At 41.9% G+C, this 69,390-nt stretch overlaps 2 protein-coding genes across 5 annotated transcripts; both read right to left on the reverse strand.

Annotated features, from left to right (window-relative positions):
• Positions 1-5,724: 5,724 nt before the first annotated feature.
• LOC112229705 (DNA-directed RNA polymerase III subunit RPC7-like) lies at positions 5,725-11,827 on the reverse strand. 3 transcript variants are annotated; one of them, XM_024395690.2, is made up of 8 exons: positions 11,548-11,827; positions 10,585-10,727; positions 10,091-10,220; positions 9,376-9,444; positions 8,937-8,993; positions 7,650-7,720; positions 7,387-7,506; positions 5,725-6,516 (listed from the first exon to the last, which is right to left on the reverse strand). In XM_024395690.2, exons 2-8 carry the CDS (start codon positions 10,702-10,704, stop codon positions 6,430-6,432), a joined length of 654 nt encoding a protein of 217 aa, XP_024251458.1. In that variant the 5' UTR covers positions 10,705-10,727; positions 11,548-11,827; the 3' UTR covers positions 5,725-6,429. The 3 variants fall into 3 exon arrangements, with proteins under 3 accessions (XP_024251458.1, XP_024251459.1, XP_024251460.1); XM_024395691.2 differs by lacking the exon at positions 11,548-11,827 and adding an exon at positions 11,231-11,518; XM_024395692.2 differs by lacking the exon at positions 11,548-11,827 and adding an exon at positions 10,414-10,430 and having other exon boundaries at positions 10,585-10,723.
• A 357-nt stretch (positions 11,828-12,184) lies between these two features.
• LOC112229694 (transcriptional repressor p66-beta) lies at positions 12,185-54,042 on the reverse strand. Of its 2 annotated transcripts, none has more exons than XM_024395669.2 (11): positions 53,770-54,042; positions 24,608-24,998; positions 24,266-24,395; positions 23,961-24,092; positions 23,189-23,317; positions 22,309-22,476; positions 21,634-22,015; positions 20,855-21,057; positions 20,313-20,423; positions 19,738-19,981; positions 12,185-16,995 (listed from the first exon to the last, which is right to left on the reverse strand). In XM_024395669.2, exons 2-11 carry the CDS (start codon positions 24,988-24,990, stop codon positions 16,859-16,861), a joined length of 2,019 nt encoding a protein of 672 aa, XP_024251437.1. In that variant the 5' UTR covers positions 24,991-24,998; positions 53,770-54,042; the 3' UTR covers positions 12,185-16,858. The 2 variants fall into 2 exon arrangements, with proteins under 2 accessions (XP_024251437.1, XP_024251438.1); XM_024395670.2 differs by having other exon boundaries at positions 19,762-19,981; positions 53,770-54,041.
• Positions 54,043-69,390: the final 15,348 nt, after the last annotated feature.

The raw sequence follows: 69,390 nt of genomic DNA on the forward strand, positions 1-69,390 counted from the left end.
AAACATTGCAGAACTAGCCTAGAACCAAAAGGTTACTTTGGAAACCAAGATACACACCAGATTTAACCTTAATCAGGGCTGAGTCAATTTCCATTTCAAATAAGTAATGCAAATGTAAAGATATTCTGTCACTGAAAATGCCTAACTTTATTTCCCTCGTAATTACGTTTAGTTTTTTTGTGTGTCATTGTAAACACAATGAGGTATCGTCTACTACCAGGACCAAACAATTGTGTTGAAATAGTTGAAGTAGCTAATTACACCAAAGTACTGTAGGCCTAATGATCGGGGTTTGATATATAAACACTGAGCATGTGATTAGGCCAATAGATTTGATACCATACATTCAAACAACTCTTGCTCTGGCACGGTGTAGTCTCAGTTTCTGTCACTACTACAATGTGTTGCCTTAGGAGGTACACAAACAGCGTGTCTTTTCATGTTGTCCAAGATTTCATGTAGGTCTTTCAGATGGCTTTAGCTTCAAACAAACTAGCAAGCAAAAAACAAATAAACACACACACATTGGATTGCCCTTGACAGTCTGTGCCCACTGTTTAACTCTATACCATAGAGACAGTCACTCTAACCACCATAAAGTTGAAGGTAGCTTATGTACAAATGCACACACTGCCACGCACACACAAACATATGGTGGAAGGCCCTGCTGAATGAAGGGCCTGGAAGAAACATGAAGGAGAAAAAAGGACACAATAACAAACTTCTTTTAATGTAACAATATGCACCATTCAAGTGAACCTCACAACTACCCTTAGAGTTGGATGCTCCTTTGTCCTTGTACAGCCATATCTACAGACATTGTAGTGAATGCAATGCATTTCTTTTGATGACATATGATGGTTATTACTTCAAATAAAGACAGAGCAACGTGTGTTGCGTAACCCCACCGTTTCAATGGTTGGCAGGTGAAAGAGAGAGAAACAACAAGCTCCTCTCCTACGAACTGTTTTGAACATAGTTCAGAAGAGTATACTGCCGCTGTGAGGATGGTGGGGCCATATCCTCGGGAAACCACAATGACAAAAAAAGATACTTGGCACTATCACACTCCAGCTTGTGCCACTTTCCAGTGCTTGTCCCTACACACAACTCTGATGTGCGAGTCTATTTTTCTAAGAGTTCATTTTCTCTGTAGAGACCCATCCACCCAAAAGGTTTCAGTAGAGGACACAGGACATCATCTTCTGGTTATGTTCTCTCCCACCATTAACAGAAGGCTAACCGCAATACCACTTTCACACTTCCAGTAAACGTGATCCTGCTGACAAAATGACCAGCATGGTAGGGGACATAAGAGGTCAACAGGGACTAACCTATACACTGTTCAAACACAAGGTCGTAGACAAAGAAATAAGTGTGCCGCATTGTAAAGTGTGCCGCACTGTCTTGTGTAGGTGCCAGAACTATGGCCAAAGGCCACTCCATAAGCCTGATATTCTTGCGAGCAGTTAAAATGTAGGGGCTGTCAAGAGCTGTAAATTGTTGCCTGCTTGGCCGGCCCTGACCAGACAGTAGAATCCTCTCTGGTTACGTCCCATGGTCTTGATTCATGGGGAGCAGCATGGCTCGATTCCAGTGGGATACCCATGGAAGGTGTGTGGTGAACAAGTCCAGGGTCATGTTCATTGGGGACATGCAACAGCAAATATTTTGCAACTGAAAACTAAAATGCCTTGCCCTCGACCAAGGCATTCTCTCCCTATTTCAGGATGTTTTCTTCTGTATGGTGCCAAATGAACACAACCTTGTTTTGAAGGAGTATTCTGTGATTTTGTTGACCAACTCTTCAGAATCAGTCAAGAAGCTGTTTGTTTACATGTCCTCGTCTATGTAGGTTAAAGCTTTTAACTGACTTGCCTAGTTAAATAAAATACATATTTGTACTTGGTATTTGACCAAATAGGGCTATGTTATGTATACCACCCCTACCTTGTCACAACACAACTGATTGGCTCACACACATATTAAGGAAAGAAATTCCACAAATTAACTTTTAACAAGGCACATCTGTTAAATGAAATGCATTCCGGGTGAAGTTGGTTGAGAGAATGCCAAAAATGTGCAAAGCTGTCATCAAGGCAGTCACTAGTTTGAAATATAAAATATATTTGGATTTGTTAAACACTTTTTTGTTTACTACATGATTCAATGTGTGTTATTTCATAATTTTGATATCTTCACTATTATTCTAAAATGTAGAAAATAAGGAAAATTAAGAAAAACCCTTGAATGAGTAGGTGTCCAAACTTTCGACTGGTACTGTACATGAGTCCAAAATGAGAACCGTTTAATCCCCAGCAGTATTATAATTGCACTACCAACTCAATGGAGATCATAGGAGTTATGTAAGAATAACATTTTCACCATTGCATGTTGTTTTAGAAATACCCATGCCGCATAGTGTACAGAACAAAACTGTGTGTGGGCCACGCATGTACAGTATACCGTCTTCCCTCAGGAAGAAAAACACGATGTAGGAGTCATTTGGCAAGAAGAGCAAGTGAGGTATGCAGGTCTGTAAACAGAACTCATGGTGGTGTGACTGACCGACAGAGGAGCACCGTGGCCTCCACTCCTTCTGTATATGTGACAGTGGGCGGGGCTGCCACCATGTATAGAAAGGCCCACTGAGCTTTGACTTTGTTTACCAATGGCTGTGGCTCAGATACTGAACTCATGAATGACAAGAACACTCAAGCTCTATGAGTTGAGTTGACAACAACAGGAGGGGACATCTTTGCCAGGGGTTAGATCTGTGTATGCAAAGGAGAACATTTGCTACATGCTGTTGTGAAACTCATCCTACACTAAACAAAAATATAAACTCAATATGCAACAATTTCAAAGATTTAACTTAAAAAATATTTTTACTTTGCTTTTCCCTAAGCAACAGATACCCCTCCCCTAATTGGAGTTTACTTCAAAGATTTTACTTTGTTAGTTAATATAAAGATATCAGTCAATTGATAAATTCATTAGGCCCTAATCTAGGGATTTCACATGACTGGGTATACAGATATACATGTGTAGGTCACAGTCAGATACCTTAAAGAAATAGGAGTGTGTATCAGAAAACCAGTCAGTATCTGGTATGACCAGATACTGGCCTTTGCATAGAGTTGATCAGGCTGTTGATTGTCCCACTCCTTTTCAATGGCTGTGCAAAGTTTCTGGATATTGGTGGGAACTGGAACGCGCTGTCGTACACGTCGATCCAAAGCATCCCAAACATGCTCAACGGGTGACATGTCTGGTGAGTATGTGGGCCATGGAAGACAAGGGACATTTTCAGCTTCTAGGAATTGTGTACAGATCCTTGCGACATGGGGCCGTGCATTATCATGCCGAAACATGAGGTGATGGCGGAGGAGGAATGGCAAGGATGGGCCTCAGAATTTGGTCACGGTGTCTCTGTGTATTAAAACTGCAATTGTGTTTGTTATCCATAGCTTATGCCTGCCCATACCATAACCCCACCGCCACCATGGGACACTCTGTTCACAACGTTGACATCAGAAAACCGCTCACCCACGCAATGCCATCTGCCCGGTACAGTTGAAGAACACACTTCTCCAGCGTGCCAGTGGCCAACGAAGGTGAGCATTAAACCACTGATGTCGGTTACGTTTATACTTTTGTTCAGTACATAACATTACTCACCTTTCAGAAGATGTGACACTAGATAACTTGAACTGAAAGCAATAAAGACTGCAGCAACTATTACTTTGGAGGAACAGTACTCCTTACCTCAGCCTAAACCACAAAACCATAGGCAATACAATGTAAGGCAAACAACGTTGACCTGACATGAAGCAACGTGTTGCTCAACTGGTTAGTTCACACACATATCTGAGGAAGCTGTGCTGTTTACATGTCTTTCCCGTGCCTTTAGATAGAGTAGGCCTACTGTAAACATTTCATTCCAACCCAAAACATTTGCAATACAATGGTATGCACTAGCTCGTCTGACTCTGGGGAAGTAGATTAAGGGCCTCATTGACAAAATCACAAAGTATCCATTTAAAAAGCAGCCAGGGGCTATGCAGAGTGGGCTTACACACACAAGCAGTTGATTTGTTGCGCACAGCCTATGCTGACTACACAGTTTTCTGTTCCTAAAAAGGAACTAACCCCAGGACTAACTCCCGACACAGTAGCAATGGGTATCATTTCCCTTAGGAACTAGATGAAAACATACACTGAGCATACAAAACATTAAGACAGACCGACCGGGTGAAATTATGATCTCTTATTAACGTCACTTGTTAAATCCATTTCAAATCAGGTTAGATCAAGGGGAGGAGACAAGTTAAAGAAGGATTTTTAAGCCTTGAGACAGGGATTGTGTATGTGTGCAATGGGCAAAAATAAATAAACGGAAGTGCCTATGAACGGGCTAGGGTAGTAGGTGCCAGGCGTAACGGTTTGTGTCGAGAACTGCAACACTGCTGGGTTTTTCCACACTCAACAGTTTCCTGTGTGGATCAAGAATGGTTCACCACCCAAAGGCCATCTAGCCAACTTGAAACAACTGTGGTACACATTGGAGTCAACATGGGCCAGCATCCCTGTGGAACTCTTTCGACACGTTGTAGAGTCCATGCCGCGATGAATTGAGGCGGTTTTGAGGGCAAAAAAAAGGGGGGGGTGCAAATCAATATTAGGATGGTGTTCCTAATGTTTGGTACACTCAGTGTATTTCTCCATAGTTTAGATGTGCTCTAATGAGGGAACCGCAGAGGGACCATGTCAACATGTAAGGCAACACGTGTGCATACGTGCATGACGTGACAAGTGCTTTGGCTTAAACACAAATACCAAAGAAAAACTTTGGCATTTGGTAGACCACCTTGACTTACACCTAGCAGCAGAGGAGATGGAGTTCACCTGCAGTAGGCTAGTCTGGATCAGGTCTAGCAGGCTGTGTGAGGATGATAATGAATCACACAAGTGCATAATGCACTTTTTTAAATAATAATTATTATTTGTGGGGTGATTATATTTGTTGTTACTCACAAGTGTGTTATTTGCATATCCCAACTCCCCCCTGAGTCACCCGCAGGGAGTGGGTCACTATTTTCTAGTGCCCCTAGAGCAATTAGGGTCAAGTGCCTTGCTCAAGGGCAATGAGTCAGATTTTTCGCCTTGTCTGCCTTGAGATTCAAACCAGTGACCTTTCAGTTACTGGCCCAACGCTTTAACCTTGAGGCTACCCACCTCGTTTGAGTGTGATTGATGTTGTTTAGATATAGAATTTCTCAAAATCAAATGGTTAAAAAGCATAAGTCTTACAGGGCTGATATTCAGAGTAAAAAAAAGAAGCATGTTTTTCAAAGCTAGTCACGCAATGTAAACTTTCTGCCCTAGACTAGGCTTACATTTAAAGGGTTGTCTTTTCACCTTGGACGGCAGGATGTTAAACGCTGTTCAAGGAAATGGAGGATCACTCCCTTCAACGGGTAGAATAAAAAAAACAGTAAAAAAACATTCTAGGAGCTCACCACTATAAATTACCAGGAAGTTGGCTGAAAAAACACTTTTAACATGTCATGAGTTTACACACGTTCACACCCAATTCCATCCCTGCTCCTTTTAAATTGGCAATGGTGAATAACTTTTTTTGTCAACTGCATAACCTACCAACTACACACAGTGAAAATACACCACACCTGATTTACCTTGGAGTAATATGCCATCTGCTGGTTAGTTGATACAAATATTTACTCTGGAGCTATAAAATGTATTTAGACTCAAATTCAACAATTTCAAATTGTCAACTTGCATAACATAATTTGACATTACAGGAAAAAATTATTTTAAAAGAATTACACACCATTTTTTTGGGATTGCAACTATTGTTTTCAATGTCTTAGCCAACATTTGATTGTCGTATACACTTAAAAGAGACGTACACCAAGGAATTACAAAAGCTAAAATACCTCTAAAACACGTCTTTACTTTAAAAACCATAGACTGCTGCAATTGTACGTGTTAATTAAAACCATCAAATCCGTTAAACTTATAAAAGGCATCAATATCCTGTAAATACTTCAGCTCCCATTACTACCTCAACATAGCTGAAGAAAGGGGAACAGTCAGCATGATTAGTTAGGATCTTTGGCACTTTAAATCACCACACACAATAAGAAAATGTCTGACTATTCTCTCTAGATGTCTACATTGAGCCACTGTTTTCACCAGCAGTCACCATCTTCCATGTCTTGGATCGAGGTTATCACATAGCAGCATATTGTTCTTTCCATGTTTTAGACTATACCGGTCAATGTCTTTCTTCCCATGGCCAATGACTCCACAAGTAATTAGAATACTGTAACTATGTCCGCAGGGAGGATAACTCAAGGCCGTCTCTTTTTGTCTATTCAGTGTTATCAACACTCTTACGGTCTCTCAGTAAGTGGCTTCGTCCATGTTGTCATCACTGTCCCCTCCAAACTCCTCTCCATTGTCAAAGTAAGACATGATATAGTCGGTATCCTGGAACACAGATGATGATGATTATTGAGCTATGCAAGGAGGAATGATAGCCTACCAAGTGAACAATGGCTCCCCGGTCCACTGGCTTGTCAACATCTTTTTCATTTTTCCACTTGTCTGTGGCTCCTTAGTATAGTAGCTAGCTAGTTTGATTAGCGCTGTTTTTAGCATGTTTGACATAGCTATCCAACCATACATTAGAGGAAGAAGGCATCTTTACTTCATCTCAATATTCCTCCTTTGTGAACTTGTATAACATTTCTGTCAGTATTCTTTTGGGGAGATTAATCTAGCAAAACACCGTAGAAAACGTATGGCCTGCATAAATACAGATGTGTCTGTCACAAACTCAATGGCACGGGAAACTTTGAAGGCCGGACCCAGTTGATAGAATGTGGCAAGTTCGCTAGCTAGAGCGCTAGTTCAAGACAGACATGAAGAGCGGACAGAAGATTAAAAAGGACAACCTGAACCAATCTCCATGCATAGCCATGGTGACTTACAGAAGATATGCATCTCATCAGGGTATTAGCTGTTGGCCAATGTGCCCGGCAATATCTTTATTTTCATCTTTTATTGACCAAAAGATGGCTGTTACCAGCTAACAAACTTGTGATTAGAAGGTGAGGATTTTACAGAGCCTAAACACACCTTAGACACCATTTATGCACCTTTTTTATTTTGTAAATAGCTTTTGAGTAGCTATTACGATAAATTAGCGTTGTTAGCATTAGCTTTACTCACCAACCATTATCTTCACTGGCATTTCACACATTTTTTTACGACTAAATATCTGACCATAACAATCAGATTCAAAGCGGAACAAGATATAAAATGTAACAGACCTCATCAGTCGCCATTACCCCTTACCTCTTCAAAGTCTTCCTCATAGTCCTCTTCATCTGCCTGTTCTTCTTCCTCGTTCGTCTTCTTTTTCTCCTCGTCCTGCTCTTCCTCAGAGTTCACCGCCTCTTCTTTCTTTTCAAGAGTCTGAAGAGTGTGTTTCCAAGAAACATCAAAACCAGGGCAGGGTACATGCATATTAGCCCCTAATTAGGAGTAACTAAAAGGTTTGTATTTCTGATCTCTAGTCTCCTTTTGAAGAAAGATTAGTCGTTTCTGTAATATCCTACCTCTAGCTTGGTGAGAATCTCCTCTTTTCCTACAAGAGGTTTCTTTGTCCGTTTAACTTGAGGTGTGGGTCCTAGAAGACAAGAATGGAACATGAAGGTTAGCTTAAAAGTAAGTAAATAAAAAAAGCAGAACTGACGTGGCAACAAATGGAGCAGGACAGAAGCATGGCCGTAACTAAACTGAGCAAAAAACATGATTCCATGTGTTGTTCTACAATGTAGAAAAGAGCAAAAATAAAGAAAACCCCTTGAATGAGCAGGTGTGTCCAAACTTTTGACTGGTACTGTATGTGTTCGTGTATACAGTGGGGCAAAAAAAGTATTTAGTCAGCCACCAACTGTGCAAATTCTCCCACTTAAAAAGATGAGAGAGGCCTGTAATTTTCATCATAGGTGCACTTCAACTATGACAGACAAAATGAGAAAAAAAAAATCCAGAAAATCACATTGTAGGATTTTTTATTTGTTTATTTGCAAATTATGGTGGAAAATAAGTATTTGGTCAATAACAAAAGTTTATCTCAATACTTTGTTATATACCCTTTGTTGGCAATGACAGAGGTCAAACGTTTTCTGTAAGTCTTTACAAGGTTTTCACACACTGTTGCTGGTATTTGGCCCATTCCTCCATGCAGATCTCCTCTAGAGCAGTGATGTTTTGGGGCTGTTGCTGGGCAACACGGACTTTCAACTCATTCCAAAGATTTTCTATGGGGTTGAGATCTGGAGACTGGCTCGGCCACTCCAGGACCTTGAAATGCTTCTTACGAAGCCACTCCTTTGTTGCCCGGGCGGTGTGTTTGGGATCATTGTCATGCTGAAAGACCCAGCCACGTTTCATCTTCAATGCCCTTGCTGATGGAAGGAGGTTTTCACTCAAAATCTCACGATTACATGGCCCCATTCATTCTTTCCTTTACACGGATCAGTCGTCCTTGTCCCTTTGCAGAAAAACAGCCCCAAAGCATGATGTTTCCACCCCCATGCTTCACAGTAGGTATGGTGTTCTTTGGATGCAACTCAGCATTCTTTGTCCTCCAAACACGACGAGTTCAGTTTTTACCAAAAAGTTATATTTTGGTTTCATCTGACCATATGACATTCTCCCAATCTTCTTCTGGATCATCCAAATGCTCTCTAGCATATGTCTCACAAGGAATTCAAAAACCAAAGTAATTAGCTAAGCAAATAAGTAAATTAAATTTCACTGAGTATCTGAGAAAAAAAATCTCAATTGAAAACAATACATGGCTTTCCACACACAAGTCCTTGAGATAAAGCACTCACTTTTACCCCGAGGTTCTCTCACTTTAACGCAAAGCTCTTTAGGCAATCTGCTCCAGTCTGAAACAGAACCATAAAAAAGAGAAACACGTTACCATAGAAAATACACATTGCATAAAACACACCAGAAATGCATCACATTCAAAGTATGAGGAATAATGACACCACAGCACAAGATTAGAATTCAGATTAGTTCAGACAAGAAATTGACTGTCTGGCACCATCAGCTGGACATATACCAAAACTGCATCAAAAGAAAATACCAGAAATAGGACTGACCCAGTCTGGCTAGGCTAGGGGTGCCACTGAAGAATACTAGCAGTAGGAAAGTAGTACAGGGAACAAAAGAGTTTATAAAAGAGACAACTGTTCTGTGATCAGTTGAGTGCAGATTCTTACAGCCTGTAATTCCACAAACCAGCCCCAGCCAATCATCACTCACCTGGGCTCCACTCGATGGTGCTGTCCTTGGGCTCTCCGCTCTGGTACTTATCAGAGTAGCGATCGACATCTACATGGGAAACAGCAGCAAGATTATAACTAAATTTCCTATTCATATAATACCAACCAGGGAAAATTGTAGAACACAACTACAAAACCTTCTATACCATACCATTGTCTGACATAACAGCCGCCATAACTGGGTACTTTTTTACAAGCATTCAACAATATGATTATTGTGAATGCTCTAATAGAACAGTTTGATTTAAATATTTACATGCTTTGCCCTTACAATCTGGTTGACATGTTAATCAGGCTACTAATTACAGCAATTATATAATCTTTGGGAAGCCTATTTAATTATGACAAAAAAAACTTTCACTTCATTCACACCAATGACGTAACAAATGCTTGCAACATTCTTTCAAAGTTTACCAATAATATTAACCACACAACTTTGGAAGCTAGCTCAATCATGGTTAATAACATTCTATGATTTCTCCACCCCTTAAACTGAGACTCTGCGATATGACGTTGCCACGAGCAGCACCACAGTTGAGCGCAATATAAGACGATGTACTCACCGAATATCAGAGTATCTGTGCATGTGCACTTCAATTGCTACAACATGATAACTATCGGACCAAAACGGCAGATCAGTTTAGCCTCACGCTTAGTTGTTGCTGAAATCATCCTGATATTGCCATTTACTCTACCTCTTTTGGGAGCAGCCCGTCTGATGTAGAAAGGCAGGGTCTTGGTGGCGGCCCTCAGCTCCTGTTTCAGAGCAAGCATGTACTCCACCTCCTCACCTGTCTGCAGGGGCACAGGCTGGACTGGCATGGGCTGAGGTTAAGGAGAGGGAACAGATCAGGAGACTGGGTTGCTATTGCACCACAACACTAGCACTAAGCAAACATGTTACTAGATTTAAATTACTATACAGTATTTAATAATACTGCAAACTGTTTAACGGATGGTAGGCTATATAATGTGTCTAAACCAGACATTGTCCATACAAATCATACTGTACATGTACCTCAGAGAGAAAATTGCCTTGAAGAGAAAAAGAAAACATTTACGCATTACATTACTAGCAATATTAGATAAGTCATTATTTTAATTTTGTGATGCTAAAGAGCACTATAAGCAATTGTGGCAAGGTGAGTCCAGACTGAGTTACAAGCCCTGACTCCATGTGCACACTCACAGGGAAGAGGGGTGAGGGCTTAAAGGTGGTGGGGGGCAGGCTGTCCCCCCTTCCTATGCCCACATCCTCCAGGTTGAAGGTCATCTGTCCCCTTCCACGACCCCTGCCTCTTCCAGCCATGGGGATGGGTATGTTGCTAAATGCTGAAAGAATCGTGGGAGAAAAAAAAATCAAATAGAGGTAGCCAAACAAATACACATAGCAACCAGTATTATGGATATCTAACTCGCATTTGGGAGTGGGCTCCCAACACTAGGTACCCAATTTACGTTTGTTTACAGATAACTAGTAACATTAACTAGCTAACTTTGGGTAGATACCGTTCGTTAGGTAGCTAGCACTCAATTACAGCATGGAAGTCCATACAAAATAAGAAAGCTAGCTAGCTATCGCACTTCACCGTGGCCCTACTGACTCTCCTGTATCGTTTTGGAATCTGGAAAGTTAATATCACACATGATTACACCAAATCTTTAGCAAGCAAAATATATAGCTACAGTAGTTAGCTATGATATTTGAACTGCCGGCCAGTGACCTCTCCAGTGCAGCATTGTGCTTGTTTGCATAGCCTGCTAGCTACTATTGTCTGGCATTCAAGCAAGCTATGTTTCGCAGCTGTTCTATGACCTTATACGTTTTCACGTACCTACAATGTGTCCGTTGAGATCGTAAAATATAGAGCCAAGCCCTGAAACGTACAGTATAAAAACCAAGCCCAACAGAATCCAACCCAAATGTCTTATTTTTTTCCCCCAAAACCAAATATCTTGAATGGCTAGCTAACTTAGTAGTAACGTTAGAAATGCTGCAGTCTGCAGAGCCCAAACCGCTGGCTTGATAGCGATGTAGCCAACGTTTGCTAGCTGACGATTACGCTTGCAGGCTGAGCGTTCTAATAAACTACAGTGCAGGTTATAATACGTATGTTGTTTTTCCTCTTGACACATACATAGCTTATTATACCTTAGAATATGAAAATTGATTTCCGAGTATGCCCACACGTGCACAGACAGCCGGATGTTTTCAACTGGAGTCCACGTGTATTCCGTCGGCATTGAATGTCTCAGGAAACACATTCTGTGCGCAATAGTTCCACCCTACTGTCTGTACTAAAATAATAAATTGTTACTTTAATCTAGCATAATACAGTTTCCCCACAAAAAAAAATGTGGTAGCGTTTTGTAGCAGTTGTTCATTTATTAATTATTCTGTCTGAGCTATAAGGAAAAACGGCTCACAACATATTCGTGCTCCCCACTGCCGCCATGCAGCACTATTATACCTTACGTTTTAAGATTTGGGATTGTTTGAGTAAGAAACTGACGGAAAGGGGGAAGGATGGAAATCTAGTCAGTTGCACAACTAAATGCATTCAACCGAAATCCTCTTCCGCATTTAACCCAACTCCTCTTAATCAGGTGTGTTGTGTTTAGTTTGGAGTGCATTTTATATTTGCAGGTAAGCTTTGTGCTTGTGTTGCTGATAAGGTTAGCCTCTTATATGGCATGTAAAATGCCAAATTATTACTTTACACATCTACCCCTATAGACTTCACAGGAAATCAATGTTTTTGTAGAAAACAAGTCATAAAATCCAGAAGTAAATCGTTCCATCCTTTATTAAACATAGCTTGCAAGAGATAAATATTACAAAGTTATTTCCTCCAAAATTAGCTTATTTTTTCAGTCAATGCATAATCGTTATTAATCAACTGGCAGTATTCAAACAGCATTAATATTTTTTATTTAAATTTTTCTTTGAAGACAGTTAAATATCAAGTATGTGCAAAAGGTCAGGATTTATATTTGAAATAAAAAACAAAAAGGGATTTATTTTCTAGGATAAAAATGAATTCTCTTTTCACCCATTCCCCAGATGTCCATTCAATTGATACAGATTGATAATGACTCCATGACATTTTTTTTCTCACAAATGTAATTTACAACATCAACATTATGCAATGTTTAAACTGAGGAATTGCAGTTCATTTTACATGTATAAAAGAAAAACTTCAGCATATTCCCTTGAAAATGTAGAAAATTATTTGCAATGAATACACCCCCCCTTCAAAAGTTCCCTGTATTTCCAACAATAACTAATATGCCAAGAGTACATTAAAAGATACCAATAAAATAACATAATACATTTGTTTAGCCAGGAAATGTGATCAATCCTCCATAAGAATAACATCCCAATTAGTACACCCCATAACTATGACACTGTCTTGATGGGCAGCTTTATCTGCCTTAGAATGTTTTATACATAACCCTATTCTTGAACTCACTTATATGGGAGTCAGTTTGAAACATGATAATTCCCCCAAAACAAATGTTGACCAGAACAAAGGTGATAAGGGCAAGATTTCTCTCATCTCCAACAGCTTCTAGTACATTAGATTTTAAAAAGGTAAAAACAAATAAAAACATTTGACTTTAATTCAATTTATATTTTCCAATGGAAAACATGAGCATATTTTCATATGGAAGAAAGAAAAGGAAATGTAATTTTTATACCTGTCATTTCAGACATGGTTAGCCCTGTAGTTTAATACAGAAATTGAAATCAACAAAACACAGAGAGCTGTTTCGGAGTGAGATCTGTTTCGGAGTGAGATCTGTGGATTTGATGACTCCTCCGGGGTAATACTGTCTGTCAGTGGTTTGATCATGCCACGTCCTACTTAACAAATTAAGTCTGCATGGGTACATCCAAAGTAAGAAATACACTGAACAGTGTTGAGTTTCTAATAGAACATACATACAACAAACATACGTGAACCTGACATTCTTCAAGCTCAAAGCCTGTGGAATGGATTCAAACTCCATCCGAACAATGATCACTTTTCCGGCAAACACTACAACATTTTTTTTATATATATATTTAAAAAAAAACATACATTCAGGGATAAAATGTGTCTAAAAGAAACAATAATAATAATCCCATACATTTTGCACATTTGTTACACAATAATACAGTGATCACAAAACAAAATGACAACTTTCACTATATTCATGGCTTTTTGTTTGCTTTTCTACACAATATACCATTTATTTTTTTATTGAAGTGTGAAAAAAAAGCTTATGTACATTAAGTCATTATTAGTTCTGACATAGCAAATATGTAATTTTTATTTCAGTCAATAAAATGTTTGATTAAATTGGATTTTTTTTCTTGAAAACGTAAAACATAACAAACAAAACAAAAATACTTAATTGAGACATCAGAAATAGGACATTTAAAAACCCTAAAACAGTTGACATTTCAAAAAAAGATTGTGGTTGAAATTACAAAAGGTGTGTGGATGTGTCTATTAGTCTGCAAGAGAGAACAAGAGAGAAAGGAGCTTCAATATACAAGTCCAGCTTCATAGCAAAAGGACATAGAAAAATGAGACAGCCGAATCAAACATGAGGGGATGGGAAAGAAAATGTACCCCGATATAAAAAAAAGTCATGACATCCTATTCTAGCCAACCACAAAAGAGGGAATTGATTGACAATTGTATAAGCAACAAAAACAAATCTCTTCTGAATGTAAACTTCCATTCACATCTATATATTGCACCTGCCAATCAAACCAAAAGGTAGTTTCATAAATGACTTGGTGTGTGTTCAGTATAAATAACTTACGAGAACTAGGAAAAGGGACTTGAGATTTCATAGGCCACTGCATGAGTGCACTTGATACACTTCACTTGATACACAAAATCTGTATCTAGTGTGCAGAGCTTGCACCCAATTTAATGTAAACCTGTCATGTCAGGCCTGCTAAACTGTGCACACCTAATGATAGTAGAGAGTTACATATCATGAGATTGATCTAATCAGTTGATTACTCCATTTCAAAGAATCCATCTTGATTGGTTCAGCTCCTCAAAGCTTCCACTCGAACAGTGTTTGTAATGCCATAATCTCTCAGCCAAACCTTACAGGTTGTCAGCGTGTAAGAGGATGACAAACCCCAAATTCCACAACTCTTTGAGGCCAGTGAACAATACAGGTGAGATATTTTTAAGTGCCAATATTATTGCAGTGTTGCCATGGATCTTTCCATGGTCCTTTGGCTTTACTTAAGTCTTTCTATGGCCATCAGGATGGTGATGTGCCCTATAACCCCTGATTCTGCAACCTACTTGACCAGATACTGACATAATACGCTGTTGAGCCATTGGCCTACAGATGCACATTTTCTATGTCATTCAACAGTTGACCTAAATTCCTGATACAGTGAGAGGTAAGATTGAAAATATGGTTTATAGCAGTTACAGCAGTAAATAATTCAACAATCCTTTAAAAGACTGAAATCTGTGACGTTGAACCTAGCACAAACTAAAAGTCCTGTCTGATCTTTCCAACACTAGCCATAAACCCCTTATAGCTTCTACATGGACGCACATGTAAATACTTAGTTCCTATGCCAGCCAGACAAACCCCAAATGAATTGAAGATCCGCTGGTCTACCTCTGAGAAATACTGCACATTGACTGAACACTGCTTTAAATGTATTTTATGACCTGTAGCAAACTTGGCTTAGCGAGTCTACGGGACTTCAAAGCCAAACCGAAAAACAAACAAACACAGAAAGTGCTGCTGGTGAAATGTACGTGGCAGTGGTAAGTGTTGACAGGCGTGTGAGACCATGCTCATATGACCGACGTCCCAAAGGTCAATGGGGGGCAAAAATGGACAAAATCACTTGTCACTGCCAGTGTTAACAAACTTGTTCAAATCATTGAAAAAAGTAAGAGGGTTAACCAATTGAAAGTCATCTGATACAGTCCACACTCTGGACAATGGTCTCTCCCGACTCTCTTGTAGACAATCAGATGACATCCGCACCTTGGGGGACCTGTGAATTGTAACATTCTTATTCTCTTTTTAAACGTTTTTTAAAATTTCTTTATTTTATTCATAATAAGAAAAGTGCTCCTCGAGAATGAGGCATCTCGTGTGCATTGCCTGAACACGATGATTGATCCACGTCTCTCCCATTTTAAAGATAAATCCATATCAGTCTCCTTTCTCTCAAGCTTGTCATCGATACATAATCCATATAGATATTTGAATAGTTTCAATCTGTTCACAATTTTTTGATAATTATCGTCTCCTGGGGCAAGTACCTCTGAGATACGCAGCCTTTTCTAGAGACGCCGCAAAAAACAAAAAACGACAATCAAGAAACCCTACAACAACAACAAGAAAACTAAAAACGTGCCACCGCCAGCTCGAGTCCTCACCATTTCCCTCACAGTACCACAAGGAAGTTGGGTTTAGAAAGGGTTGAAGTCTCTGGACTTGAGGCATTGAGGGGCAATGAGGGATGTTGGGTGCAGCTTTCATGACCCCATTTTCAGGCCAGTGCCGAGCACCGAGATGGGACGATACGCCAGACTCCAAAATGGCTGCCACGCTCCTCCTCTCTGCAGGCCATGGCCTCAACTGGTGACACGGCATGTATTTTTTTCTCTCCGCAAACACCGGTGTACTTTCCTGTGCTTATTTAATTGATTTGTTTATCTATTTATCCACACCTTAGTGCGCACTTTGTGGATCCTGTCCTTGCTCCCATTAATACTGTGTCAAACAAAAATATTAATAGTGCTTCCTGGTTATGATCCATTATCTTTGCTGGTCCACTCAAAGCAGGGCAGTCAGTCATTGGACCAGTGTCCAGGTGGATCCGGTTCATTCCGCATGATCTCTCTCTTACATAGCGGTATGCCCATCTCTTTTGATGCTTTAAAAATCTTAAATTAAAGAACCGCACATATGGAGTGTAGCAGGGGAGGAACTAAAATAAAATTATATGTGAAAAGAAAAACAAAGATATCCTAAAGCAACCCTGCAACAGTACCCCCTCCCTCCCCCAAAAATAAATAAAAGTAAGGGTATGAATTGAAAGTGAGGCGCTCTACGTAGAATAACAATAGAAAAGCTTAATAAGTAACTGAAGCTGTAACAATAATCATAATAATAATAATAGTAACAACAGTAATAATAGTAGTACAAATTATTTGAGTCTTCGCATTAATTTTTGCTATAGTAAGAAAGTCGAGAAGATGCACTGACAGTTTGGTTGTCTTTTGTCTGGCTGATTGTGTCGTTTCTCAGGCTGATTGTGTCGTTTCTCATGGGTTAGTTTAGGTAGGCACACGGACAGGCACTGCATGCAATGGGGTGGGGGAGGTGGTCAAGTTTTTTTTGTGAGGACATGGTGGGGGGGGTTGAAGGTGGCCCTTGGGGTGGGGATTGGGAGGGTGGGGACAAGGGGGGGTTCATTTCTGTCCGTTGATGGACTGTGATATGGAGCGTGGCGGGATCATGTCCAACAGGTACTCCCTCTGGCGGTCCGCTAAGCTGGAGCCTTTGTTGGCCCCGACCCCTCCTTGGTTCAGGTAGGCAATGTTCAACCCTGGGAGAGAAGGAGAAAGCAAGAGAGAGAGAGATAGATCAAGAATAATAGAGAAGGAGAGAAAGAGACCGAGAGAGTTCAAACAAGAGGTTGAGAGAATGAACAAGGAAAGGGAAGTTAAAAGGGCAGGAAGAAACACAGAGGAAAAAGAGAGAGAGGAAGAAGGAGGAACACATTTAATAATAAAACCTATTTAAAAATTAACACAATGTTCCAGAGTCTGCTGTGTCTGTTTTGTCCACCAGGGATGGGGTAAATTCCAATTGACTTTGAAACGCCAATGTAAAACTTCCAATTAATTTACTTACGTTGAATTCAAATTCAAATTTCAACAATCTTCAAATTATGGAATTTGACTGTACACATTTTCTAATTCAATTGAAATTGTAAGACAAATATTTGGAATTGAATGTAATATATTTGTACATTTCACAGTTAATGCACTCAATACAAAAAATGTACTGCAGGATTTGTTACAAATGATTTCAACTTGGATTTCTATATGTCCAGTATAGCTAGGCTGTCTGAACAGTGACATGATCAGCCTGAGGGAATTTAATTGGAATTTGTGGAATTATTGTTTTTTGAATAACCTAACATTGGAATTGAGAGGGTTTGAATTCCCTCTGAATTCAAAGACTGACCTGGAATTTTAATGGAATAAAATCAAATTTTCAGGGAGAGGGAATTTAATTATATAGAATGTAAATTGTTTAATTAACCCCAACCCTGCTGTCCACCTGACCAGAGATTAGATGTTTGTTAGACAATCATAGGTATGACAATTTTTATGACAATAATACTTTTTTTATGTATGCTCATCTTTGCAAAAATGTGTAAAGCCCATCGTGTCTCACTCTTACTTTGAATGCTAACCATTTGGACAACACCTTCAGGTAAAATGCATTATAATGCTTTTATAATACATTTTAAGACTTGTCATAAGCACATATTAGCCCCATATTATCATATCATGATCGTGACTAAATTAAAAAGCCATTTGGGAGCAGTTTAAAATGTTTCAAATTTGCTACATAGAGAAACATAACTTATTATAATAACACATTACACATGCTTATTACATTTTAATCATTTAGCAGACATGAGAGAGAGACTTACAGAATTGAGTGCAAACATGTTTGTACTTTTTCATACTGGTCCCCTGTGGGAATCAAACTCACAACACTGACATTTGCAAGCACCAAGCCACACGGGACCAATTATATACAGACCATTCGGAAAGAATTCAGACTTTCTCCACATTTTTTTTTACGTTAGTCTTATTTTAAAATGGATGGATTAAATAAAAACATTTCCTCATTAATCTACACACAATACCCCATAATGACAAAGCGAAATTCAGACCATTTGTTAGGAGACTCGAAGTTGAGCTCAGGTGCATCCTGTTTCCATTGATCATCCTTGAGATGTTTCTACAACTTGGAGTCCATCTGTGGTAAATTCAATGCATTGGACATGATTTAGAAAGCCACACACCTGTCTATATAAGGTCATGTCAGAGCAAAAACCAAGCCATGAGGTTGAAGGAATTGTCCGTAGAGCTCAGAGACAGGATTGTGTTGAGGCGCAGATCTGAGGAAGAGTACCAAAACAGTTCTGCAGCATTGAAGGTCCCCAAGAAGACAGTGGCCTACATCATTCTTAAATGGAAGAAGTTTGGAACCACCAAGACTGTTCCTAGAGCTGGCCTCCTGGCCAAACTGAGCAATCGGGGGAGAAGGGCCTTGGTCAGTGTGATGACCAAGAACCCAGTGGTCACTGACAAAGCTCCAGAGTTCCTCTGTGGTGATGAGATAACCTTGCAGAAGGACAACGGAAGCCACTCTTCCGTAAAAGGCACATGACAACCCGCTTGGAGAACCTAAAGGAATCTCAGACCATGAGAAACAAGATTCTCTGGTCTGATGAAAACAAGATTGAACTCTTTGGCCTGAAGGCCAAGCGTCACGTCTGGAGGAAACCTGGCACCACCCCTAAGGTAAAGCATGGTGGTGGCAGCATCACGCTGTAGGGATGTTTTTCAGCAGCAGGGACTCGGAGACTAGTCAGGATCGAGGGAATGATGAACGGAGCAAAGTACAGAGATGTCCTTGATGGAAACCTGCTCCAGAGCGTTCAGGACCCCAGACGTGGCGAAGGTTCACCTTCCAACAGGACAACGACCCCAAGCACAGCCAAGACAATGCAGGAGTGGCTTCAGGACAAGTCTCGGAATGTCCTTGAGTGGTCCAGCCAGAGGCCAGACTTGAACCCGATCTATCTCCTCTGGAAAGACCTGAAAATAGCTGTGCTGCAACGCTCCCCATCCAACCTGACAGAGCTTAAGATGATCTGCAGAGAAGAACAGGAGAAACTCTCCAAAAAAGGTGTGCCAATCTTGTAGCATTAAAATTCAAGAAGACTGGAGGCTGTAATCGCTGCAAAAGATGCTTCAACAAAGTACAGAGTAAAGGGTCTGAATACTTATTTAAAATGTGATATTTTTTTGTTCAATGTAAATTAGCAAAAATGTCTAAAAACCTGTCATTATGGGGTATTGTGTGTAGATTGACAGACACATTTTTAAAATTAATTTTAGAATAAGGCTGTAATGTAACAAAACTTGGAAAAAGTCAAGGGGTCTGAATACTTTCCAAATGTATTGTATATACAGAAGGGACCAGACTTCTAACATGTAATGGCATTATATCTGCAGGCTTTTAGGCCTAAGTGAAGTGTTACCATAAGGGGTTCTCAAAAACCCACCGGGGATGTTGTAGATCTGGCGGCGGCCATCATGCTGGAGCCGACTGCTGCCACCGCCGCCACTAGTTCCGCCACCACCACCTCCTCCACAGCGCTGCTTCCCAGTCATCCCCAGCAGGCCGCTGGCCACGGAGAGCTGGGAGGCCTGGGCGAAGTTGGAGAGGACGCCCCTCGCCGAGCTGGAGAGACCCCGCTGCATGGAGGCCTGAGGCTGGGGAGCCTGAGGGAGCAGAGGGTGAGAGAGAGGTAGAGGAAATCAGTGACCTCCAGATATGTCGGTCCAACCAAAATGGTTTTGGTAACATAACGATTTAAAATATAATATGATATTGTGCCAGAGTACAGTCTACAAACGCTGCAAGCTACAGACACACCCCAGATTTAAATGGGGCCTATAGATGGTTGATTGAAGCATATAGCTGGATCTACGCAACAGATTGGGGTGGGCCAAGGACTCATTTCAATATAAAAAAAATGGACAACTTTTGAGGTCTGACAACAACCAACAAATAAAGGTTTGTCTCTAAGGTTTCTTAGTGTAGGCCCGTTACCTGACGCAGGGCGTGATGTCGGATCATGGTCTCAGCCTTGCCGACGTTGGGAACAGTCGGAGCCGTGCTGGGGGAGAGGGCCGCCTGCTGCTGGAGCCTTTGCTCAATCTCCTGTTAAACATGCGGAGAGCGAGAGATAAGGGTTGAGACAATGAACAACAGATGGGAAGAAAAGGTTGGGACAGGGAGAGAAACAGACAAGAAATTCAAGTCGAAGAAAAGGTTGGGACAGGGAGAGAAACAGACAAGAAATTCAAGTACAAAAAGGACAGCCGCACACACTACTGTAGAAAGATTTCAACAGTCAGAGCATGTCAGTGGTTAAGTGGAAAAAGTAAATTGGTTCACGCCGACAGCTCAGGGTACTAGAACATAAAAAGGTCACACCCTCTGACAGCTGTCAAAAGAGGTCAGCCACAAAACGTACTCATCATTAAAACACACGTAGTTTGTAACATTCCTGCATACTAGTATATTTGACCTAACCCTGCTGTAAAGCCTGTTGTGTATCTCTTTAATCCATGCTTTATTAAACAGCTGACCTGCTCCTGCTGCAGGGCCTTGACGAATGCGTTCTTCAGCCTATTGGTGTGCTCCGCCTTCAGGGCCTTCTTCTGATTGGACGTCATGCACTGCTCGCAGAGGATACGCCCGCCTTTCTCCTGCTTCCAGTGTGGGGTGAAGTCGATCCTGCACTGGGCGCAGAAGAAGGGCTCCATGCGTGACAGCGCCCCCCGCAGCTTACCTGATGAAAGGCAGGAAAGAGGCAATTATTACAGGTTTTGCTTCTTAAATGAACTTGTTTGAGGGGGTTAGTTTAAAAAGTCACTGTCAAGGTTTTCCAGATTTCTATGAAATATTACCTATAATTAATTACAATATGAGCAAAATAGTTTCCTTCCAAATGTAATTAAGTATGTTAAAAAACAGCTTATGTGTTTGAATGGTGTGGACAACCCAAAAACAAAATGGTGTGGGCGTATACCGGTCATTACAAATATGCATGCGAGTAGACCGGTGATTAACCAGCTCATCCTCAGGAGGAAAAATACATCATTTTTTAATACAGTCTATTTGAGATACAAGTTTGAGTTGGGGTTTAAGTGTTTTTTTCCCCCACCAATTTATGCTTTTGCCACAAATATGAGTATAGGATGAGTTAACATTATTTGGGAATAAATTAACAGAATATTAAAAGTTAGATTTTCACTGGACAGTTACTTTAAGCACATTGAGGCGCAGAATCAATAATCTTGATCATATAATGAGTAGTTATTTGGGATGCAGTGAGATTTGGAGCGGTGTCTGTGCAGTGGCTCACCCTGGCTGTCGATGACGCTCTGCACCACCTCCTCCAGGCCCACCATGTAGATGAACTCGCTGTTGGCCGCCGACGGCAGGAAGTGCAGGAGTGGGGCTGGTGGCTTGGGCGGCGGGATCTCCAGTAGGGTCTTCTCCAGCTGTTTGCGCAAGGCCAGCTTGGCTGCCGCCTGGCTGCTGGCCTGGTCTGCCAGGGAACTCACGCCGGAGCTGCCGCCGCCACCTGTGCCGCTCGACATGGTGGAAGGGCTAACAGCGCCCATCCCGCCGCTGCCCATCCCCACACCGGCCACGCCGCCAGCCGCCGCCTGCATGTGGGCCAAGTTCATGTAGATTGCAGAGGAGCCCGAACGCTGGGACGCCGTCACCTGCTGGCTAGTGGCCTGTGGTGCGTTCAACACACGAGGGAAAAGGGGCACAGCGGAAAGACTGTGAGACAAGTTGTGATTGCTATTATTCACACAGAATGGTCCTCTCTGGGTGGTCTTTATGACTTTTACACATTCTCAATGAATGTAGTGGTACAAGGAATATGGTGTAAACTTCCTCCAGCCATGCCTGCACTGATCCAATGCTTTTAAATGCAGGAGGTGGAGTGACTGAGTGGATACTCATGGGTGAAGAGTAGAGAGTCGAAATGCAACCAGAGTTCGCTGAAAAGTAGAGAGCACCATACCTGCTGGTAGCTGACGTTGCTCATGCTGCCCGTGCTAGAGCGGCTCATGCCAGACTTGGAGGGCATTCTCTGGCCCTGCAGATGGGACGGGTTGGGGGCGATGACCCGCTGTGACATCATCATCGGGGGCAGGGAGGCGTTGGCCCCCGACCTGATGACTGTGTGACCCTGTGGAGAGAGAAAAGGAAAGGTTAGAGGAAATTAAGAGAATGAATGTCCAGCAGGGATGGAGGAAGAGGGACAGAAAAAGGTGAGAAAGTGATAGAGAGAAGAGAGGGTTAATAAAATGGGGAGAACCATGACAGGGTAACAATTAAATGTGGATACATAAAAAATTAATTCCACAAATGAATTGACCAGGAATCCATATTTGTTACACTGAGTGTGCCATTGAAATACAGGGAGCCGGTCAGCCACGAACATAATGGGTATATGTTGTACCGTTTGTTGTCACTAGAGGGCAATAGATACTTTACGTGGCCTTATCTTCACAGTTCAGACAGTCAATGTGAACTGCTTACATAAACAGCTGACCTGACCAACCCAGTCCAATTCAAGGGATCATGGCTCAAAGCACTGTCTTCCATATATAGATGTAAGATATCAACCTAACCAGGAACCATATGCTTTTCAAAACACAAACATGATCCAAAGAGTAGTGAAATAGTTTTGCCGAAGCATGCACACAGAAATTAGCATACAGTATTGATCCTACAGCATTGGTATGTAATGCATTACAAGACGTTCCAACTGAAGGAGCAATAATGCTTTTGGAGCTGTGGGTAGCAGGTTTGACTCAGACCAGGGGTGCAGGTTGTGTTCCAGTCAGGCTACTGCCAAAATCACTGCAATAAACAAAGACACACGCAAACACACACACCTGTGCAGTGCGGAGGTTCTGGGGCTCTGGGGTGTGCATGCCAGGGCGCACCGGCAGCTTTCCCATCCCCTGTGAACTGTGGATGGGGGACGGCTGCACCGAAGAGGGGCTATTCTGGACCACAGGTACCTGGATTGGTTGGAATAGAATAGTTTGAATTTAAAAACAACAATAAAATACAATAGAGAACAATATAAATATGATAAATCAATTGCTGCAATATATTATAAGTTATGATACAACATATAAATATTAAGGTCAGGTCTGGAAGAAGAATGTGGCACACACACACTCTTTCAAACAGAGACACAAACCACACACAATAACGTCACTGATACCCTATAACAGATCTATGCTATGTTTACTCCTGCTCTGACATTGAGATGTTTAGTCTGTGTATCAGCACAGTTTCACTACTACCTCAAATAGGGGCCTTAGGTAACACTGCTACCTGCGGGGCCGTTCACATTTACACCGTGAGTAGAGGTTGTACTAGTATCAGGCTGTTTAGGTGGCTATACATTCAAACAAGAGTGGCATTAGCCTGTATTTTGTGAGATACAGTAGCCATTAGAATATTTGACGCCCTTTTTGATTTGTTACCTGTTGATTATCCAACGTAAAGTGACGTAGTTGGCTAAGGAATTCAAACACCAGTATATTGTCACATACTAGGGTGCTGGGTCTCATTTGACATTTTCTATAACGATATTTCAATCTACTTTCTGAATTGAAAATGAAATATGGAATTGATGTCAATGCTGATACTAACCTTCTGCACAACGTTCTCCTTCTGGATCTGGCTCTGCCGAAGCTTCTTGAGCAGCACCAGACGGGCCTCCTCCAGACGCAGCTCTTCCCTCAGAGCCTTGATCATCTGCTGTCGCTCGTCGCCATTCTTCCCCTAGAACACATATGGTACACACTCACTTGTTTATGCATAGGACAGTGAAGGGCTGACAGGACAGGTTGGAGGAGTGTGAGTATGTGGGCAGTGGGTCAGATTTGAACCCACAGAGACTCTGGGGTCAGTGGCTCTAACCGCTAGACCACACAGGCTAAGTGGTGACAACGTACCTTGAAGATCTCCAGGTTGGCCTGGTGCAGCCTCTCTCCGGGGTGGGGCGTTCCTCTGGGACTGGATGCCTCGTTGTCCGACAGGATGATCACGTCCGGGGACGGAGTGTGTCGCTCACGGTCCACGTCGCTGGAGGTGGGAGAGAGCAGGATCAGCGACGAATGATGACTAACAGAGGATGAATGGTGTACTCTGTATAAGTTGTTTTTTAATTTTTAAAAAATCAGCCTTACGTGCCAACTAAATACACTTCCAAAGTCTACATCTTCTGAACAACTAATTTCAATCTGCAATTACCCACGAATCACCTGTCCTACGTCCATTTTAATCATGATTCTTACCCTCTTCTGGCGCTGAAGTCCACTGGTTCGTCCACCATGTTCTCCTTGCCATTCTTACTGGGGCCTCCGTGGCCCCCCAGCCTCCCGTTCATCTTCTCCTCATAGGCCGCCGCCGCGCCTGCCAGCATACTTTGGTGGTGGTGGTGGTGGTGGCGGCTCCCCCCCGGCCCCCCTTTGCTGCCGTCCAGGGATCCGGCAGCCACCGCCCCTTCCAACGCGGCCAGGTCCTTGCGCTTGAGCAAGGCCAGCATCTTGAGGCGCTCCATAGCCTCGTGGCCCTCCATCTTGAGGCGCTTGGCCAGGGCTTCTTCACGCTCCTCGGACGTCTCCAGGCCCCGCTTGAGCAGGTTCAGCCTCAGCGCCTCCTCAGACATCCGCTCCATCCTGGAAACTAAGGAAGGGAGGGAGGAACATGATGTTCAATTCAATGCAATTTAAATCAATTCAACCAGATATTTTAAAGCATTTCACAGATACTTATGAACCATGGTTGAGAGTGAGCCTATGTGAAGATAACACATCAAAACGAACAGTCTCACCCTGCAGCTATCTATTTTATAGTGAAAATAGAGGCTTAGTTGTTCTTTCCGTGTGCGTGCGTGCAAAATTGAGAGTGTGGGATTGCTAGTTTCCTGACCGCCCACTGACTAACTACTCAATCAGGCAACTCCCTGACAGCATCGAATTAACTAATTACACAAGCATTACATTTAGATGATACCAGTCATATTCACCGCTTGATAGAACTAATATTCACCCCTTAAAAGTCAACATGTTTGATTCTTTCAAAGGAGGGATTTAACATTTTTTTTATATATCTGAAAGCCTACAGAATTCTCATCCTCTTCAGTGAATCTGTGAGTCCGAAAGTGAACTCTTTCACCTTGAGTGAATGGGGGTATTCTTATTTCACATCATCACGAGATTACATCAGGTGCATTGACCTGTGACTTAAGTGACAATTACGTTAATAAGTGGATGACGGTTATTCATGTCGTCATATTAAAACAAGTTCCTATTCACCAAATGAATGCATGAGAAGGAACACACAAATAAAACCAAAGTGTGTTAAACATTGATCTGGCATTTTAAAGTAACCTACATTGTTGTACTAGACTTTAGGGCAGGGATCATCAACTAGATAGATAGAATATTTGACTAAAACATCATTTCCAACCTTGCTTAGATTTGTATACGATCACATCTCTCTTTATTATGAGTAGGAATACTTTGGGGCAGATTCCCAAAATTAAAATCACATGGAGCAGATTTTCTGGTGTTTTTAAGAGTCTTTTAGGTCCAACAATAACAAATCAAATGATTTTGCTCAGAAAACTTGGGGGCCCAAATAAAATCACCCTTGAGCCAAATTCAGCCCACGGGCTGCTAGTTGGGGAACCTTGCTTTAGGGGATGCTTGATGAATTCCATTGTGTGGGGTTTAGGCCAGTAACCGAAAGGTTGCTGGATCGAATTCACGAGCTGAATTCGAGCAAGGCAGTTAACCTGCTGTTCCCCGGGCACCGAAGACGTGGATGTGGATTAAGGCAGCCCCCCCGCTCCTGTCTGATTCAGAGGGGTTGGGTTAAATGCGGAAGACATATTTCAGTTCTAGGCATTGTACAACTGACTAGGTATCCCCCTTTCCCTACTATGTGGATCACACCAGTGAGGAAGACTTTGGTTGGGTGGCAACCAATGACCTCTCACAAACACGGCTTTGTCATGTGACTGATTGCTATAAGTAGGCTGACTGAGCATTTGGTCCAATCAAAAGCCTGCGTCAGGAATGCAAGCTGGAAGTGCAAAAAGCCTCAAAACACAGACACAGTAATTGCACTTTCACTGAATAAGGCAACAATATCAGATTTTACGTTTTGCACATTCATCTTTAAAAATCACGCGAAAGGAGCCCTCGGTCTGTACCGTTACAGTACAGCCGTAAAATCTAGATTCCAAAGAAAGGTCCTATTTATCAGAGGCCAGTTTCAATCCAGATCATACTAGATAGTGGATGTTCAATGTGGATGGAGAAAACATATGAGCATGAGGTCATACGTGTTCAAGTGCCCCTGAGTTAAATTGTGTGCATACATAGAGAGTCTGCTCGGGTTTGACCATGTCACGTACAAGTGATCTAAATGATCATGTGTGTGCGTGCTAGTCACACTAGGTTACGCTCGCTCGGGTGGGCTATGGATGGCCCGAGGACAGACGCACTAGACAGTGTGCGTCGGCTTTTGTCTACTGGCAACTCCCTATCTGCCCAATACATTTGTATTCCAGTCAGCATAGACAGCAAGCCTGAGATTAAGTGCATTACTATCAGGTGTTGCACTGCACAGTGAGTGCTCTGACGTCTGCATTGGTTCCTAGAAATCTTGCTCTGCATAGAGGACTTTCTGAGGTAAAAAAAAGAACAATAAGCACACAATTCAGAAATGAACTTACAAAAACCTCTCCGCTGTCTACAAGTAGACAAAACACAAGATTGCAGTCAAAATACAACGACGTTAAAAAGGACCAAAAGACATGCAGAAAATAAACACCTGCAGATCAAAGCACAAGATGTTGGTGACACCCTGCGGAGTACATTTAAATCTATGGATGTATATGGCTGGCTAAGTTAGAAATCTTCAGGTATTTCCCGGATTTTCTACAACAACAAATAAATCTAGGTTTTCCCTGGCAGCATATCTGTATGGATTTCCATTGCAGATAGACAGCATCTGATGAAAAACCATCCCAATTAAGAAACTATCTAGATTCGTATTCAGACAATGCGTGCGGAGAGCCGAGCTCATTCTTAATAACAGAGGAGGCCTTCAGTGATGCATATATGAGTGCACTGCACCAACAGTCAAACAGTGCTGTAGTAGTAGCACCATGGGTGATGCCTCGTCTGTAGTCACATATACCACCTCAATGCAGGTGTTCCGTCATATGACGCTTCCCCATCACAACAGGAGTCCATGTGTGTCGTAACTGTTACCCTTCCAGTTCTGTTATGTAAATGAAAAATAATACCTTTTCACAGGGGAATGCTTCAGGGCCTATAAGTTATACAGTAGCATTATTATGGTACAGTGTTACCACTGACGCTCTGACCTTATTCCCCTTGGTGACAGGCACGGAGGCTGCTAGACTAACTGCTCTGTGTTCAGCCATGTTGACTGATGGGGTCTGATTCGCATCTGACCTCACAGAGATGGAGGCGTTTGACGAGGTACGGTACGAAAAACACAGTCTCCAGATACACCAAAGGACCTCTGACCGAAAGTCAACAGCGAGCAGACTTCCACCAAAGACTGGTGGCTGTGTTCCAATGAATCCTTGGTCCTCACAATGCATTCTGACAGTCTACTTTCTTGTGAAGTATCCGGTTTTTTGCCTATTGCTTTAGCACCGAGGTTTCAATCCTGGTTCAAATGAGTCTCACAAAACTTGAAACCGAAGAAAGACTCCACCACTAGTAAAGTAATGTCCAGATGTTAAATGGTCTCAAAGACAAATGGATCCCAACTGCCAAAATAGAATAACTTTATCACAAAGAACCTTCCAAAGCATAGATGAGTGTCTCATCTATGCATGGGGCTGTTTCAAAATCACGTTTACCTACAAACATGGAGTCAGACATCGAACTATGTTACAAAAAGGATCTGGATCTGAGCTCCTGAAACACACAACTCTCAGACCACACTCGCCAAGTGAAGGGCAATATAGAGGACAAGCGCCTCAAGGGAAAGTCTGTTTATCTGGCTTCTCAAAACAGTCCCATTCTGTTTTAAACTATTAGAGACAATCAGATACTCTGACAAAAGGTATTTGTAAGACCAACAGCTTGGCACATTAAATGACTGAAATGTGCATTGTTCGAAGAGCGCAGAGACTCTTTTCTACAAGTTAGAGTCCAAAATGTTCTCAACTTCAACACTGAATCTCGTTAGATTTATTTGTCCCTCAAAGGGTCACAGTACGCAAACACCTGCTTTGAACTGGCCTTTGTAAGACTGAGCCATCAGCAATAGTAGTTCACTTGCAGCATTGTACAGGAACCATCACTAATTAATCCCAAGGGCACAACATCTAACTCTACAAAAATGTCATGTAACGAGAGCCTCCTCAATTGGAATTCAAATAGAGATTTAATTGGCCCCTTTTAATCACTTTATCACTTCCCTGATAGCGGATTATTCCTTGTGGTGTCGTTTTATCATTCCCCCTCATCTATAGCATTATCTTATTCTTCTGTCTGGCACCATTAAATCCATTCAGCCTGTCATTCTGTTACATTGCAATATTATCATCTCCAGATCTGAAGCAGTTCCTTAAAAAAAAAGTGGAATCTTTAATGATAACCTACTATCCCCTCCTCAATAATAGGGACTCAGGGAATGCCGGGGCAATGCAAGTGCACATTCACCTCGTTTAATTTTGGATGCCTCAAAGGCATGATGTGAATCACAGTCTCCATTTCACGTAAAAAAATAAATAAACACCCTTGCAACCTCCATGCCAAGCCACCCACCTCTAATAAGAGACAGAGGAAGAAGAAGGGAAAAAAGAAAGCACAAGCACGTGCATGGCCAACAATGGCACTGGCCCGAGCCAATCAGAGTGGCTACTGTGGTGCACGTCAGTTTCCCCCCCCCCCTCCCCCCCCCAGTGCCCCCGTCCGCCTTTACATAATATAATGACTGTTTCAGTCAGCTGCTACACAAACCAGACTCTTTCTACCCAACAACCCTCTCCCCTTATCCTTCCGCCTAAAACGAACACCCCTGCGCTCAACCTCTGCCACGCCCCCCCCCCAGCTCCCCCTCCCTCCTGCACACGCGCACTCCATGTCAGACTCAAAGCTTTGGGCACTTTGCCAGCCAATGCAGCAGCAGCTAAGGGAATCGAAAAGAAAGAAAGAGACTGTACAAGAGGGAGAGCGAGAGAGGGAGGAGAGAGAGGGAGAGCGAGAGAGGGAGGAGAGAGAGGGAGAGCGAGAGAGGGAGGAGAGAGAGGGAGGAGAGAGAGGGAGGAGAGAGAGGGAGGAGAGACAATTTGAGAAAAGAACATCATCCCCTTTACCCCAAATCGCAATTTTTCCTTTAGCCCCCACCCTTCTCTCTGTATAGAGTTCCTCACCTCACGTCGCCATTGATCCAGAGGGATTCCACAGCAATGCGCACACCACACACACACAGTGGTTGTTACAAGTAGCATAGTCGGACCACAGTGACAGTGAGGAGACGGAGGGCAAGAGGGGCCTCCTACCCCCAAAATTCAGCACACAGGGAATTTACAGGCCATGCCAACATAAGGCACTCTTTTGTAACCCCCCTCATCCACCCTCCCCCTCCTCTTCGGCATTCTACTACAGCTGTGCCACACCACAAAGAAGTGCATAAGTGACCCCTCCCTTCTCCTGCACCCTTCCCCCCCCAAAAAGTACACATTTTTTCCCTCTCCCCGTAGTTGTAAAAATAAACACACATACTTACTTTCTGGGGGCCCCTCGAAGGTAATGAAGGTACTGACCCACACAACTGGCTTTTTTTTTATTTTTAGGAATGCATTTTCATTACACTACCCTTATCTAAAAAAAAGTGTGTGTGTGTGTGTGTGTGTGTGTGTGTGTGTGTGTGTGTGTGTGTATGTGTGGGGAAGAGAGGTAGGGGATGGGTAGGCGGATAGAGGAAGATTGAGCAGAAAAAAGATGAACGCTCTGACACACTATCCTGACATAATGCCAACCCTTAATTCCCCCCATCGCCCATCCCCCCACCGACACACACCATTTTCTTTATGCGCACGCCACTGCTGCCTGTCGATCAGATCAGAGCATGCACACACGCCAAAATGTCCGCCTCTTTTTTTTGGGGGGGGGCACCCCAAAAATCCACCACATCCAGACACCTTAACGTCAATATGTTTGCACAATCGGTCTACCAATGCTGCTTGGCATAACTGGTTAGGAGAGTTGACCAAACAGGACAAATGCCAGATGGTGGGGTACAATAGTAATAAGACCATTTGCAACCACACGGTGGAATCTGCAGCTCATTTCACGCATGATCTGCATCATGACAATTAATTTGGCTGATGCAACTCCTGCACCTCACCGTCCCCAACACGCTGGTGGCACCACATCTTTTACCCAGGGTGAGAGAGAGAGAGCGAGAAAGAGAGAGACTTTGAGGGAGAAGACAGGGAAATTCTTCACCTCCTTCTGACTCAACTTCACACAAGACTATGAGATCTTCCTCTTTTTCGAATTTCATTTTTTGAAACAATTTGTTTCGTCTGATGGTGGGGGCGCTTATCGCAGAGGCGCAGGGGGGGGTTTGCCATCACCACCCCGCCCCCTCATCTCCATCCTGTGATCCTGGCCAAACTCCCAAAAATCTCTGGCTCTACCCATCCAGCTCGTCTGATCACCCACCAGCTCAATTGGCTCAATGAATCATTTTCCTCTTCACCGCATCGGATGCCAAGCGAGCGTTACGGGCATACAAAATGGCCGCCGTCGCCATAACCCAAGTGGACACTTACCCTTGTGAAATGCATATATTTGTCATTATCAGTATCATAACAGTTATCCTCATGACCGTATAAAAGTTACGGTTACGCCTTTAAGTAATGTATAGAATCACAAGGCTGTGGGCTGTGACCCAGTTAGGAGTTATTAAAGCCTTGTCACAGGGTCAGACAGGGTGAGCATTGCAAGTGTCTGGGGATGCGGGTGGCTGCTGGGCTCGGGGATCTTTCTGGAAACGCATGATCCAGTCCTGCTATACCCACTTGGCCTTTTATGTGGTTTGGAGGCACTACTATGTGCATATGCTGAAATCAGAGGAGTCTAATTTATTAACTAGCTTACATAATCCACAGACTTCAAATCAAAGTTGTATTACATGGCATTTCTCCAAAGACTAAGTTCATGCGGTTGAGGTATAGGTGCCTATTTGTAATGTTCTGTGAAGTAATGCTGAGTGATTAACCAACATTTCGGTTATTTTTATAAAATTAACTTGACCTAAATTGGTTAAATTATTTGAACTCCATTTTGTTTGTTTATTTTATGAGATTTCAATGCTCACAATGTTATTTTTTGTTGAGACATTAGATCCAGACTGAACTGTGCAATGTAGTAGGGAGATATGGCCAATATTCTACATAGTTTAGCGTACAAAACGTGGTAATTAACTGCAATTACCATAATCCATTGTGCATCTATTTGTCTGGTCTGTGTTTCTTTTATGCCTGCTACTGAAGAGACAGAAGAACGTGTGATTATGAGGGGATATAGAGAGCAGCTGTTTCTTCACATGATCTAAGTGATTGATAGTTGGTATAGAGCATTCATGAAAGTATTCAGACCCCTTGACTTTTTCCACATTTCGTTAAAATTATTCTCAAATTGATTGAATTGTTTTTTTCTCTCTTCAATCTACACACATTACCCCATAATGACAAAGAAAACATGGTTTTGTCTTTAAAAAAAAAATTATAACAGGAAATATCACATTTACATAAGTATTCAGATCCTTTACTCAGTACTTTGTTGAAGCACTTTTCGCAGTGATTACATCCTAGAGTCTTCTTGGGTATGACACTACATGCTTGGCACATGCTTGTATTTGGGGAGTTTCTCCCATTCTTTTTTGCAGATCCTCTCAAGCTCTGTCAGGTTGGATGGGGAGAATTGCTGCACAGCTATTGTCAGGTGTCTCCGGAGATGTTAGATCGGGTTCAAGTCTGGGCTCTGGCTGGGCCACTCAAGGACATTCCGAGACTTGTCCCATAGCCACTCCTGCGTTGTCTTTGTTGCGTGCTCATGGTCGTAGTCCTGTTGGAAGGTGAACCTTCGCCCCAGTCTGAGGTCCTGAGCGCTCTGGAGCAGGTTTTCATCAAGGATCTCTATACTTTGCTCCGTTCATCATTCCCTCGATCTTGACTAGTCTCCCAGTTCCTGCCGCTGAAAAACACTCTCACAGTATGATGCTGCCACCACCATGCTTCACTGTAGGGATGGTGCCATGTTTCCTTCAGATGTGACACTTGGTATCCAGGCCAAAGAGTTCCATCTTGATTTCATCAGACCAGAGAATCTTGTTTCTCATGGTCTGGGAGGCCTTTAGGTGCCTTTTGGCAAACAAGCAGGCTGTCATGTGCCATTTACTGAGGAGTGGCTTCCATCTGGCCACTCTACCCTAAATGCCTGATTGGAGATGTGAGAAGCTTCCAGAAGGACAACCATCTCTGCAGCGCTCTACCAGAGGAACTCTGGAGCTCACCCAAAGTGACCATTGAGTTCTTGGTCGCCTTTCTGACCAAGGCCCTTCTCCCCCGATTACTCAGTTTGGCCAGGCGGACAGCACTAGGAAGAGTCTAGGTGGTTCCAAACTTCTTCCGTTTAAGAATGAGAGAGACCACTGTGTTCTTGGAGAACTTCCAATGCTGCAGTATTTTTTTGGTACCCTTCCCCAGATCTGTGCCTCGACACAATCCTGTCTCTGGAATCTACTGAAAATTTCTTCGACCTCATGGCTTGGTTTTGCGCTGTAAACTGTGGGACCTTATATAGACAGGTGTGTGCCTTTCCAAATCAATTGAATTTGCCACAGGTGGACTCCAATCAAGTTGTAGAAACATCTCAAGGATGGTCAGTGGACACAGGATGCAACTGAGCTCACTTTCGAGGAAAGGAAAAACAATTTAATCAACTTTAGAATAAAGGCTGTAACGTAACAAAATTGGGAAAAAGTGAAGGGGTCTGAATACTTTACGGTACTGTACTTAAAAGAACTACAAAACAGTGATTGTCAGACAGCATAGGCAGCAGCTCTATAGAAATGATGATGACTTGGAATCAAATAAAACGAACAAACACAACAACTGAAATATTTTATTAAAGGTAATGTGAATAAATGATGGTTAATAAGTGATAAGCAGCAATGGGCCGTCACTACAATCATGCACATGTATTAATTGTTTTATTCTGTGTTACAGCATTCAACCCAAATAATCAAAAGTGAAAACCGTGATTATTTTTTAATAATCGAATGGAAACCGAACTGACTTCAAATAGCACTAATCACTCAGCACTACTGTGAAGTGAAAAGAGAAGTGTTGAGTCAGTTTCTCTGAGGCTATAGGGCAGAAATCTTTCAAATTTGAGCTCAGTGCCCATAGCCATTGATGGCTGACCAATCTCCAGTTTCACATTCCTAGTTCCAAAGCAGGGTAGCCATAGACATAGGTTGTTGTGCTTGTGCCACAGATAAATATAAAACTGTATGAGGGATAACAAGGAACGTAGAAATACTGGCTCTAAATTGTGATTAATGGATTTCTGAAAGACATCCAATGAAGCTTTCTCAAACTGGTGAACATTTACTAACCAGCTGAACATTGCAATAATGCTATTGTAATAATGACACCTGACATCATGTGTAGGTCATATCACTTGAAAGATTTCCGTTGCTGAAAAATGCTTCCTACACCTGACTGGTGTTTTTAAAATTGGCCGTGACCCACGAGTATCCCTCACGTATCCTCAGATTTGGAGTACCTCTAAATTCCACAGGCTGTTTACGACCCTAGTATCAAGGGATCAGATAAGGGCCTATTTTCATTAGTGTAGCTGTATGCTCCGAACTTCTGAGGGATATTTATGATTTTCAAAATCGGCGGCAGACCTGTATTTCTGCACAATGGAGACAAAGTCCAGATTTTAAATGGTTTAGCTGCCCTGCTCAGGGTTGAAGGTCAGCACGACAAACAGCCAATCCTTTGTGATTAGGATAGCAGTCCTATGGGGTTCCGCAAAGCAGAGCCGAGACACAGTGAGCTTGCTTTCACAGGCGACAACGCACTAGATGAGAGTGCAACATCCCCAAGGGCACATAAAGCAGAAATATTACTTCAGCAGCAGACACTGGCTTCATGATCTCATACTGCAGCCATTCCTGTGCCTCGTAACTCCACAGGAGACGATCACAGGTGACAAAACACCACAAAGGGTCAGAAACACTGGGGTTGCAGAAGTCCTATTTCTGCCTTTCCCTCCATTTCACTCAAAATCTCTTCGGTTTAATAGCATTTGCAGATGATCCATCCATCCTTCTTGCTTTTATAGTGCTTATAGTTAAGGGAAATGCATTATTGGGGAACTTGAGCTTACGGTTCGCAGCGCCAAAATGCCAGAGAACTTCAATTGAGGCCAAAGCTTGGTTTCTACAGAGCTTTCCTACAAGAGCCCGAAACCCATTCCTTGTTAGTAATTATCTAACCTTGTATTGGTTTCCAGGATCGGTGACCCAAAAATCAACATTGATTGAGGAGTTCATAAAACAAAAAGGCAATCTAGTTTATAGAAATCAATACTATGATTGGCATTGGTCTTCTGATTGGAATGAATCTCTTGATGCAGTTGTATGCAAAGAGAAAAGATTACACTACGGAATCGGCAAATGTTGTAGGCAGAAAGACAGTGGTGGAAGCATACAGAGAGAGCGTCTAAATCCCAAACTTCCAGCAAATGTAGAAGAGATGTAGACAACCCCATTTTATCAGTCACCAACTCTGTTTAAAAATGATTATCAACAAATTCACTGGAACACTAAGGCAAGGCAGGGACTTGGAACAATGCACCGATTAGCTTTAAGAGTTGCTGGGAGGTATACTGTTAGCTTGGCTTTTTGCGCTAATAGTTGTGCAACTACAAAGAAAAACAAAACTGGTGATGGTAGTGGATAAATTGATTCTGAGCTACAATTTCGATAAGGCGACATTACATGGTATCAATAGCAGCTAATGTCGATTTATGTGAAACCATTTACAAATAAATAATACAATCCATCAACACAAAATCTACACATTTAAAATACATATTTTCTGGAAGAACTGTCAGTGCTGTGGGTATGGTACATACAGATCACAGGTAAAGGTCACATTAGTTGGACAAGAAGTGGCAGTCCATAGATCACATTTATTATGCTCTTTTAGCATACATTAAGATAACGAATGTTAATAGAGCCTCGGACAGAGCAGTGACATGAGCCCATTTAAGTCCAACGCAGGTTCTCATCACTGGTAGCTAGTTTTGTGTCACATTATTGGGTGATTTAGTTGCCATGAAATCAACAAACTGCCAGCAAACTACTAAAATACTTATTGGTATTCTACAACGACAATGTTTGTTGTTGGAAGGGAATTTGAGGCCAACCATATCACAATTGTTGTGCTGATGAAGATATGTCTGGGAACAGGAAAAAACTAAACAAAAAACTGCACAGCAGCTTAGAAAAGCCAATGGAAGGTCTGGGCAGGAGCACCGCGGTTAAGCTCATTGGTTAATGTATTAATTGGACCTACATCCTGATCAACCCACACACTGGCAGCCCTGCCATATACTACTCAGATCTGGGGGCTGCTGGGAATATGACCAGAATTTGCATACGGTTAGTTTCTGACACTAATGAGGCCAATTAGGCGGATGGCGCCCATGGCCACAGAGTTGTAATTGGTTGGCTTGAACTGCTCAGGAGTTATGGATAACAAGATGTGGGATTGAAGCCAATAGTAAGCACTGCAACTGTGAGATGTTGACAGACTTACAGCATCTTATTTCATATTGGTGGTTCTTGTTTATATACCCTCAGGTTGAGTAAGCCTATCAAGAGCTAGACTGACAGAGAAAATCAGTCTCACATCTCAGAAGCAACAACATCCACATAAAAATGGCATCGAGAGGTGGGCTTCCAAATAAATATAAACACATTATATATATATATATATATGTATATATATAAAAAAAACACATATGTGCACACCTGCACACCAACATAAAATACGAGCAATCTACAGAACACCAAACGTCAAAGATACTCAACACCAAATGTACGCGTCTCGCCTCCCGCATCGATACACACCTCCCGTTCCCACCACCCCTGCTCAGGCACAACACTTAAACACACCTCTGGTCTTCATTAAACAAGACAACCGCTCATTGTGGTAGTTGCCACGACAACCGACCCCCTTCTATTTTCAAGCCATGCCACTAATCAATTCCTGTTACACTGTCGCCCGAGGGAGGGGTGGCTAGGGAGGAAGAGGGTGGTAGTGGTGGTGAAGAGGGTGGGGAGGTGGGGCTGGGCAGCGGTAGCGGCAGGGGGCAAAGGGGAGGAAGTGTGTGGGGGTGTGAAGTTGGGAGACAAAGAGCCAAACGTGAGCCCCGAGGTAGCTGACTGACATGGCGGAGCTCAACAGTGGCCTTGATGGACCATCCATGGTAAGCAGCAACACTATCTGGAAGAGGAATGAATCCTCAACCATGGCTGTGTTCATCAGTTTTAAAATATAGGTTGGAAATATTTTTTGCAACGTAAAACATCCATGTATTCCCTCCTTTCAGTTAAGTCAGTTTTCTTCCAGTTGGTGCCAAATGAACACAACACAGGATTTCCTTCAAATAAGTCTGCCTCACAGTCTGGGTGTTTGGAGACTACTATACGGACGGTAACAGATGAGAACCCAATGGGCCATGGTTACCAATCACACACTAAATGGGTCCAGGACCCAATGAGTTTAGGTTACCTAGCAGAGAACAAATGGGTCCAGAACTCAATGGATCATGGTTCCCACAGAACCAGTTATCCACTGCTGGAGCACATGTTATAAAGAAGGCAATGCAGGTCAGGCCAAAATACAGACAGACAATCTGTACGCCTATTGAAAGGACACCAAACAATGGGTTTTTTCCCTTCCATAAAATGAGCATACACTAGCTCATCTGAGGCCCTATTAAATAGGCTAGTTTCCATTATTCAATTTTGGAAAAGCATAAATGACAATCCATGGCCACAAAGATCAGATGGGAAGAATGCCCATTCACAAAATGTGTCGTCTCAAAGACAGGTGTGGGATATTCATAGTGTTACCCTAAGCACCATATTCCACAATACAACCAACATGTTGGACAAATGTTTAGTATATACTGGGATCGTGATGACATTGGTTACTCTACCTTCAGCTCCAGTAACTTCTCTACATTGAACCTGAATGGGAAATCACTACATTGATTTCAATAGAACATATATTTTATTCAGCCCTTCAAGGAAAACCAGGAAAAAATGACTGGGTACCGAGGAGTAAATATTAAACTGACAATTTTCAAAGTGTTAATACATTTTATCCAAAATGATTTAATGTCAAATTCGTTTTTTGAAGAATAATATATTTTATAATATAATATAATATAATATATTTTTAAACTCCATAGCGGTCTCCACTGAAACATCACGCTGTTTTCCGGCCTACAGTGCCTTCAGAAATAAGTCAAGGGGTATGAATGCTTCCACCTTTTGTTGTGTTACAGCCTCAATTCAAAATAGATTAAATTGATGTTCTCCCCTCACCCATCTACACACAATACCCCATAATGATAAAGTGAAAACATGTTTTTAGAAATTGTTGCAAATCTATTGAAAATACAGAAATATCTAATTTACAAAAGTATTTACACCCTAGTCAATACTTTGTAGAAGCATCTTTGGCAGTGATTATAGCCGCGAGTCTTTCTGGGTAAGTCTCAAAGCTTTCCACACCTGGATTGTGCAACATTTGCCCATTATTTTTTGAAAAATTCTTGAAGCTCTGACAAATTGGTTGTTGATCATTTCTAGACAACCATTTTTAAGGTCTCGCCATAGATTTTCAAGTAGATTTCATTCAAAACTGCATCTCGGCCACTCAGGAACATTCACTGTCTTCTTGGTAAGGAACTCCAGTGTAGGTTTGGCCTCGTATTTTAGGTTATCGTCTTGCTGAACAGATAAATTCATCTCCCAGTGTCTGTTGGAAAGCAGACTGAATCAGGCTTTCCTCTAGGATTTTGCCTGTGCTTAGCTCCATTACGTTTATTCTTTTATCCTGAAAAACTCTCCAGTCATTAATGATTACAAGCATACCCATAACATGATGCAGCTACCAATATGCTTGAAAATATGGGAGAGTGGTACTCCGTAATGTGTTGTATTTGATTTGCCCCAAACATAACACATTCTATTCAGGACAAAGTGAATTGCTTTGCCACACTTTTTGCAGGATTTCTTTAGTGCCTTGTTGCAAACAGGTACATGTTTTTTTTAAATTTGTATTCTGTACAGGTTTCCTTCTTTTCACACTGTCAATTAGGTTAGTATTGCGGAGTAACTACAATGGTGTTGATCCATCTTCAGTTATCACAGCCATTAAACTCTGTAATGGTTTTAAAGTCACTATTGGCCTCCTAATTAAATCCCTGAGCAGTTTCCTTCCTCTCTGGCATTGGTTAGGAAGGATGCCTGTATCTTTGTAATGACTGGGTGTAATGATACACCATCCAAAGTGTAATTAACAACTTCACCATGCTCCATGATATTCAATGTCTGTTTTTTTTAATACATTTACTCATCTATCAATAGGTGCACTTCTTTGCAATGCATTGCTTAAAACCAAGTCCTAAAGCAATGGGACTTTGTAAATCTTCCTCAGATTATTACCAATCCCACAAGGTATGACTCCAAACACCCAGGAAAGGCTACTCTTCTTGATGTTATCCTCACAAATAATCCTGATAGGTCATTACAGAAAACACCAGACTGATACCTTAGTGATCCCTGTTTTACAGCCTGTGTTTGTAATGGCTGCTCAGCGAAACAACGTGTCCTGATTTGTCATAGACGATTGCTAAAAAACTTTAATGAGTAAGCCTTCCTTCATGAACTGGCCTCTGTAAAATGGTATAGAATCAGCTTGATCCCCTCTGTCGAAAACACTTGGACCTTCTTTTTTGATATTTTCAGTGATATTGTTAACAAACAAGCCCCCATAAAGAAAATGAGAATAAAAAATAAAAATAGGTTCGGCCCCTGGTTTGACCGTGATTTTGCAGAGTTACTTCACCTCAAGAATTTCATTTGGCGAAAGGCTTGGAACTCGCATACTCAGGCTGACTGGCTTTCTTTCAGGCAAATGAGAAATAAGTGCACTCAGGCTATCCAGAAGGCCAGAGTTAGTTACTTTAAGGAGCAGTTCTCTCTCTGTGGGTCTAAACCCAAGAGAGAGAACTTTAACCATTCTGGAAAATGGTTAAAGATCTGGAGAATAAACCCTCCTGTTCACAGCTGCTCATGTCCCTTAAAGTTGATCTGGTTGTTACTGACAAGAAGCACATGGCTGAGCTCTAATCACCACTTCATGAAGTCAGGATTCCTATTTGACTCAGCCATGCCTCCTTGCCCGTCCAACATTTCCTCATCTCCCACTCCTTCTAATGCGACTATCCCCGATGCTTCTCCCCTCTTTTCCCTCTGCCCCGCTACAAAGTTTCTCCCTGCAGGCAGTCACTGAGTCAGAGGTGCTAAAGGAGCTCCTGAAACTTGACACCCCAAAAAACAGTGCAGTGTATATAGTCAGAAAATCTGCTGTCTCAGCCACTGCCTGTCACCAAGGGAGTACCCCAAGGCTCAATCCTTGACCCCACTCTCAATTTACATCAACAACATAGCTCAGGCAGTAGGAAGCTCTCACATCCAATTATATACAGATGATACAGTCTTATACTCATTCTGGGGAGGGGCCAGCTGTGTTAAATGCTCCACAACAAAGCTTTCTTAGTGTTCAACAAGCTCTCTCTACCCTTTACCTTTGTTTTGGAGATGTTCAGAACAAGGTTGTGGGGTTTGGTAAGAAAAATGCCCCTCTCCCCACAGGTGTGATTACTACCTCTGAGGGTTTAGAGCTGGAGGTTGTCACCTCATACAAGTACTTGGGAGTATGGCTAGACAGTACATTGTCCTTCTCTCAGCACATATCAAAGCTAAAGTTAAATCTAGACTTGGTTTCCTTTATCGTAACTGCTCCTCTTTCACCCCAGCTGCCAAACTAACCCTGATTCAGATGACGATCCTACCCATGCTAGATTACGGAGACATCATTTATAGATCGGCAGGTAAGGATGTTCTCGAGCGGCTAGATGTTCATTACCATTCGGCTATCAGATTTGCCACCAATGCTCCTTATAGGACACATCACTGCACTCTATACTCCTCTGTAAACTGGTCATCGCTGTATACCTGTCGCAAGACCCACTGGTTGATGCTTATTTATAAAACCCTCTTAGGCCTCACCCGCTCCTATCTGAGATATCTACTGCAGTCCTCATTCAACACCCGCTGCCAGTCACATTCTGTTAAAGGTCCCCAAAGCACACACATCCCTGGGTCGCTCGTCTTCTCAGTTCGCTGCAGCTAGCGACTGGAACGAGCTGCAACAAACACTCAAACTGGAGAGTTTTATCTCAATCTCTTCATTCAAAGACTCAACCATGGACACTCTTACTGACAGTTGTGGATGCTTCACATGATGTATTGTCGTCTCTACCTTGCCCTTTGTGCTGTTGTCTGTGCCCAATCTTGTTTGGACCATGTTGTGTTGCTACCATGTTGTTGTCTTGTTGCTACCATGTTGTTGTCATGTTGCTACCATGATGGGTAGTCATGTTTTGCTGCCATGCTGTGTTGTTGTCTTTAGGTCTCTTTATGTCGTGTTCTTTTGTCGTGATGTGTGTTTTGTCCTATATTTATATTTTATTATTTTCTGTGTTTTTAATCCCAGCAGGAGGCCTTCTGGTAAGCTGTCATTGTAAATAAGAATTGGTTCTTAACTGACTTGCCTAGTTAAATAAAAAGGTTAAATAAAAATAAATAGGAAACCTTTCCTGGGTCTTTGTGGTTGAAATGTACTGCTCGACTGAGGGACCTTACAGATAATTGCATGTGTGGGGTACAGAGATGAGTAAGTTAATCATAAATCTGGTTAAACACTATTATTACACACAGAGTAAGTCCATGCAACTTATGTTTACTCCTGAAATTATTTAGGCTACCATAACAAAAGGGGTTGAATACCTTGACTCAATACATTTTTGCGTTACATTTTTTATTAATTTGTAACAAATTTAAAAAACATAACTTCACTTTGACATTATGGGGTATTGTGTGTAGACCAATGACAGAAAAATATATATTTAATACATTTTAAAATTCAGGCTGTAACACAACATAATGTGGAAAAATTCAAGGGGTGTGAACACTTTCTGAAGACACTGTATTCAGACAAATAGGTTCCATTTCGGAGTGTGGGTCATATGGACATGACGTTGTGCTTTCATAGATGCTGATTTTGGTGTGCATATGTCAACCATGGAACCCTTTAAGTGAGCCATACACATGCATGCCGACAAACAGTACTGTGGCGTATACATTAGGCAACATACAGATGAACTAATTCTGATGTCCACTGACACCGGATTCTCACTGACCTACGTTACAGTAACGTAACTGCATAACATTGACTAGTGACACTGCTATTCGAGGTATTCTGCCTCTTCACGGAGGAATTGGAGAGGCAAGGGTAGAACAAAGGGCATTGAGTCAGAACCCATCCCAAGTCATTGGTTTAGCATGAAAACAAGTCTACTCTAATGAATAGAGTTTCGTTCATTGAGAATGTGTGGTTACCCCCACGATTACCAAACTGCGTTGAACCTCTGTAGCCTACTAAAGCCACCATATGTATTTCTGGATGTGGCTGTTGCGTTTCTCAGACCCAACACCCAAACTTTGTCACTGTTTGCATAAATTAGTGTCCTGTTCCTTTAAAAAGCAGAGTTACAATTCTGTTCACTTTTATTTTTTTATTACCCAGAGTACTCAGCGCAGTCAAAATGCGAGCGAGCCAGTCTAAGCCGGTTTGTAACCTCAGGGTATGGAATTATCTCTTAATATGTAGCCGTTAGTGGTCAGGACGTCACACGAAGACAGTGAGAGAGAAAGAGTCAGAGTGAGGTTGGGAGGGAGAGAGGAGTGGGGAGGGGGGGGGGCAATGAAGCCCCTGTGCTTTCAGGGCAGAAAGAGGAAAAGCTACTTCTTGCAAGATGCTGATTCTAAACCTGGCATCTTGACAAAAAGGGATCATTGCGGAACTTCAGACCACAGGGTGGGGCATACGTTGTTTAAACAAAAAAAAAATTCAATAGGAAAAAATGCTGGAACATAGGCCATCTGGAGAGACGGAGGTAGCAGTGAGATTTATAAAATGGGGCAGTGAGGGTATCGATGTCTTCAGTGAAGACATCAACACATGCCTATAGACGCACACAAAAAGGCACAAGAAACACATCACACCAAACAGACATACAGGCAGGTTTTTTACATTAAACCCTGTGAACCCTGACCCCTTGAATCACATAACTGATACTCTGATGCCAGATGAACGCTACACAACTTTCAAAATCCTAACGTCGTTGAGCCTCTCACATTAAGTGACCGTATTTCCTGTATGTTTTTGTCTTGCCAACGTAGTGGTGCGCACACTCAATGATCTGGCACAGATGGGTTGTCACACACTACAAGATTCTTCACTTGGTCATGAGGATTCTCCATACCACCATGCTGTCTTGCGAAAAAACAATGATGTGATTAGACGCTTTGGTTAAAGGCAAGTATAAACACATACTAATAGTCATGGCTCCTGCTCGAGAGTCTACAAATTCTGGGTGACGCGAAAAACCTCTCACAGGCTTCTTTGACGAGCTCTCATTGGCTATTGCTGATCGCCATTCTCAAAAAAATTTGTCATTGCACATCTCACACTACAAGAGCATTGCAGATTTTGTTCCGATAAAAGTAGGGAACTGGACAGACAGTGACATTCAATAATGCCTTGCACTCTCTTGCCTGCATCTAGCTGATATAGGGTGTAATTATTAGTTGCAAACAAGAGTTTCTATTGGACAAATTCAGGTATATTTATCCCCGTTTTATGCGGTTGGCTTCCATTTAAGAAACGTTTTCAACAGAATTGGCGGAAAGAATACACCCCTGATCACACAGTTCACTTTCATAGCAGCCACATTGTATTCCGTCTCACATCTCTCCTCTCAAATTCTCCCTTCGCTTGAGTACTTCAATGCACAACAAATCAGCTGTATTTGACCAGACGAAAAGACCTTTCCAAGCCAAACCGCAACACAGCTTACATCGTTTCCACCATATTAGCTAAAGTAACGTAATAGAACTAACGCATTAGTAAAGCCTTTACAATCTTGCAGTAAAGTTAGTGTACAGTAAACCGTTACAACGGCGGCCCCGGTGGCAATTATTTAGTAATATCAAAAGCTTACCTCGACTTGGAAGAGTTCCAGTATTGTGTTGGAAAGTTATAGCGAGCTAGCTAACATAGCATCCCTCTGTTTGAATAGGGTGTTTCAGTGTGCTAAACTAGCTAGCTGCATTTGCTAGCTAAGTGAGTAAAACTGAGTGTCAAAGAGAAGAAAAAAATCTCTAGCTTCTTTATTTTGGAAGAAAATAATTTGTTCAAAACTGTTCACCTATGGTCTTTCTCTGAGTCAACTACCTCACCACAATTTATACCGTGCAGTGCTAGCTAGCTGTATCTATGCTTTCAGTACTAGATTAATTCTCTGATCCTTTGATTGGGAGGACAACATGTCAGTTCATGCTGCAAGAGCTCTAATAGGCTGAAGGACGTTCTCTGGAAGTTGTCATAATTACTGTGCAAGTCTATGGATGGGGATGAGACCCATATTCCTCCTAGGTTGTGTGTTGAAGTCAATGTACATAGAGGAGGGAAGTTTGCTGTCCTCCGGCTACACCATGGTGCTACCCTACAGAGTGCTGTTGAGGCTACTGTAGACCTTCATTGCAAATAATGTGTTTTAATCAATTATTTGTTGACATGTAATTATATTTAGTATAGTTCTCTAAAAATTAGAACTTTAAATGTTTTACCATTTAAATGTGTATTAAATTCACTGAGGAGGATGTTCCTCCCCTTCCTCCTCTGATCCTTCACTGGTATACACTCACACACAAAAGGACAACACAAGATCCCACTATACAGGGCCAGGTGAAAATAGGTTACAGGAAGAGAGAAGGGAGCTACAAAGAAAACATCTTGCTCGTTTCCGATGCCTTCTGTGGGCTGACACCACAAACAGAAAATATTTGAGGTCTGGCCACCACCACACAAAGGTGCCCTACCGCAAAAAGGCAAACTGTAGTTCTCATCATGGTCAGCTGATGCTGCCATAAAGGACAATGATGAGGAAATATCTCAAGGGGCAGAATAGCTATCTGTTCCAGTGCATAAACATGCTCATATGAGAGGGAGAGGGCTGTGGTTAAAGACAACGAGGACATAGCCCTGTATTATCATTAGCATTAGTGAGTAGCACAGGTGAAGGACATATAGTCACATGAAGACAGTGTTTCCAGACCTGGTCCTCAGGGACCCCCAAACATTGCACATATTTGTTCCATTCCACCACTCATCAGCACACCTGATTCAATGAATCAACAGCTGAATTGACTAGTTGAATCAGGTGGGCTACTGCTGGAATCAAACACATATAGTGCATTTGGAAAGTATTCAGACTCCTTCACTTCCATATTTTGTTAAGTTACAGCCTTATTCTAAAATTGATTCAATTGTTTTTTTCCCCCTCATCAGTCTACACACAACACCCCATATTGACAACGCAAAAACAGGTTTATGCTAGTTTATAAAGAATTTAAAAAACGGAAATATTACATTTACATAAGTATTCAGACCCTTTACTCAGTGCTTTGCTGAAGCACCTTTGACAGCGATTACAGCCTGGAGTCTTCTTGGGTGTGACACTACAAGCTTGGAACACCTGTATTTGGAGAGTTTCTCCCATTCTCTGCAGATCCTCTCAAGCTCTGTCAGGTTGAATGGGGAGTGTCGCTGCAAAGCTATTTTCAGTCTCTCCAGAGATGTTCGATCAGGTTCAAGTTCGGGCTCTGGCTGGGCCACTCAAGGACATTGAGACTTGTCCCGAAGCCACTCCTGAGTTGTCTTGGCTGTGTGCTTAGTGTCGTTGTCCTGTTGGAAGGTGAATCTTCTCCAGAGCGCTCAAGACCTCAAACTGGGGCACAGGTTTTCATCAAGGATCTCTCTGTACTTTGCTCTGTTCATCTTCGCCTCGATCCTGACAAGTGTCCCAGTCCCTGCCGCTGAAAAACATCCCCACAGCATGCTGCTGCTGCCACCACCATGCTTCACCATAGGGATGGTGCCAGGTTTCCTACAGACGTGACGCTTGGCATTCAGGCCAAAGACTTTAATCTTGCTTTCATCAGACCAGAGAATCTTGTTTCTCATGGTCTGACAGTCCTTTAGTTGCCTTTAGGAAACTCCAAGTGGGCTTTGATGTGCCTTTTACTGAGAAGTGACTTCTGTCTGGCCACTCAAATCATATTTTATTGGTCACATACATGCATTTAGCAGATGTTATTGCTGGTGTAGTGGTGGAGTGCTGCAGAGATGGGAGAACCTTCCAGAAGGATAACCATCTCAACAGAGGTTCGCTAGAGCTCTGTCAGAGTGACCATCCGGTTCTTGGTCACCTCCCTGACCCTTCTCTCCCGATTGCTCAGTTTGGCCGGGCAGCCAGCACTATGAAGAGTCTTGGTGGATCTAATCTTCTTCCATTTAAGAATGATGGAGGCCACTGTGTTCTTGGGGACCTTAAATGCTGCAGACATTTTTGGGTACCCTTCCCCAGATCTGTGTCGACACAATCCTGTCTTGGAGCTCTACGGACAATTCCTTCAACCACATGGCTTGGTTTTTGCATGCACTGTCAACTGTGGGACCTTAAATTAGACAGGTGTGTGCCTTTCCAAATCATTTCCAATCAATTGAATTTACCACAGGTGGACACCAATCAAACAGGATGCACTGGAGCTCAATTTCGAGTCTCATAGCAAAGGGTCTGAATATTAATCTAAATAAGGTATTTCTGCTTTTAATAAATTAGCAAAAATCGCTTTGTCATTATGGGGTATTGTGTGTAGATTGATGAGGATTTTGTTTAAATTTTAGAAATATGTCTAACATAAAAAAACAGTAGAAAAAGTCAAGGGACCTGAATCCTTTATGAATGCACTGTACATTGAGAAACGCTTTCCTGAAGGAGAATCTGAGATGGACGCCATAGAGTCTCCTTCACCTACTGGCCTTAGTTCACTTTACACTAGGACACAGAGAGCAAAGAAATGAAAACTACAGTATAAGTGTACTGGACTGGTGTTCACTGTTAACAATTCTGTTACTACTACTTTACTTTTCTGGCTGACTCATAACAGCACAGACATCCCTACAAATCAGTGAAGGGGACAGTGTTTGGATGACAGGGAATGATACACATGACAGCCAGGACACGTCCTGACTGTCAACATTGGGAAAAGTTCAACATTGGGGGAAAAAAGGTCAAAAGAGCGGGAAAAGGCCAAAGCCGTGGCAGGATACGCGTTCCACAAAAGGTCACAGCGTCAAAGTGGTATGATTTGTGTGAAAGGTATATTTTGGTGGACAAAAAAAACATTGTAGAAAGTGACAATTAAATTCACTTCATTTAACAAGACGTGGGACACCAAATAATTGAAATTATTTTTGTAGGGCGTAACTACGTCTAAGTAATTTTCAAATGACTTTTTTTTGGTTGAAAGATGTGAAACATACAGTGCAACAAAAGGAGGGCTACAGTAGTGTAGCACACCAGCCACACAATCTACCGCAAGAAAATGTGAGATTCTACTTCCTGCCGGATCTGGGAAGTGTTAAAAGAAGGGAAACACCTTCTCATTGACAGGTGGGAAGAGTTACTTATGTCAATATATAGTGTCACTTCAGACTCTTGAGTCCAATATAGAAATTCCTACATACAAAACCTGCCTACACATCACCCCCTCTCTTCATCAACCCAAGTCTGAGGGGGTACTGTTGCATAATTGTCTCCTCATCTACATGGAGATGCTACAAGTCTGTATAGCAGTATTTTATACATGGTCATGTAAAAAGTAGACATTTCATGTAACCTTGTTGTTATCCCTCCATGTTCCTCCCACTGTCAATCCATCTTAATTTGAGTGTCATGCAAATGATAACCGGACCAAGCATAGACACCACTTCTTCTTCAGTCCATCAGCCTTTCATTTTCCCAACTCATCCCCTTCATGCACACCTCCCCGCCTACCTTTGCAGTGAATTCATTTTCATTTTAAGCTCTTAACAAACAAAAAACACAATTAATCAAAAGGGAATACCCAGAAATGGGGATGTTGTGAAAGCCTACTGGGAGGCAAAACTACTCATCCAGAACAACGGTGCCAATTAGCCACCATGGTGCCATACGCATTTAACCTTTATGGTCACTGACACAATGGCAGAGGTTCAACACAAGAGAACACAGTGGCATTAGGACCCCTGTGGACCTAAAATGTTCTTATGAAAGGAGTCATTCAAAAAGGTCTCACTTTGTCTGATCGAACCAATTATAGGCTACTCTGTTCACACTATTGAGCTGAACAGTACTGGGCTGAACTGGTTACACATCCACCATCTTTGCTGGAACTGTGCTGGAAAGGACAATGTGAAAACAAAAGACATATTCCAGCACAGCAAGGTTTGGGTATTTTACCAGATAAGATGACTAAGAAAAAATGATTATTTACAGCAACGGCCTGGGGAATAGTTACATGGGGAGAGGAGGGGGGGATGAATGAGCCAATTGGAAGCTGGGGATTATTAGGTGACGATGATGGTATGAATTTAGCCAGGACGTCGGGGTTAACACCCCTACTCTTACGAGAAGTGCCATGGGATCTTTAGTGACCACAGAGAGTCAAGACACCCATTTAATGTCCCACCCGAAAGACCGCACCCTACACAGGTTAATGTCCCCAATCACTGCCCTGGGGCATTGGGAGATTATTTTTTGGACCAGAGGAAAGACTGCCTCCTACTGGCCCTACAACACCACTTCCAGCAGCATCTGATCACCCATTCAGGGACCGACCAGCACCAATACTGCTTACTTTTGGAGGCAAGCCATCAGTGAGATGCAGGGTGGTATGCAGTTGTCTGAAAGGGTACGAGTCATCTGGGACCTGGTGATGCTTGGCGACCACGTGTTCCACATGAGTTCCACAGCTGCGTTTTGCTTATCGAGCAAAAACGTTGGGGAGGTCTGCTAATTAAGCGTTGCAGGGAGCCATTCATCTGGGCTGATTGTTTCTGCACAGGGTTTAATCAGCCTCGCGTGAAGCCCACTGAACAACACAGCCACCCCCATTCAGGTGTTAACAAGGCCGTGACGCCAAACATACACACTTAACATGCAAAACCAAGCATTCTTGAGACCCATTCCCAAACCAATTACATCCCATGCTGCTATTGAATTAAATTGATACTCTTCTTCTGGGTTTGCTGGCTAAGGCCCCGTTAAAAGAAGGGGCATTCCAAGGTGAGTAGGAAAGGTACCTTTTTCTTTGACTGACAACAAATAGGCCAATGCAATACCTGTGTAATATCTGTGGGAAAGACTAGCCAATTACTTTCCCATCTCACTTCCATATTCAAACAATGGTTTTCGGTAAACCAATGGCTATGTGTGAGTATGTATAGCCTGCAGCTGTTGGGGATTTCATATAACCTACACATTTTTGGTTCACGACTTACACTGAACAGAAAGCACATTACAAGCAAGGGTATCCCACAATGCATGCCCCGGCACTCCTCTTTGGGAATGCCCTGGCTCTCACTAAAACCGAAGTCTTTTTCATTGATACTCACCAACTTGAACCAGGACTGGTTTCAATTATAATTATTTCAAGGAACAGCATAGGTTAAAGGTTAAACCATAAACTATATATGCAAATAAGGGGACATCACTTGCTGTGCTGACCTTTCATGACCTGTGGACAGCGAGAAAATGGCTAAAACCAACACGGCACGGCATTACAGTGATTTTCTCAATACTAAGTTACCGTACAGGTTGCAATGTGCACAATCGCATTGTGAATCAACTGCAATATTGTTTGAAAAACATTGTTACTGGACATGTCAGAAAAAAATAGAAGCCTGTGAGGACACATTTTTCTGCACTCTCCTTTCGTTTTACACATCCCTTGTTTATTGCTACACTTCACATACATTCATTAACATTGCACATATCAATCAATAATCTAGTGTCGACAAGGCTTCTCCCCCTCAAAGGATTTTCACTTGGGCGGATTCTTAAATAAACTTCATTTTCCTGATTAAGATGTAATTATACAGATTTCTCTTCCCTCAAACGGAGAGCGTTTATATCTTAATTTCAAGTAAGTATGGACCCCTAAATGAGCATAGATTTTAAATGGGGTCCCTCTTCCACGACTGAAAACACAAGGACGGCGTTTCATTGGACACAGTAGCTTTCAGAAGATATCACAGGCTGTGTGCTAGGTATGACAATCCTTTTGCACTGCAAATGTATTTGAGCTTAAATAACATAGGCCTACTTGAATGCTGGACAATAACATAGCAAAGCTAGTGGTACCAAAGCCGACTGACAACTGCAAATTTTACCTCCTTTAAATAAAAAATTACAGCTACCGTCCTAATTTACCCTACCTCCTCATAAAATCATCTCTGATAAAAACTTACGTGGAAAAGCCGCTGAACCATAGCTTCTCCAGAACAATAAGTGGCACACTCTCTGTTGATATTTTGCAGAGAGCTTCCTGTACACTGTCATAGGAAAGTCTGAGGTAATGGTGTTGTCATGACTCTGCTTTTCTATAGAATCAAATCACATTTTATGTCACCTGCGCTGAATACAACAGGTAGACCTTAACGTGAAATGCTTACTTACAAACCCTTACCCAACAATGCAGATTGTTTTTTAAAGTAAGAAAATATTTGCTGAAAAAATAAATAAATAAAATAAAAAAGAAGAAAAGAAACAAAATAACTAACGAGGTTATATACAATGAGGTACTGGTACCAAGTCAATGTGCAGGGGTACAGGAACCAACAGCTGGTGAATAGCTGGTGTCAAGGCACACAGGCTTTATCTGTGAGAGTTCCAGTCTCCTGCCAAACCCAGGGCCGTTGAGTCAATTGGGACATGCCAACTCAGTGGTAGGGTCATCACACACACACACCAAAAGCGAGGGTCTCTTGAAACAAGCACTGAGTGTCTGACTCAATGGGTGAGTGCAATCAACATTGTACTTTTTCCCCACACCACGTGAGAAAAATACCTTCCCTATAAAAAGGTAATGAGATCAATATTAGGATAGTCAATATGCGAGGGACTCCACCACAACATGCTCCTTTCATCAGGGGTCATTGTGGCTGGATCCTAAGTACATCAGTGGAGGGCACCTGGTCTATTGTTACCCAACCGCAGGTGCACTGGTCGCTTATTTAGAGCCTGTCACTTTGTTGTGTTTGAACAAAGGGGGTGTTTAAAGGGCAGCCTGTTTATTTTCTAACCTTTTTTCTTTTGACCAAGGTCAATGATCCTGAAGCAGAGCCAAGGCCACTTACATTGAGTTCTGTTGTGATCTTTCCCTCCAAAAATGATAAAGCCTACATAAACTGTCCAGTTTGTCTGATATAGGCCTACAATCTTCTTATAAGCCATGTTTGTTTGGAACATATTTGTTCCCAGGAGAGGAAGCAGTTGCTTATCCTTAAATGAGATGCAGAGGCTGATAGTTTTACCGGATTATAAAAATGGCATCTGTAGGTTCTATTGAGCCAAGGGACTGGCTTAGCCATGATTTGTGATAGATCTGAAATACTGCATTCATGATACACATCTACAGAAACCAAACCGTGTAACGTTTAACAAGGCATTAGCTCGACCTTTCGTCGTGGAACTGAATCTGTACGATAGGAATTTGCAAGAGTTGAATCTTGGCACAACGTCGCATCAAAAATGCAGGAGGACGAGTGACGGAGGCCTGATGGGCATTGCTACACCAGGCAGTCAGTTGCGATAAGGCACCGTGGAAATTAAAAGTGTGCACACTGTGAAATCCCTTCATGGGCAGCTCCAGTCTGCTGGAGCACATCAATTGTGTTAAAGAACTGCAAATAAATAAAATAAATAAATAACATTGTATGTCACATGCTACCTAAACTGAGTAAACCCTCCTTGATTATGAACTATCGATGCTCTATATCAGGGACAGCATTCACAAATATGCTAAAGCCACCCCCCAAAAATGACAAGACATTTGTAATGGATTCCTCTTCTACCCCATGTAGTTGAGTGTGATCAGGGCCATAGCTTTCTCCATACAAATACAGTGTGGGAAGGAGCAGATGGATGGTAGAGTGATACACATTGGGAGGACATGGCGATGGCTGTTCCATCATTGACAAAGCAGTGGCGTAACCGTCCATTCATACTGCTCGACAGTGTTCAACACCAGGGACTACCATTCATAGGCTGCAGACTTTCATTCATAGAGAAACAGAGAGAGAAAGGTAGACAGAAATGAGCACTGGATTTTCCAGGGCTCAGAAAGTACTGTACTTCTATATTTTTTTCTGGTAGAATTGAGTGTCTGGTGGGTGACAAAGCACAGGTGAAATACATCTCAAAAATGTATTGTAGGTTTATAAAGACAAAGGGAAATGTAAATAAAACAAATAAAATCTTCAGACAACAAGACCCACGATGCAGGATCCATGTTTAGATGTGTTTACCCTTCATTCTTGCATATGTTGGATTGGTAAAGATACAGCTGGTTATGCATCTCTTTTTACATATATGATTGAAAGAAAAGACTTCCTCTTGGCTGAAGTTTTAACTCAAAAATAACTTGACATTGCACCTGAATACCCCTGTGTAATTCTGAAGTTGACACCCCAAAATAGAGCAGACATAGGGTATATTTGAAACTTTTAGGAATGGGTCCTCCTGCGTTCAGAATGGGCCCACCTGTGTTCCAACTAACAGCAGTCTTCATCAATTCCGCTGAGACTTTTCCTTACATTGTCGCGGTCAGATTAATTCTTAGAAAGTAATTCAATGAGTGAAGAGTAGAATAATTGAAATTTAATTCAATCTCAGTCTTTTGGCAATCTGTTAACCATCGATAGGCTAATATAATGGGTTAGGACTATTCCCATTGGGAACAAATGTATATTGCAATTTAGTCTCTTCCAACAGCTGCCTGGCAAGTGAGTCTACATATGGGCCACGAAATGTTGCCAAAGCCGCATGAGTATCAGACAGTTCAGCTTGTCCCGGTTCAGTAGCCTTGGCTCTACCCAAACCACCTATATAAATAAATTAGGCGCTCTCTCACTATTGACTTTTCTGCTGCACCGAGAATAATAGCCAGCACATATTAGCTAATTTGCGTTTCTTTCCTAACGTCATCTAGGCATCTACTGCCGTTTATCAGTGGCTGCCCGTTGGTTACAATCAATACATACATTCGCGTGAATTAAATTTCAAGTCTTACATGTCAAGCGTCAGGCAGCCATTTGCGTGCATATGGAACCAGTTGAGAGCACGTCCTCACTTACATACATGGCTGATGCATTTTCGGATTTTTCCTCTAATTGTACAGCCATCAACTACAATGCACACTAGCTTTGGCTACTCGCTGCGCTCTCCACACAGCTCTGTGAAACTACCGCTTGGTCTTGTGTCTACAAGTACCACTATATTGGTAGTACACATGGATAATCTTAATACAAGGGGTTTTAAAGCGAAAAATGTGGGTATATTTGGAGGATTTTACCGTGTGCACATGCACTGCTTGTGTAGCCGGGCGCACACAGAGCATTCTCCGCCAATATGAGTTAACCCCTAGAGACTCGAGATGAAACAATGAAACGGATTTGAGACATTCACTACAATGTTGCTATTACCCGCATATTTGATATTTCTCTAAAAACGTTCGTTTCTTTAACATGTGTTCCTTATGACAATGCGCGACATGTATAAAACATGCCTATCAAATTATCCCAGACCTTGATTAGTCACTTTCAACCGTTGGTTGTTGATGGCTTGCAAATAAACTTGCATCAATATACGAACCATGCTATGGTATTGTTTGTCTTTGCGCCACATTTACCCCTGAGTCACCGCTATAACGTTGGATGTGATTATTACTACCCCAAGTAGAGTTCACTCTACCACCCGTAAGAATCCAAATCCTGCCGCCGCAATTTCAAAAATGATATTCCATTTTAGCTAGGCCTCATCCATATCCTCGGACTCACCTGACTCGCCTTTACCCCTCAGGTTCCACAAGCTCAGGGTTCTCTTTCCGATCCTGAAGCGCTGCAGTAGCTCCTCACGACCAGGCACCGGCAGGCAACACAAAAGCTCTGATTGGGCCTCAACGAGCGCTCATCCCCTTGGTCTCAGCCCAGACAGACGGGTTATTGGTCGGCGGCTGTGTCGGAGGCGCGCCCCTATTATTATAAGGTGTGTGTTTTTGTCTATGTCTAGAGGGGAGGGGACAAAAAGCACTGAAATGATGGGAACTAAATGGCTTGTTATGGGCGCCGTGTCCGCAGTACAAGGCAAGCGTACTACATTGACAGATAAAGAGTGGACAACAGTATTAAGTCCCTCTTCATTCAGCGATGGCCATCGACTGGATCTCCGAGGAACAATGCCCTTTCTACGACTCATCTTGAACCTAGTATTTTCGTGACTTGTAGAATCGCTTTTCTACCAAGAAGAACACCCGATTAAACGCTTGATAGTCTGTCTATTCGGCAGTAAATCATATGCGTAAAAGCGGAAATTAAATAAATCAATTTGGTGTTATATAATTTATATTTTTCAAATTGTAACTTGTTTAACACAATTTAGGAATTGTCAAAATAATATATAGTCTATATACAAGGCCTACGTATAATGCATATTCATAGACAAGATCATGTCACATCTGTATCCTATCCTTTAGGCTACAATAGAAATGAGATCGATTATTGTGATAGCGAATGGATGAACGATGACACGATCAATAATGTATAGCCTCTCTGCGTTGAGGCACGAACAATAAGATGCCCGACCTACTTAACAAACTATAAGATAATCGAAAGTAAATGTTGCATCTACTAAAATATGCATCTTTGGAACAACAATAGGATTGTTAAAGCATGGATTTGACTCGAAGTGTTGATGAACTCCACTTTAGGCCGTGCGTAAAAGGCAAGCAATATTGTTCTTTACAAAAAAAGTGAGTGTATATTACTGGATACTTTCGAAGTTTACCAGTAAACTACCAGAATGTTGGTATCTTTCAAGGATTTTATGTAATCTAGCACATGACATGTAGTGTCCCTTTTGGGTACTTCAGATTATTACAGGTGTCTGTAATTATCTCGGGCCCTCTCTCTGGTCATATCACATGTAAAATATATGAAATAAATAAGTAAGATGATAATTAAAAATTATCAATGACAAAGCTGTTAAATATTATCCTAAATATAAACCATACATTTTGTAAATACCATTGATGTTTAATATGAGGCTTTCAGCATATCCTTTATATTTTTTACACACTTTAATTTATTTTACTATGTAAATATGTGTTTGTTGTCAATGTTTTGGAGTCAAAATAGTGGCAGTTAGTGGCCGCTATTGAAACTCATGGACAATATGGACACATAAACATGAGTGCTATATGGAATAGGTTTTATAAAAGTTATTCAAGTATAAATTACCAACGTTACGATAGATTTCCATATATTTTCTGTTAATTACCAAAATTACTGAAGATTCCAGTAATTTTGGTATATTACCGGTAGCTTTGCAAACCTATGCAGGCTTGCAGAGCTGCAGTTTACACTATATTAATCGCGATTGTGTTGATATTCACTGTTAAAACGATTACAATGTTTTTGCAACAGCAATAACTGAGCCCTCTAGCGGCATGCAAAGAAACCCTCGCTTGGCACTTGGCCAACACATGTGACCGTACAGTCAATATACTACATGTACTGTACAGTCCTATCAGGCGATTATATAAAATCCCAAATACTATATGCTACTCATGTAAACCCCCAGTGATGTAATCTAGAGGTTTTACCATCTTTAAATAATGGGTTTGACATCAGTTTTTTTGTTATTTATTTACCATAAATGTTATATTACACGATATAGAATTCATTATTCACGATTAAATATTAAACTGGGTCACATTAGTCTTATAACCTGAGCTGGCTTAGCCCTGTCCTGTAAAATATAATTTCACATTATCAACCAATGATGTATTCATGATGGCAAGGCCAAAGGGTCACACATCTTCAAGTCATTTGTTTGGTCGAAAGTCATTAACCACGAAGAGTAGCCAAGGAAACCTGGTTAGGGAGCTTTGTTCACTAATTGACATGAATCAATGGGATGAGGTAATGCCTCAAAACCAAGCCGACTCTTGCTCAGGGTTCTTCAGTCTCTATGTATTGTATAATGAAAATAGAAGCTTCACCACTCTTTATGGACACAATATGATGACTGCAGTCACCTTTTCATTTTTAGAGTGTGTGTGTCTGTGTGCGTGTTCAGGGTGTGTTTGTGTCTGTGTGCGTGTTCAGGGTGTGTTTGTGTCTGTGTGCGTGTTCAGGGTGTGTGTGTGTCTGTGTGCGTGTTCAGGGTGTGTTTGTGCATCTATTTAACCCCAGCTAAATATGAGAAATACATCTGCCAAACATCTGAGAGTTTTTTCTTGCTGTATCTGTTGCCGATTACTTCTCTCTTTTTGGACTCTCTTATCATTCAAACAATAAAAAAACATTATTTAACCAGGTAAGAACAAATTCTTATTCACAATGACGGCCTAGGAACAGTCAGTGGGTTAACTGCCTTGTTCAGGGGCAGAATGACAGATTTTTTACCTTGTCAGCTCGGGGATTCGATCCACCAACCTTTCGGTTACTGCCCCAACGCTCTAACCACTAGGCTACCTGCTGCCCGGCATCAAAGAATTATGAAACATAAAATTAAGATTACAGGGAAAATCTTCACAGAATATAAACACATCCTCTATCTGCAGTTTGTCAGGGTCAAGTGAACCTTAATAGTGGTCAGTTCCTGGTTATGTCCCCTACTCTAAATAAAGACACTAAGCTTTCCTTATTTTTATGATCCAAATCATATCAAGTCAAATAAAAATATATTTGTCACATGTGCCGAATACAGCAGCTGTTGTATTCTTGGCCATGTACTATTATAATCTCCACCCGGCACAGCCAGAAGAGGACTGTTCACCCCTCAGATCCTGGTTCCTCTCCAGGTTTTTTCATATGTTCCTGCCTTTATAGGGAGTTTTTACTATGAGCCCTTCATGAACAATACTGAGTTTTTAAACACTAAGTAAGAAAATGTGCTAAATAAACAAAAGGAAAAATAGTAACACAATAAAACAACAATAACAAGGGGTACCGGTACCGAGTCAATGTGCAGGGGTAGAGGTTAGTCCATAGCCACCCGGTCATCTCTCTAACTGCTGTACTGTATTGTATTTTGAAACACATTCAGAGACTTTCCCAGAAGTGACCTATCACTGCTGCCCAAAAATACCCCACAAAGACAGGAAGTCAAGCCATTTTTGTGAGCCTGCTTTGTGTTCTAGAGTGATAATTTCCCTCCACGACTACTTAATTACATTTTGTATTATACACGAGGCAGTGGGTTGTGCAATGGTATGTACAGTTGAAGTCGGAAGTTTATATACACCTTAGCCAAATAATTTTAAACTCAGTTTTTCACAATTGCTGATTTAATCCTAGTAAAAATTCCCTGTTTTTGGTCAGTTAGGATCACCACTTTATTTGAAGAATGTGAAATGTCAGAAAAATAGGAGCGACAAATAATTTCTTTCAGGTTTTATTTATTTCATCACATTCCCAGCGCGTCAGACGTTTACATACACTCAATTTGTATTTGGTAGCATTGTCTTTAAATCATTTAACTTGGGTCAAACGTTACGGGTATCCTTCCACAAGCTTCCCACAATAAGTTGGGTGAATTTTGGCCCATTCCTCCTGACAGAGTTGGTGTAACTGAGTCAGATTTGTATGCCTCCTTGCCTGCACGTGCTTTTTCCGTTATGCCTACAAATTATCTATAGGATTGAGGTCAGGGCTTTGTGATGGCCACTCCAATACCTTGACTTTGTTGTACTTAAGCCATTTTGCCACAACTTTGGAAGTATGCTTGGTGTCAGTGTCCATATGGAAGACACATTTGTGACCAAGCTTTAACTTCCTGACTGATGTCTTGAGATGTTGCTTCAATATATCCACATCATTTTCCTGCCTCAAGATGCCATATATTTTGTGAAGTGCACCAGTCCCTCCTGCAGCAAAGCAGCCCCACAACATGATGCTGCCACCCCCATGCTTAAGTTCTTCGGCTTGCAAGCCCCCCCATTTTTCCTCCAAACATAACAATGATCATTATGGCCAAACAGATCTAACAGAGGACATTTATCCAAAAAGTACAATCTTTGTCCCCATGTGCAGTTGCAAACCGTAGTCTGGAGTTTTTTTGTCCCCATGTGCAGTTGCAAACCGTAGTCTGGCTATTTTATGGCGGTTTTGGAGCAGTGGATTCTTCTTCCTTGCTGAGTGGCCTTTCAGGTTTTGTCGATTAAGGACTTGTTTTACTGTGGCTATAGATACTTTTGTACCTGTTTCCTCCAACACCTTCACAAGGTTTGCTCTTTGCTGTTGTTCTGGGATTGATTTGCACTTTTCACACCAAAGTACGTTTATCTCTAGGAGACAGAACGCGTCTCCTTCCTGAGCGGTATGGCGGCTGCGTGGTCCCATGGTGTTTATACTTGCGTACTATTGTTTGTACAGATGAACGTGGGACCTTCAGGCGTTTGGAAATTGCTCCCAAGGATAAACCAGATTTTTTTTTCTGAGGTCTTGGCTGATTTCTTTTGATTTTCCCATGATGTCAAGCGAAGAGGCACTGAGTTTGAAGGTAGGCCTTGAAATACATCCACAGGTACACCTCCAATTGACTCAAAGTATGTCAATTAGTCTATCAGAAGCTTCTAAAGCCATGACATTATTTTCTGGAATTTTCCAAGCTGTTTAAAGGCACAGTCAACTTAGTGTATGTACACTTCTGACCCACTGGAATTGTGATTAAGAGAAATAATCTGTCTGTAAACAATTGTTGGAAAAATTACTTGTCTCATGCTCAAAGTAGATGTCCTAACCGACTTGCTAAAAAACTACAGTTTGTTAACAAGAAATTTGTGTAGTGTTTGAAAAACAAGTTTTAATGACTCCAACCTAAGTGTGTGTAAACTTCCGACTTCAACTGTATGTACAACATACCAGTAGGAACGGAATGCGACATAGTCCCCTGCGCCGAATGTCTCCATTAACATCCATGCAACCGCTGTACTGTCAGAAGACCATGCAGGGCACAAAGCGTGAGAGTCAGAGTGTTCTTCTCCGGGGCCTGCTCTCATTCATTCATGTGAATTTGGGCACTGCAACTGGACAAGAGATCAACAGAAACAGATAAGTTATCTGGAGGGTTGCAACACTGCAGTAGTCCACCAACCGCATTATACTGCATATCCTATGATTCATTGTACCTTGCTCTGAGAGAGGATGCTGTCTGACTTATATCATGCATTATTTAATCTCAGTGCCTTAATGCACATTGCTTAATCCAAGTGTCATTTAGATATGAATCTCATACCCCCTTCCTTTTGAATATTGCATTTGTCAACTATTGGCCCAACAAATGCTGTTTGTAAAGCTCCACATTTCCCTGCAAATCCTTCTTGAAAAACACCAACACTTTACTTCCTCTGTGAAGCTGGCCAGATAATTCAGTGGTGATTTCCTACAATGCGGATCATTCACTGGATTTAGGTATTAAATAGATTAGAGATCAATTTCCCACATGTCCACTGTGATTCAACAACATGTTCTCTAATGGTTGGCCATTTTGGTGTGACAAGGAAGAGAGGGGAAGTCTTATTTTACATGGCTGCACAGAACTTACACCTTCACAGTCATGTCAGATCAGTGACTCCTCAAATGAAGGGAGGAAAAACGCATATTCAAAGTATTTTCATCAGAGACACTGAGTGACTTCCTTATCCCATATGAAAGGACACATGACCATTGACGCCAAAGCTCTCCATCACATGATGTTGGGATTACGGGTTATGAAATGGGGGTTCTTGAGTACATGACAGGAAATTACAGTTAAATGGGCGAGGGACCGCTCAAAACACTGCAGATACGGAGGGAGATACACAGTAGTGTAACCTAGGTCATGTTCAGTTGGGGAACATTTTATAAGCAATTGTTATTGGACAAGTACAGGAAGTCCCTCACTATTTTAGTCAGTTTTCTTCTTCATTGGTCAGTTCGGTGTCTAATGAACACAACCCTTGCCCTTCCCAACAATTCGGAAGACGTGGGCCGTGATTCAATCTAAGGGAACTATACAGCCAACAATCACCTCTTAATTACCTTTTAACGTCAGTTATAGTGCAACCTTGATTGATTGCTGATGGGAATTGCAGTCAGTACAGGTACATTCTGACACTCACATGGTTGTCTGGCAGTTGCTTTACCATGTAGGTACAAATCATGCTTACTCTGGGTCACCAATACAGTTACACTGGGCCACCAATACAGTTACACTGGGTGACCAATACAGTTACACTGGGCCACCAATACAGTTACACTGGACCACCAATACAGTTACACTGGGTGACCAATACAGTTACACTGGGTCACCAATACAGTTACACTGGGTGACCAATATTGTTACACTGGGTCACCAATACAGTTACACTGGGTGACCAATACAGTTACACTGGGTCAACAATACAGTTACACTGGGCCACCAATACAGTTACACTGGGCCACCAATACAGTTACACTGGGCCACCAATACAGTTACACTGGGTCACCAATACAGTTACACTGGGCCACCAATACAGTTACACTGGGTCACCAATACAGTTACACTGGGCCACCAATACAGTTACACTGGGCCACCAATACAGTTACACTGGGTCACCAATACAGTTACACTGGGCCACCAATACAGTTACACTGGGCCACCAATACAGTTACACTGGGTCACCAATACAGTTACACTGGGCCACCAATAACATCAGGTCGTTGTTCCCGCTGAATATTAGAGGGAGTCTAAAAGAATGTGGTTAAACATATCTGCTTTCTCATCCCTTCATAGGTATGTTTCACATCTAATTGACCGACAGATTTTCTTGGCAGAGGCTGCAGTGACTGTTTTAGCAAGGCCCTCTGTAGATCCAAGTTGGGTTTTCTCATCGCTCTTTAACACCCGTTTGACTAAATGTTTCGAACGGCTTTAAACCCTTGCATCACTCCAGCTGACACGGAGATATGTTTTTACACCACAATTAGATGTGATGTTTGGCCTAATCCGACATTAACCTCTCTTCGAACTACAGTAGGGTAGAAAGGGAAAAAAACTCACACAGAGGGAGATCTGAGGGCGGATGTAGGTTTCAACTGGTCTCGGTCCAGTCTTTGCCCCAAAAAAAACACTTCATTATGGTTGCCCAAATTCAATCTATAATCCTGCCCCCTCTAAGTTGGGTGTGTCAACATGGAGCCCACATTAAATACGGACTCTAAGTAGATTACGAGGTTTAACTCCTGATTTAAAACCCATACTACAAAATACAGATACGGTAGCAAACACTTTGGTGAGACTGTCAGACGTTAGAGAGAGGAACAAGTGGTGTTCCAGACAGTAGATACAGTAGACAAACACACACACACACACATGCACACATAGGAAATATAAAATAGTACATAAACTTCATACCTGAAGAGAAGATAGTATAACATTGACACAATAGTCCAATTGTCTTGCTGATTGACACTGAAAGCATTCTCCTCATACTGTAGGTCTGACAACAAAGACTGTTGACCTCTGGATTGCTGGCTTCCAAATAAACTCTTATCTCCTTACCCCTAGGCACTCTTGTAGACCTAAAATCATTGAATATATGTACTGTATGCACTGTGCTGATAAGGTGATGCAATTATCATATTATCTCAAACCCATTTGATCCTTTCAGATTTACAGGAGTGGCTAGGGACCAATGATATGTATCAACCCATTGCTAGGGACTAGGTGGTCGATTTGGGGATTCAAATACATGAACTCATATGAGAAGATTCCAAGTGAGTTCTCCATTTAGTAAGCCATATTCTGGCATTGCATTGCTTTACATAAATTCATTTAACCCTTTGTGTAGTCTTAACATTCTCTATTCTCCCCTTGTCCTAATGGTCAAAAATGACCCGCCTTCACTAAACCCCTAAAATAAAGCAGCTTAGTTGAATTTTAAACCCCAAATCTATTTTGCATGAAGAAACAAACTGTGTGAATATCTGGGTTTTCCCTCTTCACAAAGCAGAAAGACTGCATTTAATCAGTGGACACCACTCGTTTTTTATTACAACACACCTGTCATAATTGTTTTCTTTACTAAAGTAGAGGTTTATTATTATTATTATTATTATTATTGCTAAAGGTACTGCATAGGTGTAAACATATATTTTTTGCAAGAGATAGCATTTGTACAGCCTAAGAAAGTAGCAGAAATGTGCAGAAAGTAGTTTTGAATGCATTTTATTGAAGGGAAACAATAACAGTCATGAACATTTTTGGCAACATAGTGATACACTGTTCAAGAAAAATAAAGGGAACTCTAAAATAACACATCCTAGATCTGAATGAATGAAATATTCTTATTCAATACTTTTTTCTTTACATAGTTGAATGTGCTGACAACAAAATCACACAAAAATGATCAATGGAAATCAAATTTATCAACCCATGGAGGTCTGGATTTGGAGTCACACTCAAAATTAAAGTGGAAAAACACACTACAGGCTGATCCAACTTTGATGTAATGTCCTTAAAACAAGTCAAAATGAGGCTCAGTAGTGTGTGTGGCCTCCACATGCCTGTATGACCTCCCTACAATGCCTGGGCATGCTCCTGATAAGGTGGCGGATGGTCTCCTGAGGGATCTCCTCCCAGACCTGGACTAAAGCATCCGCCAACTCCTGGACAGTCTGTGGTGCAACGTGGCGGGGGGAGCGTTGGTGGAGGGAGCGAGACATGATGTCCCAGATGTGCTCAATTGGATTCTGGTCTGGGGAACGGGCGGGCCAGTCCATAGCATCAATGCCTTCCTCTTGCAGGAACTGCTGACACACTCCAGCCACATGAGGTCTAGCATTGTCTTGCATTAGGAGGAACCCAGGGCCAACCGCACCAGCATATGGTCTCACAAGGGGTCTGAGGATCTCATCTCGGTACCTAATGGCAGTCAGGCTACCTCTGGTGGGCACAAGGAGGGCTGTGCGGCCCCTCAAAGAAATGCCACCCCACCCCACCGTCATGACTGACCCACCGCCAAACCGGTCATGCTAGAGGATGTTGCAGGCAGCAGAACGTTCTCCACGGCGTCTCCAGACTCTGTCACGTCTGTCACATGTGCTCAGTGTGAACCTGCTTTCATCTGTGAAGAGCACAGGGCGCCAGTGGCGAATTTGCCAATCTTGGTGTTCTCTGGCAAATGCCAAACGTCCTGCACGGTGTTGGGCTGTAAGCACAACCCCCACCTGTGGACGTCGGGCCCTCATACCACCCTCATGGAGTCTGTTTCTGACCGTTTGAGCAGACACATGCACATTTGTGGCCTGCTGGAGGTCATTTTGCAGGGCTCTGGCAGTGCTCCTCCTGCTCCTCCTTGCACAAAGGCGTAGGTAGTGGTCCTGCTGCTGGGTTGTTGCTCTCCTACGGCCTCCTCCAAATCTCCTGATGTACTGGCCTGTCTCCTGGTAGCGCCTCCATGCTCTGGACACTACGCTGACAGACACAGCAAACCTTCTTGCCACATCTCGCATTGATGTGCCATCCTGGATGAGCTGCACTACCTGAGCCACTTGTGTGGGTTGTAGACTCTGTCTCATGCTACCACTAGAGTGAAAGCACCGCCAGCATTCAAAAGTGACCAAAACATCAGCCAGGAAGCATAGGAACTGAGAAGTGGTCTGTGGTCACCACCTGCAGAACCACTCCTTTATTGGGGGTGTCTTGCTAATTGCCTATAATTTCCACCTGTTGTCTATTCCATTTGCACAACAGCATGTGAAATGTATTGTCAATCAGTGTTGCTTCCTAAGTGGACAATTTGATTTCACAGAAGTGTGTTTGACTTGGAGTTACATTGTGTTGTTTAAGTGTTCCCTTTATTTTTGTGAGCAGTGTATATTCTTATATACTGTACAATGAGGAATTGTATGAGGAACTACAACATACTAGTCTTCTCCCATTTTTTGAACCATTGCCCCCACCCACAAGGTGTATAAACTACAACAATAAATAAGAATAAAATACGATAATAGCTACAAAACAAAAATGTGAAGAACATAAATCAATCAACTCTAATTAGCACATGTATGACAGTATGAAAGTGTGTGTGCATGGGCTTTGCATATTTATTTATCACATGTGCAGCACATAGTATTTGTTTTACAGTCCTTCTTTGGGGGCAGAATTCTAGACCCAAAATGCTACAGACCTATATCTATCCTACCCTGCCTTTCTAAGGCCTTCGAAAGCCAAGTTAACAACTCTAACTGCTGTAATATCCTGGAGGATGATGTGGTATGGGAAACATATTTCTACTATTTTTTTCTATAACACAAACAATGGCAAAGTATGAAATAATCTTTCAGTGCGAAACAGAGGATTACACACTATCAAAAGCACAGGGCATGTGACCAAGGATCTACTTGTAGTCTAACACACAAGGCTGAAGTTATGTAAACAAACAGTGTGCATACATTTTGAGCTTGTGAGGGTTACATAACTCTGTCTGCAGGGATGAACCGCAACACAAACTAAATGAGTTGCTTGCGACCCTAAAGTTCTGGGACACTGTAAAGTCCATGGAGAATAAGAGCACCTCCTCCCAGCTGCCCACTGCACTGAGGCTAGGAAACACTGTCACCACCGATAAAACTGAGAATTTTAATAAGCATTTTTCTATGGCTGGCCATGCTTTCCACCTGGCTACCCCAACCCCAGTCAACAGCCCTGCACCCCCCACAGCAACTTGCCCAACCCTCCCCCATTTCTCCTTCACCCAAATTCAGATAGCTGATGTTCTGAAAAGCTGCAACATCTGAACCCCTACAAATCAGCCGAGCTAGATAATCTGGATCCTCTCTTTCTAAAATGATCTGCCGAAATTGTTGCAACCCCTATTACTAGCCTGTTCAACCTCTCTTTCGTATCATCTGAGATCCCCAAAGATTGGAAAGCTGTCGCAGTCATCCGCCTCTTCAAAGGTGGAGACACTCTAGACCCAAACTGCTACAGACCTATATCTATCCTACCCTGCCTTTCTAAGGCCTTCGAAAGCCAAGTTAACAAACAGATTACCGACCATTTTGAATCCCACCGTACCTTCTCCGCTATGCAATCTGGTTTCCGAGCTGGTCATGGGTGCACCTTAGCCACGCTCAAGGTCCTAAATGATATCATAACCGCCATCGATAAGAGATATTACTGTGCAGCCTTATTCATAGACCTGGCCAAGGCTTTCGACTTTGTCAATCACAACATTCTTATTGGCAGACTCAACAGCCTTGGTTTCTCAAATGACTGCCTTGCCTGGTTCACAAACTACTTCTCAGGCAGAGTTCAGTATGTCAAATCGGTGGGCCTGTGTCCGGACCTCTGGCAGTCTTTATGGGGGTGCCACAAGGTTCAATCCTCGTGCCGACTCTTTTCTCTGTATACATCAATGATGTCGCTCTTGCTGCTGGTGACTCTGATCCACCTCTACGCAGACGACACCATTCTGTATGCTTCTGGTCCTTCTTTGGACACTGTGTTAATTAACCTTCTGACAAGCTTTAAAACCTTTACAACTCTCCTTCCTCTCCTTCAACTGCTCTTAAATGCAAGTAAAACTAAATGCATGCTCTTCAACCGATCGCTGCCGACACCTGCCCACCCGCCCAGCATCACTACTCTGGACGGTTCTGACTTAGAATATGTGGATAACTACAAATACCTAGGTGTCTGGTTAGACTGTAAACTCTCCTTCCGGACTCACATTAAGCATCTCCAATCCAAAATTAAATCTAGAATCAGCTTCCTATTTCGCAACAAAGCATCCTTCACTCATGCTGCCAAACATACCCTCGTAAAACTGACCATCCTACTGATCCTTGACTTCGGCAATGTCATTTACAAAATAGCCTCCAACACTCTACATAACGTATTGGATGCAGTCTATCACAGTGCCATCCGTTTGGTCACCAAAGCCCCATATACTACCCACCATTGCAACCTGTATGCTCTCGTTAGCTGGCCCTCGCTTCATATTCGTCGCCAAACCCACTGGCACAAGGTCATCTTAAAGTCTTTGCTAGGTAAAGCCCCGCCTTATGTCAGCTCACTGGTCACCATAGCAGCACCCACTCGTAGCACGAGCTCCAGCAGGTATATTTCACTATGCAACCCCAAAGCCAATTCCTAATTCGGCCACCTTTCCTTCCAGTTCTCTGCTGCCAATGACTGGAACGAACTGCAAAAATCACTGAAGCTGGAGACTCATATCTCCCGCACTAGCTTTAAGCACCAGCTGTCAGAGCAGCTCATAGTTCACTGCACCTGTACATAGCCCATCTGTAATTAGCCCATCCAACTACCTCATCACCATACTGTTATCTATTTTATTTATTTTGCTCCTTTGCACCCCAGTATCTGTACTTGTACACTCATCTTCTGCACATCTATCACTCCAGTGTTTAATTTCTATATTGTAATTATTTCGCCACTATGGCCTATTTATTGCCTTACCTCCGTTATCCTACCTCATTTCCACACACTGTATATAGACTTTTCTATTGTTTTTTTGACTGTATGTTTATTTATTCCGTGTGTAACTCTGTGTTGCTGTTTGTGCTGCACTGCTTTATATATTTATAATATATTTATTTTTTAAATACCACTGTGAATAAAAAATAACTTACATGAAGAGAATCTGCGAGTGTGGAGAAAGAGAATGCTGAAAAGAAATACAAATGTCATGAATTTACAAATTTATGGCAACTAAATGGGGAAACTGTGCAAGGGAGTGAGCACTGTCACAAGACACTGTGTGTATGAAAATGGTCCAAACATATCGGAGGCCTGGTATGAATACGAAATGAAAGATAAATTAAACATTTGAACTTGGTGCCTACCTTTAACTAAAGCTGGGCTCTGTTTTATTGATAATGTAATAATGCACCCTTTTTTCCTCGATGTAATCGCTAATCTGACATATTAAAATAATTGTTTACCTTTCCACTTACAGACCAGTGAAGGATACACTTTTAAGGAATTTGTGTACTGCTGCATCATGGGTTTGAATTCATTGACATTTTAGTCATCAGGTCCACTGCTATTTCAGCACAATCTCCTCTTTCCTCTCTACTTTTGTCTTATCCATTAAACAAAGAAATGTGTGAGGAATTGGACTTGCCCCTTAAAAAAAGAAAAAGGTATTTGAACAGGGCCCTGGTGCCACGATGTGACAGTTTTTTAAAAAGAGCATTCACCCAGCTGCACCTTATACATCTGAACAGCAGAGGTCAGTACTGTCCTTTGGCTTTCTTCATTCCCTAGTCAACCCTATGGGGTGAATCTCAATAGTCTCTTACTCTAGTCACAGTAAAGCAGTCTCTGTAGGCTTGCCCCATACTGCTTCACTTGTCCTGTCTTTTCAGATGAGAGAGCAGAGATATTAGGCCTGCATTACATTTAGATTTACAGCTGTGGCTCCTTCCAGCCTCTTGTTTCAGTGTAGGTTATATGTAGTGTCATGTGGGTTGAAAAAAGCATAAAACAGCATAAATAAATACAGCATAAATAAATACAAATGTCTATTTCGCAATGGACAAATAGAGTTAAGTGAATAAACGTTTAATTAACAAACTATTAATTAAACAACTATTGCACTCATGAAATATGACTTATACCCATCTATCAGATGGTAGAAAAAAAAGGGGGATACATTTTCCCAACTTCCAAAATCATTCACTAGGCCTACATATACTTCTGTAGGGTTACAAAATAATTTTGACTGTATTTTTCAAAAGCAGAGTCAAGTCTGATAAACGCTGAGAATAGCCCATTAGAGGAGAGTAAGGTGCACATCATGGCAGCAGGAAGATGTTTAGGGGTGGGGGAGGTAAGTGCACACATTTTGTGAAGAAAAACAAAAATCTCTAAATGTTTTATTTATTTATTTTGTATTCTGATTTATCTGGGGGTGCAGCATCACCCTCAGCACCCCTAATTCCCACGTCTATGGTGCTTTTAATTGATACGTCAGTAATGAAAAGCTAAAGAAGCATTTCAATTGCGTGTGCAGTGGACCCTACTCTTCTCTACTCTACTCTCAAGATGAAAGTTGTTGGCATCAGTGATTGAAAAAGTACCTAATTGTCATACTTGAGTAAAAGTAAAGATGCCTTAATAGAAAGTTACTCAAGTAAAAGTGAAAGTCACCCAGTAAAATACTACTTGAGTAAAAGTCAAAAAGTGGTTGGTTCTAAAAAAATTAATTAAAATAAAATAAAAAGTAATTATAATTGCTGAAATATACTTAAGTATCAAAAGTAAAAGTATGAATCATTTCAAGTTCCTTACATTAAGCAAAACAGGTAACAGCATTTCTTGTTTCTAAAATGGATAGCCAGGGGTACACTCCATCACTCAGACATAATTTACAAACTATGCATTTGTATTTAGTGAGTCTGCCAGATCAGAAGCAGTATGGATGGCCACTTGTTCTCTTGGGAAGTGCGTGAATTGGACCATTTTCCTGTCTTGCTAAACATTTATCATGTGATGATTACTTTTGGGTGTCAGGGAAATGTATGGAGTAGAAAGTACATTATTTCTTTAGGAATGTTGTGAAGTAAAAGTAAAAGTAGTCAAAAATACTGTATAAATTTAAAAAAAGTAAAGTACAGATACCCCAAAAACTACTTAAGTAGTACTTCAAAGTATTTTTACTTAAGTACTTCACACCGCTGGTTGTCATGACAAATCATCTTTATAGTTGACATCTACCCCATTCTGGGGTGGCAGGGTAGCCTAGTGGTTAGAGCATTGGATTAGTAACCAGAAGGTTGTAAGATCAAATCCCTGAGCTGACAAGGTACAAATCTGTCATTCTGCCCCTGAACAAGGCAGTTAACCCACTGTTCCTAGACCATCATTGAAAATAAGAATTTGCTCTTAACTGACTTGCCTGGTAAAATAAAACATTTTGAACAAAATGTCTAACTGTGGATGTTTTTTTCTGTGGGGAACTTGGAGCCCTGGACATTTATTAATCATCAACCTTTGAACTTAGATGACAGCAATTATTACTAATCAGGCTGTCTTGTCCACCTCACAGCAGTAGAACTCCTTTGACCTACAGGGCAAATGGAAAATGAAAGACTGTTCTTTATGGAAATCACTTTTAAATCAGGACAGTGACATCTGTGCCACACGTTGCCAGTGTGCCTGGTGTGGGGTTGTTGCATCGAATATCTCCCCATCTATTTAAATAACTTCTCTATGATTATACCATTAATGTATTTCCTTTCTGTTTCTAGTTAGCTCATGGGTGTGGCAAGTAGCATCAAACTCTCTGACATACTGTGAAGTTGTGCAGGCTCACATGTATGAATGCACACACACACAATAACATAAGTGGACAACAGCAATTGGACAATCATATATAGGCCCATACAGTGGGTATCATAAGTATT

The sequence above is a fragment of the Oncorhynchus tshawytscha genome, linkage group LG31, assembly GCF_018296145.1.
Source record: "Oncorhynchus tshawytscha isolate Ot180627B linkage group LG31, Otsh_v2.0, whole genome shotgun sequence".
In the NCBI taxonomy this organism is placed as follows: domain Eukaryota; kingdom Metazoa; phylum Chordata; class Actinopteri; order Salmoniformes; family Salmonidae; genus Oncorhynchus; species Oncorhynchus tshawytscha.

What these genes read in the sequence shown, in the direction of transcription:
- LOC112229705 (XM_024395690.2), bottom strand. Translation starts at nt 10,704, where the DNA reads ATGGCTGGAAGAGGCAGGGGTCGTGGAAGGGGACAGATGACCTTCAAC. An exon ending in ACGGGCTGCTCCCAAAAGAG is followed by an intron (nt 9,445 to 10,090) that starts GTAGAGTAAATG and finishes TTTCCCATGTAG; the next exon opens with ATGTCGATCGCTACTCTGAT. An exon ending in ATGAGGAAGACTTTGAAGAG is followed by an intron (nt 6,517 to 7,386) that starts GTAAGGGGTAAT and finishes TCTGTGTTCCAG; the next exon opens with GATACCGACTATATCATGTC.
- LOC112229694 (XM_024395669.2), bottom strand. Translation starts at nt 24,990, where the DNA reads ATGGAGCGGATGTCTGAGGAGGCGCTGAGGCTGAACCTGCTCAAGCGG. An exon ending in GACTTCAGCGCCAGAAGAGG is followed by an intron (nt 24,396 to 24,607) that starts GTAAGAATCATG and finishes TCCCACCTCCAG; the next exon opens with CGACGTGGACCGTGAGCGAC. An exon ending in GACATCACGCCCTGCGTCAG is followed by an intron (nt 19,982 to 20,312) that starts GTAACGGGCCTA and finishes CTGCTCCCTCAG; the next exon opens with GCTCCCCAGCCTCAGGCCTC.